We start from the raw sequence: 72,089 nt of genomic DNA, 5'->3' as shown, positions 1-72,089 counted from the left end.
TTCTGTTGGGATATTGCATCATGTTGCAGTTGCTTTCATTGTCATCACATTTTGCTGTCATTACATTTTTTTATCATTGCATTGTGTTGTCATTACGTTTTTTATCATTGCACTTTCTTGTCATTACATTTTGTTGTCATTACATTTTGTTGTCATTACATTTTACATTTTGTTGTCATTTTCATTACATTTTGTTTTCATTACATAGTACACTTTCTTATCATAACCTTTGTTGTCATTACAAAATTAGTACATTTTGTTGTCATTACATTTCGTTGTCATTACATTTTGTTGTCATTACATTTTGTTGTCATTTTATCTTATTGTCATTAAAAAATACATTTTATGGTCATTACATTTATGTGCTGCTGAATGTTGTAGTTCACAATCATGGACTCGACAGTGTGTTTTATTTTAGCAAATAAAACACTCCAGACATCCAGACATTAAACTTGATTCAAGACGTCAAGTACACATATAAGTTAAGGGAGATGTGTAAAGTTTAGTTAAGATTTATTATACAATAATATATGCAGTGTACTGTGTGTAAGCAGATGTTGCAATATAAGTTATAGCTATTGAATTCAGATAAGTATTATGACATTTAAGCATCAATGTGATATTATTATTTCTTTCCCAAATAGTGAAGAAAACATTCCCTCATTAGATAGTTGAAACCAATCTTTCAGTAAATTACCAATATGTTTGTATAATTACTGTTTTACCAAATCACAGAGACCTGTGGTCACAATTTCACCATGATTTCACAAAGGTAATGACTGTATAAGGAAGGCCTTGTGAGGCTGGGACCGGATTGATGTCAGTGACCTCTGTGGGAATATTTGGGGGAGACAGGACAATTATAAGCCCATCTGAAACCTGTCATTTAACAAATAATTATGGCCAATGTTACATTATTTTCCCTTTAAGGTTGATAAGTTTGGAGATTAGGGTTGATTGTACTATTTGAAGGTTTCATGTTTTTCTGTTTTAGCATATTGTTTAAGTTTTGGTAGTTAGAACGATTGTGTACGAGACTAGAATGTGCAATTTATTTTGATATTGACTAATCATTTATATAAATTGTTTTTGGAAGGACTTTTCACAAATTTGCTTATAGAATGACAGACAACCCTTAAGTCTTCATGCACTGGTCTAATATGTTGGTGTTTACATAGTTTAAAAGCAATATTAAACCAAATATATTATTTTCAGTTTTTACCATAATTTTATACACTCACAACATTATTTTCGTATGGTTCAAGTTATATAGCTATATAGCGCAAATCTTTGGGTTAACGCGAGAAGGGACCAAAGCCTTCTATATTTTAATGTTGCTTAATACTTTCTGGAGTTAACCCCACAAATTATTATGTTTACTCTGTAAACAATTTTATCAGTGATACAAGGAGATATATGATGCTGGATATTTCCCCAAGCAAAAACAGAGGAAAAATGTGACCAATGACAAATTTTGTACCTTGATTTTATGCAACAGCCTGATTTTAATACTTGTATTATTAAGCAAAAATCTCATATATGTATGTGGATATTAATTACTTATATCATTAAGTAAAATTCTCATGTTTTTATATGGATATCATTTACTAATATTATTGAGCAAAGATCTCATGTATTTATTTGGATAGCATTTACTTAAGACAAAATATCATGTATTTATGTGGATATCATTTCCTGACATTATAAAGCAACAAATCTTATTTTTACTTACTCTATTAAGCAAATGTCCATGTATTTATTGGGTAATCTTAGGTGGATATCATTTACTTACGCCATTAAGAAAAAATCCCATGAATTTATTTGGATATACCTGATGGGTAAAAATGACAGTTTAGTGAACTAAGATTGCAAAATCCAGCCAGAATTCACTGTTGATAGCCGGGTGAAGATGGGGCAGCTTAAGAGTCATTGAACCTATTGGTGAACTGACCTTTCGCTAAATAAAATGTACATCTGACTGATATTCCTGAATCCTGATAATATGTGTATAATCACAATTATATCATAATACCAGCAATGCATGTAGTTTTTTACTTTTTAACTATGACTATTTTTTGTATAATTATCTGCTATAAGAAGTCCTTTGGTCTTCAAACAATTACTTGTCATGCATATATACAATAAAATTATTAATAAAAATGAGATAAATAAACTTTCATACTTGTTGTAATTTCTTGTAGGCTTTTAAACTCCATACACAAACACAAATTTTTCTATTCCATATATATACAATGTCTGCACTTAGAGTTATATTCTAGTTAAGTATACTTTAAATTGACTGTTATAAGTGAGTGCATGCACTAAGTCATATATATACACACAAGTATACCACGAAAAAATATGCATGCTTGGTTTTGGCAGGTATGCATTTGAACATTGTAATGTACTCATTATTATCAATTACAAATGACTGTGACACTCGGTAATGTGCCCAATGTTTACAAAATGAGGCGAGTTATCATCCTAAGTCAATATGGTGTGTGTCATAAATACACTTTCTATCACGCTGATCAATAAAATAATATAATCGTAAACCTATAATATATCCGTGATTGATAAATAAATGTTATTGTTTGTGCTAAGTCTTTGATTAAAACTGCACCCTATCAGTCTTTTATATCGTATAGTATATCAAATGAAGATGTTATCTTTGCAATTGTGTTGTATTTTTGACAGTTAAATGTCTAGATTATTATGTTTGATTTATTACGTTTAAAATATTGAAGAGCAATATCGTACCCAAAATAATGGTCTAAATTGTCCTCTTGTGTAAAAAAGTAATGTTTTTTAGCCACCTGCACAATTTACTGTCAACGTAGATTTAAATTGCGGGTTGTTGGTCATTTAATTTCTGACAAGATTTGCATAATTCCGTTCAAAAATTAATGTTTTATGGTTTAAACCATTACTAACGGTTTAAGAAAAAAGCGTAAGACATGATTTTTTAACTAAAATATAAAATTCTGTGATCTAATTTTTTTTTGTCAGCAGTCTTATATCACTGGTTTCCATGGATTTTCTCAAAAATTTGCTCGTTCCGAGACAAAAAATAAAAAAGTTGTCAAAACGTTCAATCTGTGAGAGTGCAGCTTTAAGAGATCAAATAGGGACAGTTTCAAATTTGAAAGTGAAATTGAGACAAAACGTTATTAAAAAGTCAGAGAATACAAAAACAAAACAACTACAACTACTACTTCTTTTTTTTTTTTTGGGGGGGGGGGGGGGGGGGAGTGTCATTTTGGCAATGTCTCTTTTTATTTCCTTCTCTATTTTTCATCAAATCTGTTCACTTGAATTTATTATTCAGACCAATTTCTGGCATATTTTCATATAAAAGTTGTCAAGCACCATTAGTGTTTTTTTACATTCATCTTAGAAAAATGAAAATTTTCAATTTTTAAAACTTAAACATAAATTGTTATATGAAAACGACCACGATAATGCACTGGTGGGGGAAACATATTATGGTTTTCAGTTTCTATGGAGAAGTGTCTGTGAAACTGGTATATTGTCCTCATTTGATATTATCAAAAGGAAATGATTATGTTAAACGATATTACTTGACTCATCTGTCTGAGTGGAAGTTTAATGTTGTTTCTGTTCATCCTAACCTTATTTGATCATTTGCTTGTACTCATATCCTCTGATTTCAGATTTCATTCTTCAATCATCACGTTTATGTTAATATAATCCGGTAGTCCTGCCAGGGCAGTGTAGTAGGTCAGAAAGGACACTTTTGATTCACATTGGATGAGCCTAAGTGGGGCACGTGCAAGGGTCAATGTTAAATTTTTACTGTGTATGATTGTGTTTTTTATTACATTCAATACTGAAAGAAATTGTTCAGAATATCTAGGCTGTTATCTAAAGTGTCAAAATTATATGTATTTATTATCTGAAAATTGACTCTGTCAAAGAAAAGGGCACTGCATGGGTGTAATAAAAAGGCAGCAGGCTGCTGGGAAAGGGCAGTGGGGTGCCCCACCCTAATATTTAGCCCTAGCTAGAGCAAATATGTGGTTATGAATATGATGTACCCTGCAATTATAAGCTTCTATGAACTCTATTTTCAGTTCTGTTCTGTTCCCTTTTAAGACCATCTATTTTAGAATGACAGTTCCAGGCTCAGGAATTATTTGTTTGTAACCAGATTTTTTTTCTTCTATATCATTCTGTAACACTGTTCTTAAACATTTTAAAGATCCTATTAAATCTAACTTCCTAATCCCATAAACACTGATGGCTTAAGTCTTATTTTGAGACTCAGATTTAGAAACTTTAGATCTTAAATTTGTTGTAAAAATGTTATTATGTTAGCAAAGATGTAAAAACTGTCTCAAATAATCTGTTCTACAATCAGGCACACAAATTTTGTCAAAATTGGTTACATTATATATATTTTGAATCATTTTAGATGTCAGAAACTCAGAGTCAAGATATTTGTAAATACAGACCCTTGAGTACTATTTTTACAGTATGATGGTGATACATTCTTTATGAGTACATGTCTGATTGCATGTTTGCCATTTTGCTTAATTATGCATGAGTTGTGTGGTATGTTTATTGGAATCTTTATACTTATGTGTATATGAACTATATTTAAGCTCAGATGATGTATTTTTACAATCTGTTTCTTGTTTGTTTTCAATGCAATTGTCAATGATGAACTGCCTTGCACTAGCGTTATATTTCCATTAATAAGAAACATGAGTCACTGTTATATAACTGGGTTTGGTCAAAATCAAGTACGTAACAGGTCTTTAAAACAATACATGCTCTACTGTGGTCGACATGTTTAACCAACAGACATGTGATCTCATATCTCTGCCATTTAGTTCACAAGTGGTCACAAGACAGACTTTATTTACAATATGTTCGCTGTTCAATTGTCAGATCGTGCAGAGCAATAACTCAATACCAGATTTCTGAAATGAATTCCAGTTAGTCATTATACTTTTTTAGATAGGACTCGTGATAATCTTCAAAATGATAAGAAAGGTAAAGTGATATTCAACTAAGGAGTGCTATGGACAAAAAAAGCAAAAACATAGTTCTGTACTTTTATAATTGATTGTACATGCTAATAAAGTACACCAGACCTTATTACAGACTTGTAATAGAGTTTGAGTTTTCCATCATACAAATAAATCATTGAGTGAGAACATACTTTTAATTGCAGTATTTTGCACAAACCAGCTGTTTGGTTTATTATATTAACAAATGAGTTACTGTTATACAAAGCTTTGTTCTTGAAATCATGGATGACATAAAATTCACACCACTTTGGCAATTTGGTGTAAACATCTCTGCCTCACATGAGTAAATAACATTTACCAAAGTCGATGTATTACAATCTTTAACCCCATCTGGGAATATATACCGTACTTTAGTTCAATGTTATATTTGAATAAAAATGGCCTGCATTACGAATGCAAATGTTTAACATGCAAATAGTTGAAAATAATCCCAAATCTGTTTGAAATCAAACTCTGCTTGAATGCTTGCTAAATTAAGATGACTCAAGACGCTATTAAAGCTAATGAATAAGCATTTTGTTGTTTGAAATTATTCTCCTCTTAAGTACATGACTTGAAGAATCTCTGCTTAATATCAAGTCAAGTTGGAAAGTAATAAAGTTTGTAAACAGAGCTATCTGTGTACATGACCTGTCTATATTACTACAATGTCAATTGATATATGACGAACCATAATGAACGTTGTTAAACATGAACACACCCCTTATGGATATGGGTACAGGAGATGATAAAGATTACCCATATATGGTAACAATATCTGTCCATTGTCCAAAACTGTAATGCATATTTTAAACCATAAGTTACAATGCACATTTAAGATGATATCAGAGTACATGTAGTTGAAACTTGACAGCCTTAAGGGGAAAATAATGCAATTGACCATCGAATGTTAATGACAGAATTCAGTACATGTTAAAAAAAAAATATCTTGAACCTGAGTGGTGATCTTTCCATTAAAATGTGATCATGTATTTTATGTGTAATATTTACAACTATTTACGTATGATGTGCTGTCAACTGTGAGTCAATAAAACTGTCCGCTCTGGGCCAGCTATATTGCTAGAGTGATTGAAGCATGTCAATAACTTACGATCACAATAATTGATCACCTGCATTTGTAACACATGATGTGACATAGTTATGGTTAAATACCCAGGTCCTGTAATATTATATATTAGTATACCTAATTTCAAACCAAATAAGAGTGTTTGCATAATATATAAAACAAATCATCTCCATATATGTAAAACATGATGTGACACAGTTTATAAATTGTTAAATACCTAGACTTTGTTATATAAATTACGCCTTATTTTAAACCATTTAAGAATGTCTGCATTCATATATATATACATGTATTTTGTCTGCATGAACATGCTTCTCAAACCATGCAATGACTAATGTAGTCTGTATAATGGTTTTGTCAATAACTTGCTTGCAGAGCATTTAAATAGAGATTGAATATTATATACTGTATAGAACAGTTAGGATCAGTCAATATACATTGGAAATATACTCATATGCATGTATAGCTATGTGATGTATATTGTCAGTGACCGTACTGCTGTCTGCATGTTATCCGGTTAAATATTATAATTGGTATATGTACATGTACATTGTATGGTCACCATAAATTACAGCAAAAATGTAGAAAATATATGAAATATGACAAAGATATATAATAAAGCATTTGCATCAGTTTACATACGAATAAAATAAAAACTACGCATGATGGAAACAGTGTCAACAACATATACATACCTTTAACTTCGGTGGGTACACACCCCTTATTCGACAGAGATGTCAACTGATTTCGAACACAAATTTCAAAATAAATGCGTAATGTTTATATTCAAAAACACAACAATCATATCCTTTCGTGTATACAAGGTTAATTCCCGTGCATTGACAGTAATGACAAGCTAAAATTGAGTGTGAAGTTTATAAAAAAATATTGTAGGCGGTCTTACGATCACTGACTCATGACCACATTTTTTTGGTGCTATAAATAGAATGTTCAGGCTCACGACGTCATTTACGCATGAATGAAATGCCTTTGGGGTTTTCCGATATTGCGTGTTATGATTGGTCAATTTTTAGTAGCAAAATTAGCCCGGTTTATATTCGTGGTATCGCTTCATACTAATATCGGTTCTATGGTGTAATGGTTAGCACTCAGGACTCTGAATCCTGCGATCCGAGTTCAAATCTCGGTAGAACCTCATTCTTTTTGTGTTTTCGCTCCATTCGGTATTGGAACAGAGTACGAATATCACAACATTTCAGTGTAATTCATGTAAATTGTTTCAATAATTTTCATTAAGATATATTTTATTTTACTTTTCACTATTCTTTTTTTGGCTACCAAACAAATTCTGTTCTATTTCAATGTGCTGATACCTCCATGTCAGATAGATCACAAACAACATGTGCCACTACTTATTTCATTCATGAACATAAACATTATGTATATGAACATAACATACAACACTTCTATAAGGCGGAAAAACATTTTCAAAAACGTGATGTTTCGACAAAGTATTTGAAGTCAACATTGAAATAAAATTTATACCCATCATGGCATCAGCTGGGAGTATTGTTTTGTTAGAACATTTTTTTCAAGCCTTGGACATACCCATACCCAGAATTTGCAACCCTAATCAGAAACATATTATAGATGTTATTTATCCATGCGTTGATTTTTTTAAATAATTTTCAATGACTGACAACCGCGAGAATGAAGCTACAGTGGAACCACATTAGCTCAAACTCACTTGGCTCAAACTGGATGTAAAGGACCAATTTCTTTATACTGAAGATAAGCATTCCCGCTTGACTATTTCTCTGAGTCTCAAGGTAATTTGGGCAGTTCCTGGGAGTTCCAGCCAATGGGGTTCAACTGTATCAGTACAAACTATGTATAATCATGATTTTATAGGAACTTTTAAGGGCCACTGCCCATAAAAATTGTGTGCAAAATAGTTCAGACTGGAACATTATTATGATAAACACTAAGATTTGTTGAATCCTGCCAGTGGTGGCTGAAATAAAGCCTGGACAAGAAAGTTGAAAAAAGAATACATACACAGGAAAATCAAACAGCATGTGCAATATCAGTGTATACCACATGAAAAAATATGTCACAAATGCTACTTGGGGAGGCAACATTTTGCTTCGAATTATGACTGAAAACAAAGATTACTCTAAATTTACTTTTGTTTTACTACACCATTTAAATGAAACAAAGGGCAGTCTATGCCGCTTAAGGAGCCTCGCCTTCGTTTTATTGCCAGAGTTTAATGAGGTTATTAGTTTCCTCAAACACTTCAACAAACAGGTTTCCATAATAATGTTTTGACAGTGCCACATCAGGCGGCCGTTTTGTGAAAAGGGTTTGTCGAAGTGTTTTAAGAAACTAAACTCTCATCAAACTGTAGTAAAAGACTGAAGGCAGCGCTATGCTATGTAAGCGGCGTAGACTTGGCCATGTTTCATTATGATGAATAAATAATAAAGTTATCTTTGTTTAAAGTCTTCATTAACAGCAAAATTTTGCCTTCCGACGTAACATTTATGACATAATTTATCAAGTGGTATACACACACTGAATATTATCTATCAGTAATATGATGATGATATATGCACATCTTTTATAGTCTTATGAAGCTTCCCAAAAGGTGCTGATTGGAAGCCTGTAATTGCTGAGAAAAGTCCTGGGGATGTAAGTATAGGACAGACTTAAAGTCTTCCCGCAATAGTTTTTCAGAGAGGATAGAAACATATTGGGCTCTCCAAATGGCTTATCCAGTATTTTTTTCCATCTGCTTGCAAAAAATCTTTGGAGTAGCCCCAAACTGTAACCGATACGTGCCAAGATGAATTTTTAATAAAATCAGCTGGTTTCATAACAATTATTGATAAACAAAAATGTACTACGATACTTATGATTATGAACATTGCTTTCATCTCACAGGTTTATTGCATGTGTTAAAATAATTAATGAAACCCGATATTAGTCAATACATTTCCATTTTCTGCACAATTATCTGTAATCATCTTTTCCCCTCAATTTGTCACCAAAATTTATTTAAGATTCTTCTTTCTTTCAAATTCACTTTAACATTGCAATCTTATGAACATATTTAAATAAAGTGGTGTTTTTGAATTTGTTCTATTCTTATGGCATAACATAATACGTCCAATTTCGAACTACAGCATATTAATTCTTTCAATATGTCACGTCAAAAAGTAGATGAGGAAAGTGGTTCCATATAAGCCTTTGGATTTCTTCTCAACTCTATTTGTATATGTTCTGTTGTACAAATATATATATATTACAAAACAAATACTGTTCAAACCAAAAAGTAGATCTGTCAAGACCTGCTTTTCAATTGCAGTTCTTAAGTCTGTAGGCCTACGTCCCAAAAACCATAACAAATCCTTCTGTACAAGCCCTCCGACAAATTAAAATCAAAACAGTTTCCAATTAAAAAACATTTATTGACTCTACACAGTTAAAATAATATAACATAGTCAATATCATAAAACACAAAATGAATATCACAATAGTTTTTTAACTCCAACAGGTTGCTTTCATCAAAATCTGGTTAAAATTGGATCAATTTATAACATTTGATATCTTTTGGCATAGCATTTAGATATTAAGATCAACCTGTAAGGTAACTAAATATGTTGAAATCGTAAGTATTTGAAGTACATCCTAACACCAACCAAGTTCAAGTATGGTATATAGCCAATATATAAACAGTCGAAACCTTTTGGCTTGATTTCCGTGTTTACTAGAACTGGATGTTAAGGACCAATTTTGTTTTTCTCTGTTTAAGCATTCCTGCAAAGCTCAATATTTGCGAGGCTTGAAGTATTTTGGCTGTTCCGTGGGGTATTGAGCCAACAGATTTTGACTTTAGTTTCACATGAACGCAGCAGAGTAAATGTCAATGCTCCTTAGTATTTGTTAAGCCAAACAAGGGGCATAAATCAATAAATGTCTCTGGGAACATGTCATGATTTATACCAAGTTTCATTGGAATATGTTGAAAGGTTTTAGCAATACGGCCGAGGTCATTGTTTTTGCTCTAACATGACACCAAGGATATCACAGACAAACTTAATGTAGAACTTCATATGAACTGCCAATTTCTCAGATAATTCTTCATTTGGAGCAGATATTTACTATGTACTGTAACATTCTGATTTCAATAATAAACAAACATTCAATCATCAATGACCAAAAATGTTGTGGGTTAATGAAAGATCTAAACTTTGAATCAGCTCCCAATCTGGATGTTTATAAGCTAAAATATAACTCAAAAGATCCAGCTGTTGCAACGATGGAATAAGGCCTAGTCCCTGGCAGCTACCCAACAGGATAAAACAATTGCAGAGTGGTATAATTAGACTTTTGGATAAACAAACCTGAATTCTAACACAAGTGCTTGGTATACAAAATTCAAAAGCCCTGCAGTATAAAATCCAGATCCAGAGAGCATTTTACCAATACGGGACTTGAGGGCTTTAGCTAATATAGACCATCGGTATGTTTTGACCATCCGTATGTATTGACTATCGCTGTGTACAGACCATCGGTGTGTACAGACCATCGGTGTGTATTGACCATCGGTGTGTACTGACCATCAGTGTGTACAGACCATCGGTGTGTACAGACCATCGGTATGTACAGACCATTGGTGTGTAATGACCATCGGTGTGTACAGACCATCGGTGCGTAATGACCATCGGTGTGTACTGACCATCAGTGTGTACAGACCATCGGTGTGTATAGACCATCGGTGTGTACAGACCATCGGTGTGTACAGACCATCGGTGTGTATTGACCATCGGTGTGTACAGACCATCGGTGTGTACTGACCATCGGTGTGTATTGACCATCCGTGTGTACAGACCATCGGTGTGTATTGACCATCGTTGTGTATTGACCATCGGTATGTATTGACCATCGGTATGTATTGACCATCTGTGTGTACTGACCATCGGTGTGTACAGACCATCGGTGTGTACAGACCATCGGTGTGTATTGACCATCCGTGTGTATTGACCATCCGTGTGTATTGACCATCGGTATGTATTGACCATCGGTGTGTATTGACCATCGGTGTGTATTGACCATAGGTGTGTATAGACCATCGGTGTGTACAGACCATAGGTGTGTATTGACCATCGGTGTGTACAGACCATCGGTGTGTATAGACCATCGGTGTGTATAGACCATCGGCGTGTATAGACCATCGGTGTGTACAGACCATAGGTGTGTATAGACGATCGGTATGTATTGACCATCTGTGTGTATTGACCATCGGTGTGTACAGACCATAGGTGTGTACAGACCATAGGTGTGTACAGACCATAGGTGTGTATAGACCATCGGTGTGTACAGACCATAGGTGTGTACAGACCATAGTGGTGTACAGACCATAGGTGTGTACAGACCATAGGTGTGTATAGACCATTGGTGTGTACAGACCATCGGTGTGTACAGACCATCGATTATTGCTGTTTTTATTTCATAGTATGAAGAAAGGTGGTCTTGAACCACTCGCATCACCTGCAAAGATACTGACTGTTAATTTATCTATGCAGAATGAATACAATGATTGATAAAAATATCTTAGGTTGTTATTTCAGCCAAGTCTATTTTATAGGTTGCAATATTATTATTTATTTTATCGGATTACTGCCTATTGGAAATCATCTACTGTCTCAAGTCCCTGATATGTCCCTGCCTCCTGTAATTGAAAAACAGTTATTGAAAAGTGCTTATAGGGTCTCATTATCTATTGGCTGCTAACAGTCAATGTACTGATAAGCCATACAATGGCAGGCCTTAAATGGCTTGGATTGACATGAGGTAAAGGGCTAAGACAATGTACATTTACATTGTAACCATCTAAACAATGCATATATCATACAATATATATTTTTTTCAATATTTCAGAGTTGTTATAACATTGTTTTCAAAGGTAATCGGTTTACTGGTCAGTTGAAGCAAAGTTTTTGCAAAATTCTGTAAATTAAACTTTGAATTTGATTTGAATTGTACACTCAGTGGCAGCGCTCTCACTAGGCTAAATATTTTGGGAGAAGTGACTTCTCCCTCCAATCAAATTTGGGAGAAGTGAGAGACTTTAAGGAGAAGTAATACTTATCGTTCAAGCTAGTGTGAGTCACATGATATCTAACTCAAATTCATGAACCAATGATATTTTGTTGTACGCTCATTGATAAGATATTTAAGTATAGAACATGTTACCAAATAAGGTATTTATACATTAATTTAATGGAATTCTATAAATAAATGATGGACCAACATTGAAGTGATGAGCTCACAGTACATAACATCTAAATATGTACTAAAAATAGGAATTTGGGATGCAAACAAATATTGAAATATATTTTGATTGCATGTTTTCGAATGTGGAATTGAATTAATTTGATTTTGTTATTTCTTTGTTCAAAATGTATTGCTTTTTAATGGATTTTTTCTCTGAAAATGGGGCGTTTCAAAGGCTAATTTTGAAAAAAATTCAGGGTCTGTTGCAGGTATCAGCAACAAAGAAGTGTTAAAATGTGTCCTGGCCATAACTATAGCGAACAATAATAGTTTGCTAACACTTTTTGAAGATTAATTTTGGTAAACGAATATCCAAATTTTCCATCAATAGAATTACGGAATATTCAAATATATTTTGCCATTCGTATGCATCCCTAATAGGAATACAGCTATGGAACTACAAAATATGCATAATATTAATACAGCTAAAAACATCTATAATACACACCTATCACATAATAACACAATAAAGTTACATAATACAGCAGTGAAGTTTATTGCGATTAATGAATATCACATTTATACTACATCACAGATCTAATGAACAATGCAATAACAAGTATATATAACTAGATATGTTTTTGAAACCAATACTGTTTAATTTGGTCTAAAAATGAATTCAACCTTGTATTTTTACTCATAAATTCAAAGACATAATGGTCAATTTCATATTTAAATGCATTTTTTTAAATAAACAAATAGAAAAATTCCTTAAAAAAAATGGATTTCGGTAAATTCATTTTTTGCTGGAGGGAGAATGAAGAAAGAAACAAGAGTTCTGTGCAGCAAATGTCAATGCTTGTCCATTGTTTTATAAAAAGATATGGGGCATGACTCATCATTTTTTTGTCATAGTTATGGGCATTGCTATGGATGTGCATATTGCCTTTGGAAATGTTTATACCAAGTTTCATTTAAAGTGACAGTCTTATTCAAAATCATTACTAACACAAGTGTTACAAACATTAATTTTGACTTATAAACCTTTAACTACTTACTAAATAATGCATTAATTGAAATTATTAATTACTGATCAGAAGATTGTAACCGTGTATTTAATAGCAGAAAGCGCCAAAATATTAAATGATTGGTGAATGCTAAAAGATTTACTGTGGTCTACTATAGTTTAATAAGGTAGAAATACCGTGTTTTTTTGCGCATTTCTTCGAAATCAAACTCTGTATCCTTCATAAGAACTATTGTTTTCGACATTTGTTCATCCCTTTTGGTATATCAAAACAATATTACCGGTATTAATTGTGGTAAATCTAATTTGGGAGTAATAGTGTATCTTTAAAGGCTTGGAATCTTGAATATTTTTTAGTTATGGCCACAGTTAAATTTTTGCACTATAATGAAAACAACTCCAAAGCCACGACGATACCTCGATTTTTTTCTTTGAAATAAAACCCAGACAAGCTTATAAAATCCTTATATTATGTTCTAAAACAATGGCTATACTATACATACTTTGTAATATAAACTAAGAGATGGTTTCAGCTATCAGTTACACTATACATGAATCAGTGGAAACAAATATAGCACTTACATCATTATGACTAGATCATATTTCCAGAAAAATATATATTCATTTTAAAACATGAAGTTGCAAAAGATAGGCATTTAACAAGTATGAGACTTTATGATATATGAGACTTCATGATATGTAAAGGCATAAAAACCAAGCAACTGTAAGTCTCTGGTCAGAATATATCTTCAATGATTACAATTATACTGAATGGATTTTATAATCAAGCACTTTTAATGGTCTGGCGAAAATAACTTTCCAAATTTTATACACTATTTTTGTTACTATTTCGACATTTTACTTTTGGCAACAACACTTCCATTTCATGAAAGAATCAACAATTCAGAACAACAGATTACCCTTTTAAATCAATTATAAGGAGGTATTTATTTTTAAATTTATACAATCTTTCCGATACATTATACAATTAAGAAATAGCTAAATTACTTTTACTTTACAATTTTATATCTATCGTATGGAAATATATCAATAAAGCTCAGTAAACTCTGAGGAATTGGATGGGTAACCTGTTTGGAGCGATGATCATAGTGGAACCAATACAAACATAACAGATGCAAAACTTACTGTAGTAAATTCTGGCTTTTGTCTAGTATTATACCTGAATGATAAGTTAGCCAACTGCATTTTAAAAATCAAGGGTCATAACTCTAGTACATCTTGTACAATATTTGTTAGTAACAATCAAACTTTATAAAGCATTTACACTGAGATTAATCCTGGTTGGATGGTGAATACTTATGTTATTATCTTGACCAGATATAAACCTACCACAAACACTGTCAACAATTTATATCTTGACTGGATAATAATATTTTAGTTTTCATCTACATAAGATAGAAACATACTACATCTTTTAATGAAAAAGGGGCATAACTCATGAGTGACTGACGCAATTTACCCAAAAATTAAACATGATGGATTCATTATACCCATTAACACCGTCTGCAACTTTCTTCATAATCGTAAAATATATACTTTAATTATTGTGTGCACAAAGATTTCATGACGATTCCATGGACGCCACCTCAAATTAAACCTATGTGTTGCCTTTTCAGGCTGCAAAATAAACTCTTATTTTTAAAATGTAATTCACAAAACTTATGTCCAGAATTATATTCAAACATTTTATGTATTTGTGATATACTAACAACATCTTTATAACAAATACAAACTACGCACTCTTAAAACTTAAGTGGCTATTATTTCATAATAATATGTCCCTTACAATTACATAATGTTTTAATATGTACATTAGTTTAGGATACAGAAAAGAAAACAATTTAGAATGCATACAAATAAAAAAAATATCACATTATCAGCCTATTTCTTTTCAAATTCTTGTGTGAAATATGAAATTTAATATCATAATCTAAAAATGGAATGTTAAGAGAATATTTAAACATTTTCTTCCCTCTGTAAGAAATTATCCATTTCTTTATAAATATTTTATTACAAAAATACTTAACACCATTCAAGGTAACATTTTTTTTGTTTCAAAAATCAGCATACAACAGCAAACATTATATTGTCTCTAAATATATATGCATATATTATGTTAACATTTGGTCACAGGATATAAGATCTATGCCGAAATTACGAACGTACCGTGAATTTAAACAAGAATTCAAGTGTGAAACCTATCTGAGTATGGACCTTAAGAAAAATGAATGTTCATTATTGGCTCAGTGTAGGACTGGTATATTACCACTGAGATTAGAGACCGGTCGTTATTTAGGGGAACCAGTGGACTCTAGAACGTGTAGGCTATGTAACTCTGGAGAAGTTGAGAACGAGTGTCATTTCATATTTCAATGTTCTCTGTATAATGAACTGAGAAATACCTACCTTGGTAATATCATATCACGTGACAGTTTTGTAAATATCTCCGATCTAGACAAACTTGTTTTACTTATGAAGGACTATGTGAGACAATTATCCAAGTATATTGTTAGTGCTTTCACTTTGAGAAAAACCACACTGTTTGCTTAAAAGTATTGCTAGTTATTAACATTACATCTTTTATGTTGAAATTTTGTTCATGCAATGTCCTTAATATGTAAACTCACTTATAAACGTATTTGATGATATAAACATTTCCTTTATAGATATGTATAATATTCACTTTAAACCTTACATACATATTCTTTATGTTTAATTTATGAAAATTTGTATTTCATATATGTGATATGTAGGTGACTTATAGCCCCGATGGGCCGTGTGTAATTGTTTAAATTATTTATATTTGTATTGATTTGTAATGAAGTATATATACACATGTCACTATAATAAAAAAATAAAATATTATTATATAATTAATTGAGGCCAAAAAAAATAAATTATTTTTTTATCAAATTTCACCGCAAAAAGAAATTTGGGTCAGTAGGTTTTCATTTTCATGCTAAAAACTGTCACCACTTTCTCAGGGTCAACGTTAACTAGAGCGCTCTATACATCAGTACATTAATACGTCTTTGCGCGCAATAAACTACAAAAGAGATAAACAGTCGAATCCCGTTTGCTCGAACTCGCTTGGCTTGATTCCCTTGTTGACTCAAACTGGATGTAGGAACCAAAATTATTTCTAATGAATGTAAGCAATTCCGCTTGGCTGTAATTTCCCTAGGCTCAATGTATATTGGCCCATCCCTGGGAGTTCGAGCCAACAAGGTCCGATTATACACAAAAGCTCAATCTTTAGCAATCATAGATAATGATACTTTTGTCAACAAAACTCCTTCCATCTATACGTGGAGCGAATAAAGTAATATACATAGTTTTAACTGTTTAAATGCAGCTCAAAATATATTGCACAAGGGTACACAAATAAAAATAAGAACCAAAACAACCTTCAGCCCTATACAAATATATGCAGTGACCAATTAACCACTGACTTTATATAAAGATACACATGTTTTACAATGCAATTTCTTTCAAACCATTTTGGGGCCAAAAGTTTGGGCCCATTCTCATTACTTTAACATATTTTTTTCCCATAAGTCAAAATAAGATTCCCTATTTATTTTATTTTTTTCAGATTTATTTCACGAACAACTGGGCCCTGAAACAAACTTTACCACATTCTTTTATCTTTTCTGTCTTTTTTTTTACCGAAACAGAAAGGCGCTGACCCCATTCCTAAAATGGTGAGAAAAAAAATAACAAAAAAACAGTTGTATATATTACTAAACTACTAAATGACCTAGCAGAATTTCAGAATATTATAATATTCAACAATTTTCGGTCTCCACTCCCAACTAAGGCTTTCACAAGCATGAGAATTTTGAGAAAATTTAACTACCTCGACATGAGTCTTTTCAATGAGCAAGCTGGAATTTTTATGCTACGGCTTGGCATCAAAAAATTTAACAAGCCCAGTGCTATATAAAATCCTTAACTTGAGCAAGCCCAAAAACATTTTACCAGTGCAGGACATGCAGGCTTGGGCTTATTTCATCCACTGATGTAATTTGAAAAATCTGATGAATGCACAATGTTTTTGGAAAATCGTTAACAAAAATAATCTGTTTCCATGCATTTTACACATAAATTATAATGGAATCATTAAACTTTAAATTGTATTATATAAAAATAATTTTCATTAAGGATTACCATGATAAATGCAATATAAAGACTTCTATCAACAAACCAAAAAAACAATTTCTATATAGCAAAAATTAGCTGAGATTTCGAACCACTAATTATCTGCAGTACATGTAGTTGAACATTTGTATTACAATTATAACAATTTTACAATATAAGTTATATATTGTTGGCAAAAACAGTCCGGTGAAATGATATATAACTGAAAAATATGATAAGATTTTGAAGTCCATTTTTTTTGTTATTAGGTTTTTAGTTGTTATCCTGCTACCAAATTAAAAATGATTTCTTTTTAATGTTCTTCACACGTAGAAGTGAGACTTGAAAAGTCACAAAATATCCCTCTCTTCATCAACAGCAATAACATTATGATATATATGACACACTACCATGCTTTGCGTTGACGCCATTGAAGTATTCTATTGTCCAATAATAACGATTGTGAAACAGACACTTTGTCTGTTGGTAAATAGCCATGCTCATACAAAATGCAAGTGAATTCAAATGTTACAGTATTCCATTTATCATATGGCTATAATGTAAATTTTTCATGCCAGACGTCTAACAATATTAAAGATGATTTTGACGCTGTAAATGATAAATGAATCTCATTTCATGTACATGTAAGGTAGGTATGAGTTCATGGTTTCTAAAATTAATGTTTAACACTTGTTACTCATAATTATTTTTTTTGACATTTCAAAAGTCAATAAACAAACACGTTTTTGCAGGACTACTTTTGCCAATGTATTTTCATCAATATATAGATAAAAAAAATTGTTTATGCAAAACAGTATCTCAATTTGCAGCTGATTATACCATAACAAAAAAGAGGCTTTATGAAACACTTCAACAATTATTATATGTGTGTAATATCAAGTCAACTAAACACAAACCCCTGAACAATGACGATATAAAATAAAATACAGAACAAAACATTACATTTTTAGACTATTACAAACAACCCTTTTGACCAAAGCTCCTCATAAAGTCGTTATTTGACGATGCCTCTGTTGACTAGTTCCCTCGCGAGGGCCACGTTTTTAGCTGACTGCAGACCAAGAGGGGCGGGTCGATCCTCACCTGCGACAATGTTCTTCACCTTAAATATAAGTTATACTGTTGTTTGTTTAAGATCATGAGGTCCCTCTTTTGTGATATTTTGATTTGGGCCTATTTGGCAAGGTTTAAAAGTTCCGAACAGCCTTATTTAATTATTGACAAACAAAGGTTCAATAATAACTTTAGAGAATGATGCACTCTTACTCCCAATTAAGATTTTTCGCAGTTAATACAATAGTTCAAATATACAAAAAAGTATGAAAAAATGTGCAAAATAATGGTTCTTGAAAACCGAGTTTAATTTGAAAAAAAAGACGGTATTTCTTTCTTAATGTGACAATAGTTGATCACAGTAAATCATTTATTTTTTTGTGTTTTCAGCTACGAAATACACACTTTAATACAATCTTGTTATCAGTAATTAATATTTTCCAAAGATGCATTATTTAGTAAGTAGTTAAATATTTATCACTCAAAATTTATGTTTGGTATATATGTGTATGTATTGTTTTTGAGTGTCAATATAAATTCTCGCCCAAATGGTTGGTGAGCGAAAAAAACAATCTTCATTAATGCCAATGTCATGTACTCTAAGCTTTATTTAGTACACATTATAATTACACATAAGATTATGAAACTATAATTTCATTATGTTAATTTTGTTAATTTTTTTATTATCTCTTGATAAATACGCTTGCCAAAGTGTTGTTAAGTTTTTAGCATGCTTTTTTTCTTCATGATTTAAGTCTAATAAGTTTAACATGATCATGCATTTTTTTTTTCTTTAGCTTTAACACGTATTCAGGGCACCTTTAAAACTGAATATACACTGATATCATCTGTTTGTTAATGCTTTTAGTCATGAGCTCTTTTAAATATTTTTTTTTTATTTACAACCCCTTAGGTTTCTTTGTGGACAGAAGTGATGACTCTACATTTATTATATCTCTTAGCATACTTCTCAATAAGTATGCATGTTTGTTTAACAAAATATCACAGTTTGAAAGTTAATATTACTTTCTATGGTTAATAAAAAGGTTAGAAATGATTAATCTAATATTGATAACTTTAGAGCCATATTTCTATTCACACTAAGGCTACCCAAATTGTTTCCATGTTAAGCATCCGCGACCATGTTAGGTATATAGCTTAAATATTCCAACGGTTTAGAGTAAGCCTTCGTAGCACAGTGGATATAACACTGAACTGCAATTTTGTTCGAACCTGGTCTCCGACTCAATTTTTTTTTTTCATTTTGGTATGTTTTTACAATTATGATATCAAAGAGTAAAACATTTTATTAATTAATTGTCGTGAGATTCGTTAAAAAAACAAACTATTTTTGGTGGCAATCTGGTTAACAGTCCCTTTAATCTCATTTTGCAATGGAAATCTTTCAAAAAATTGAGAATGGTCCAGAATGGACTTAGGAGGATATGGTGTCTAGTTTATAAGTATCTTCCATGGCCGAGAGTGTAAGATAGGTTCATCCCGACCTGAGCGTATGGTGTTTTGCGGAAACGAGGTTTACCGAGTTTCCGCAAAACACCCTGCGCGAGGGTCGGGATGAACCTATCTTTCAAGAGCGGCTATAGTAGATGCTTTTTCTCACACCTAAGTTAAACAAAATTATGTAAAAATGTATTTTTTGCTGGAACTCTTTTGTGCTTAGTAAAAATAATTGCGCATGGATATTCGATAATTTGTGGTTGTCATGGATATGAGCGCAGCGATTCAGATGATGTTAATAGTCAAATCGGTCTTTAAATAGTTCTAAGGAAAGTAAAGCATTATTTCTTGAAAGGTGCGTGATAACTGTTTTATGGTGACATTTGAAGCGAGAAATAACTAATTAGCGTTCTAAATATTACCACAAGAAAATCTTTCCATAATGCTACTGACGACAGTGTTTAAAAAGGGAGGTAATCACAATGTGGAGACCATTAAAAAGAAGTTCCATACGGGCATTTTATCTTCGCCCGTGGGCAAGATAAGAATTTCTAGCATAGCTTAACTATTGGATCTACTTATCTGAGGTGGGAGAAAAGTATATTCTACGTAGGATGTCGATGTCTCTCATTTAGTATTTAATGTCTTTTTGGAGGTTCATTTGTCTTTCCTGATAGCTAGATAGGTTTTCAAACTTAGGGTTGACGCTAAACATAATACATATTCAGTGCTCCAGCTAGGCATAAATAGGGTGGCAGAGCACCATGCTGCCCTTTTATGGTGCTCTGCTGCCTTTTATGGCGCCCTGCTGCCTTTTAATACACCCTGCTGTGCCCTTTTCTTTGACAGAGCCGCCTTTTATGATATATATAAATAAACAAAACAGGTGCACATCACATGTTCCAATAATTATAATTTTTCCAAAGGCAGGTCTTAAATCACCAGGTAAGGAGCGATGTAAACACATGAGTGGGCAGTGCTTCTCACAATAAAATGACATTAAATTATTTGGTTATGGCTTTATGCACCATACCTGTGAAGAGTGAACGATAATTCCCCCGGAGTCAACCAGTTTTCGCTTGGTCTCCTCAATACCCTTTGCATCTACACCTTTGCAAGCGTCGTCCACCAGCACTGTTCGAAACCCATGCTCAAGGGCGTGTAAGGCAGTGTAGCCTAGAAATACATTAAATTAATGAACATATTATTTTGCTTGCCTTGCATATAGCTAATCACATAATTGAATTTAAAGGGAAAGCTAAAATAAAAAGTCAAACATTGAGACAGTGAACCCTTCCGATAAATAATATTAATCATAATGTAATACAGTTGAAACTCGTTGGCTTGATATTGCTTGGCTTTGATTTCCTTGTTGGCTCGAACTTGATGTAAAGGATTGATTGTTTTTTACGCTATGTAAGCATTCTTGCTTGACTCGATATTCACCGAGCTCAAAGTATTTTGGCTGGTCCCTGGAATATCAAGCCAATGGGTTTAGACTGTATAATTATACAACTCATACAAGAACTTGAACATGTCCTTAAATGTTTAAGGAGCCATACAAGATTTCCTTTATGCAAACTCATGACCAAGAAAAATATAAAAAAAAAACAGGTTTGTATGGTTGTTGACTTGTTGTTGTTAAGTTTATAAAGGTCTGCCCGTGCCCTATAGTGGCTGTATTAAGGCTTGACCCCGTCACATCCCCTAGTGTGACTGAAACATATTTTTGATGCCAAAGGGGGAGTTTTATTCCCACCATTTTGTGGGATAATCGCCAAATTTGTAATTTTGATCCAGGTTTGTACGGTGTAAAGCCCTTTTATTTATCAATAAAAAGGGGAATACCAATGCTGTATAGAAAAAAATACCAAATTTCATCCACAATAGAAATATATCATAATGAGACATAATATACCAGGAAGAGGAAAAAATGGTAGTGACGAATGATAAAAAGGGACAACAAGAGAATAAATGGATTCATATTCTTCCCTACTGTAGTCAAAAATATTTTCTGACCGAACAAACCATTCTTTAATAAGGTTTGTCATCTCAAAAAATACATTGTTGGTTTTTTTCTTCTTCTGTTTTCTTTATTTACTATTCTTAGGATTTTATAATCCTCCAATTGTTAACAATCATTTAAAAGTAACTCCTTAATCCTTAAGTACGGTAACTCTAAGGCTTAGGCTAAAGAGTTGTAGAAGAGTGCTGCACCCTGTCCCTTTTTTGGTAGCACCCCTCTGCCCTCAAATGCTTAAATACCAGTCAAATACATGTTTTATTTTGATTTAAACTTGTAATTTGATAATAAATACATACTTACATTACAAATTTTGCACTTGAAACCTAATAGTACTTTAATCAAACGTAATTCCAAACATTTTTTTTCATATTCAGAATGTTCTTATTGTTAAAGCCCGATACAATATGCCCTTTTACCCTGAGCATTCTGTCCTTTTCTTGATGCAGCCTGTCCATTTTCTGAAGCACCCTGTCCTTTTTAAAGCCTATATCCAATACCTCAAGTAGTTGCTGAGATATTAACCTATGTGTGCTTGCACGCAAAACCTTAACCAGAATTTCTAAGTGGAATAATAAAGGCCTATTAATAGCATTAAATGCAAATTAAAGTGTTCTAACTTGGTTAATTAAGTAGGTTGGAAGGTTAAGTACCACTGTATAAAGTCTCAATGCAATACATCAAGTAGTTGCTGAGATATTAACCTATGTGTGCTGGCATGCAAAACCTTAACCAAGGTGTGACACCAACGCCGACGCTTGGGTGAGTAGTATAGCTCTCCATATTCTTCGAATAGTCGAGCTAAAAATACATCTTCTTTCCACTTGGTCTTACCAACACAGACATCATATGCAACGCCACACACGTACACATCAGTGACTTTGTGTCGCGCAAGGATTCGTACAAGGTCGGTTTGTGAGAGTTTGTTGTTATCCCAGAATGCTGAGTAGCTGTCCACATCAGAGTGACATCCCTTCTTTACAAACTCAGCATTGTCCATTATCTAAAAGATGTTTTCAAGGACATTAATTATGAGTGTAGGGGCCGTTTCAAAATAAAGGTCTCAGCGTATCTTAGTTGTAAATTGAAATTATCTTAGTGTCATACAGTAAATCTGTGGTCATTTGAACAGGCGGTCATTCAAGAACCAGTGGTCCCTGGAGGTCGAAGCTTATTTTCTGAACAATTTTTCTTATTTCCAACTTATGAATCCACAGTCCACAATCTGACTAATGCCATAATATGCACTGTTTATTTAGAAAATGTGCTTTCTGTACATATAAACTTGACTATTTATTCATTTATTGTTTTTTCTTTTACATTTTTACAGCCTTTGAACATATGAGCAATTTCAACAATGCAATACATAATCGGTGACAAAGAAAAAAACCCGTTTGACGACTTAAAACTTAAAATACACTGAAAGACATTTCATAACAGACTGAAATATTGAAACATGGGTCGTTCGAAACATTGATTTCTTCGAAGTTTTAGCTTTGACCCCGGTGTTCTCCAGTGATTGCAGTTTTACTGTATTTTTTGTTATTTGGCTACATTTTGAAATTTGAAAGATTCAGACTTACCTAAAACTAGTATTAAAAATAAAAGCAAAGCTGAGGAAATAAAAAAAAAATCATTGTGTTGATATTTTTATGTAACTGTTTATAAAGATTTAAGGTTATAAATGTTACAACTGAAATGGCTCATTGAAATGGCACCTGATGGTTTATATAAGGACATGTAGGATCAATCATTTGAATGTTCACAGGAACTAATGTTTTGTTTCATTAAAACTGAGTAATGATAATTTCCCACTATTCATCTGTTTCATATTTAAATCAGTAACATGTAACTGAACATTTTTTTAAATGTGATTTTTCTTACCGAATCAACTGAAAATCTATTAAAGTCTCATTGGCCTCTGTTTTGATGTAAAAAAAAAGTTTTTCAAAATTCCAAACCCAAGGACAACTTAAGACATGAAATTTATTTTGTAAATGTAATGATAAACACAAGTAAGATAATAATAAGTAGAAATAAATACTTTTCCGGCAGTAGGTATTGAACCCTTTCCTGAAGGCAGTCAGGGACCATATCCGTTACACCACGGTAGACAGATACTTTTGGTGGGTTTTACATAACATATAAATAAAAGTTAGAATCGTGGCAAAATTTGTCATCAATGAAACGAAAATTGTTAACATTGTATTGTTTATGAAGGTACTTTAGTTTGAAGATAATTGTAGTTTCAGTATAAGATCGCAATATATATCACTAAATGAGCACCAAAACCTTGATTTCATTAGTGGCATAGCAAAGAGTGAATTATTTGCTTTTGGTGTTCATGGGGTGAAATATTTTGCCATTTTTCATTAAAACTTACATTTTTTTTATTATATGCCTAAAAAAGAAAAGTCGCTGACGTTTGGTTTGGTATTGAGAGAGGCTAACATTCCAAAACAATGAAAAATATCAAAATTTATTTTTCTTATTAAAACTTCTAAGTTGAAATTTCACTGGTAAATCTCTTTAAACCACCAAAAAACATATCAAAAAGCACTTTCTTTTTCAGACATTTTTTTATTATCAGGTTTAAAAACAGGCCTTTCAAGAATACTAATTCAACCTGCTATTGATTGCTTTATTCGTAAAAGAAAAAAATATGCTCGCCAGAACAAAGTGTGCAGCTTTAATACAAAATCTAAAATAACCTCCTTTTAATCATTATTGTATTGATTATCATTTCAAGGTAACACTATTGTATGAAGTGTTCTATTCACAATGCACATTTCAATATTTGTGGCTTTATAATGTTCCAGTATAATGATAATTATGTACTCTTAGAGTTTGAAATTAAATTACATAATTACATGTGGTTAATGGCAGCAGGAATCCAACCAATTTTGGTAGCAAATGAAATTAATCTCTTAATCTTTTAAGTATTGTTCATGAGTTTCCAGTGTGGTTGGGAAAATCTGACTCAAGGCAAACTCAGAAGTAAACCGCTAGACAGCTTGCCAGAGGGATTATCCAGATCAACACTGGAAACACCACATCACTAATACTTTTTACTAAAACACAGTTTTTGTACATTTCACCAAAATGCATTTGTATCTTTGTTTAACAATGCCATAAAGTGCAGTAATTAGAAATTACAGTAGACATGAATGACTCAACACATTTTCTGTACATTTTGGCAAAATGCATTTTCATTGTGTTTACCGAAGCCATTAAGCGCAGTAATTTGAAATCACAGTTTATGTGAAAGTTTTTAGTGAGAACATAGCAAATTCACAGAATTTGGCTGTTATTCAAAATAATTGTTCATTTTATTTAAGTTTTAATGTCTTGATTCAAATTGCATAAAATGATACATTAAAATGTTTTAAATTGGCTAGTTTTTGCATGGGACTCATCTTACACGGTGGTTAATAATGTCATATTTTCAAGCACTGGTCATACAGTACACTCAACGAGTTAGACCCACTTTCCGTTTCCCTCCGCGGATTTTTTCTATCGCGGCCAACACAATGATTTTATCGACTGTCCGCGTTCCTCGGAGTTTGAATTTAAGGCCCTCGGAGGGTGATCAGTCGACCGAAGAATAACGAACTCGGCGTTCCTCGGAGGGGTTAACTCCACGAAACTCGGCGGACACTAGATAAGAATCTACGCTAAAGTTATATTTATTTTATTAAATTTTTAACCGATTATGACGGCTCCAGTAAATTGCTATTATTCTTTTTCCTCTGCCCGTTTTGCATGAAGTTAGCTTACCACATGAATGCAGTCGTATTTCACTAGTTGCACATGCATATTATAAACGCGTTTTTGCTAATGACTGATAAACACGTTTCTTCCGAGAAATTCTAGGTTACACATTTTCGGAAAATCAGGAGGTCAAACACGCGTTTAAAGTTTACAGCGCATGGTTTTAAAGGCCTTCTTGCCTCGTTTTCTGTGGAAAATTCCATGAAACGTCATAGCTATTTTTAACCACAAATAATAAATAGTATATTCTACATTGTATTGATCACCCGCTTGTCGTCAGAGGTCATCGTTCAGAATCGTGTAAATAGTCTGCTGCTTTATGATGCAATAACTTAGTGGATATACTTTAATGATTCAATGTTTATAATTCAAGACAATATTCAATTGGCGTTTACGGACATAAATACAAATTAAACGTTGGTACATGTAAGAATCTTTTACGCTTAACAATGTGCATAAGCATAAAAATAAATAACTTCTAAACAAGAATGATTTCTTGCTTATCTAATTAGACTCGGAGTTCCGCCGCGGGGTCATAAAATTGGACGATTCTCAACGCTAGCGTTCAAATTAAACTCGGCGGTAAGCCAGCCACTCGGAGGAACTCGGGGGGGATTTTAGCGAGGACAACAGTGTTACCCTCGGAGGAAACCCGCGATCATCGACTTTATCCCTGGGAGTGAGCGAGGAAAGTGGGTCTAACTCGTTGAGTGTACTGTATAACCTGACTTGCATGGAAAAGTAGTTCTTCCCTTGCGAGTACCTTGAGGTCTGGGTGTAGCTCGGAGCCCCATGTGTTGGTGACGCAGTGTTTTGGCCACAGTGTCTGCTCTGTCCGAGGCGGCCCATCAAACTCGACGGTATCGTACACCTTGGCTTCACCAGCTTTGATCTGTTTAAAAACAGACTCAGTTGGAAAAGGGCATAAGTCACCAGTAATGAAAGTCAGAGTTATAGGTCTAGATTTACATTGTGCATATTGTCTTTGGCAACATGTGTACTTAGTTTCATGTGAAACAGGCAAAACCAAAGCAATCAAAGTACCTAGACTTCAATTTATCCAAAAATGAATTGAATTAACCAATTTTTAGTTCCCTTATACATCATAGTACTATGTAATAGTAAGATGACATAAATTAGAATCTTAATGATTAAGAATGGGCGGAGTGAGAATAGTGAACAAGTTCCTCTTAATCATATTTTTTTTTAATTCAGGTCATCTAACTGCCTTAAAATACAACTTCATTGGCTGACACATTGTCAATGCAAAATCTTATGCATGGATTGTGTATCGTATGAGTGGCAGTGAGCAGACATTTGAACACCTGCGAAAGTTGAAATTCTTAATGATTACCAGTAAGCACAGTACTTAATGATTGCTTATCTGCAATTTCATTGGCTGTAAATGTAGTTTGCATTCTAAAGAAGAGTTGTAGCTTAAGAGTTATGGAAGGGGGCTGCAACCTGTCCTTTTTGGAAGCACAATTCTTCTCTCATAGTCACCAGCATGGCACCCTTCTGCCTTCTTAGAAATAAATGTTCCCGACTTTCAAACTATCGATTAAAATTCAACTATAAACACATACAAACTTTAAATATTTGGCATTAGAATCTTAATTGTACTCTTATTAAACACAATTACATTTTCTGTCAAAATTTATAATTTTCACGTTCATCACAGCCCTATACAATGTGCCCTTTTTTACCCTTAGCGCGCTGTCCCTTTATGAAGTATTATGTCCTCTTTAAAACCATCTAAATCCATCAATATAGAAATAATATGCTTCAATTTTTTTTACTACAATAGAATTCAAGGATATGTATGATAAACAATTAGTTAAATCTAGCAAAACCTTTTGAAGGTAATATTTTTAACGTCTTAAAACCAACGCCATCTAAATTTTTTAACTGAAACCTGCATCATTACCTTGCAGTTCTTAGCCAGTGGCCTGTTCTGCACATTTTCCACAAACGAGATGTGATTTTCAGGATGCCAGTCTTTCGTATACACAACGAGGTCAAAAGGAACAGAATCCAGCAGATGGTTTATTACAGGAATGACTTCAGCACCGTCATGGCCCGCTGGACAGCCGAGCAACGACAACGAGCCTGAGATGAAGTCATTCTGCACATCAACAATGATGAAAGCTGACACTGGCTTCATTGTCTGGAATAAGATACAATGGTGATGATTGCATAAACTTAAATGTTCAATGTATTCTATACAGTCAAAACTTGCTATGGCAAACTCTTTTAACTTGATGTTCAGTTTATGTCGAACATTTTTCATATATTTTGGGTTTAATTAATTATGTTTTGTATTTCAGTTATATCAAATGTTCTTTTTCCCAAAGTTTTTCTCTAGATCCCAACAACCTTAACAAAGCGAGTTACGTCTATACTAGTATTAATGAGTAATAAACAATTAAGCATTTTAGCTAGAGTTGTAGAGGGTGCTGCATGCTGTCCTTTTTTGTAGAACCATTCTCCCCAAGCATGAAAACCTTTCTGCCTTCATCGAATTAAATGCTTATAACTGCCTAATATATTTTTAGTTTTGAATCAAAGTTATAATATGATTAGAAAAACATACAAACTTTACACATTTGGCAGTTGAAACCTTATTTTACTGGTACCTAAATTAAACACAATTCCAAACATAGCGTTTTTAGTCAAATTCATAATGTTTAAGTTCTGCACAGTCTGATACAATGTACCCAATTTACCCTTAACAACCTGTCCATCTTCTGAAGCACCCTGTCCTTTTTAAAACCTGGCTAAAACCATTATACATGTATATAAACCTAAAACATACCTGTGCTCTCATAAACAACCTATGGTAGTTAGCTCAAGAAGTTCAAGCCTGTTATCAAAATATTTTTCAAACAGTAATGTTCCAGCCTCCAAGTCTTTATTACAAAGTAAAGTTACAATACAATGAATAATTATACAGATAAATGATATTTTATTTACTTGTTTACTAAATGGTATCCAACAAATTGAGTTTCGAAATAACTGTATACTTATTGCAACATATTACTTGTAGAAAACCTCCGAATATTCTGCATTAAGTTTACCTTGAAAACTATATATCAGTCAAGGACTGTGTTGGTAGTTTTTATACTGTAAATTGATGCTATTTAGTAAGGGTTTTACTGCTGCATTCTAACAACTAAACAAGAGCGCCAAGAGGTGGATGCAAACACTTGTCTGATCTTGTTCTTTTCAGTCAAAGGGGTCATGCGATACAAAGGGCTTTAGCCAGGTCATATAAGGGCAGGGTGCTGCAGAAAAAGGGACAGGTGCTAAGGGAAAAAATGCAGGGCTGTGAAGAATTCCAAGTTTCATTTTAAAATTTAGAACATTTTTTCTAATTATGGCAAAGATTAAAAAGCTTGCACACAATGATGGCGACAACAGCCACGCCAAGGCTATGAAATACACACAAGCCAAAGTATTTCAATTTAAGACCGTACTCATTATTCAAAATGATTTATATATCACAATATAAATTAAAACACTAAGCAGATTTAAATGTTTGATAACAGGCATTTATCAAATAAAAGTGGTCACCAGGTTGTGCCAGGCTTTACCACATTCTAATTAATAATAAACAAACATAAACTTACTTATAACGTATAATAGATTGGCTTAAACAAAACAACGGAGGAAAGGACCTCACAAAATTAAACATACTTACAGTATATCTTCGAGCAGTCATTCTTTATCATCACTTTTGATATATTGTTATGTATTTGAGTTACCAATGCCTGACTTGTGTAAAGTGCCCGTGGTTGTACTTTAGTCAAGTTTGTGAATTATTAATCATCTTATGATTAAGGTTTAATGCACTCGAAAGCAGCTTATATGGCCAGTGTTTTTTTCTTATTTGTAAGTCTAAAGAAATACTACAATTAAAAGCAGTTACATGAACCATCATGTATATTCTCCTACATTTTACATGAAAAGTACTCCTTTTTCTTTAGGCTAATATGGCGACCTTTTTTTTTAGATGACTGTTTCAATCTTGAATTGTGTTCATGCTCTACTTTCACCGTTGAATATGTTCATGCTCTATGTTATTGCACTATATACATGCTTTTAGACAAACCACGACACGATCTTAACAATTCTACTTTTTTACAGGTGAATGTTATACATCATCAGTCGGTATGAATAACCTAATGAATTAATTTATAATCACTCTACAACCTTGCAAACAAATTTATACAACATTTATTTATTTTGTCCTTTTATTTATATGCGAACTGGACGCAATAAATATATTTTGAGTTCATTTGTATAAATAAAAAGAATTATAAATTTGTAATTTAAAATAAGATGGGATTAATAAAATCTAAATACCATGGGGAATGGGGAATGAAACTGCTTAAGCAAAAGAAATCTACATATTTAATTATTTTTTTCAAAGGGAAATTACTTGGACATAAATTTCACAAGATTAATTGAAAAAAACCGTAAGCACCACTTACAAGTTTATGTAATAACTGGTATTGATTAAGTCAAGTAGATACTGGAATCTGCCCTTACGTTATTGAAGAATTGGATCTGTTTAACACTTATATATAGTTAACATTTAACTAATTATTTAAACATAAACACATTCAGGTCTAAATTAAACATAGTGTTTTGCAATCTTATTGACATCTGTCTCAATTCAAAGTGGATTCTGTTTAGTCAATTTCCTCACAAATCGATACAAATACTTCAAGCATTTCATAACCAGAAAACACTTTGGTATACCAATAATGACATGGGTACATTTAAGTAGTAAACGTAGAGTTTTTATCTAAGGATTTAAACCATGAAAGTGGACAACTTTACCTGCTTCAACCAATAATAAACACATCGCCTGAAGTCTTCTGTACATATTTTCCCATCCTGAAACATTAAGTTTTTGCTGTTTTACTTTTTTATCGAAACAAACTTGTATAATGTTTGAAGAGGAGGAGGGGAAAATGAGCATGAGGAAAAAAGAAAAGGAAAATGTGCACATTATAATCATATAATTGATGCAAAATGAAATATAAAACAGTAAAATATAACCTAATGATATGTTGTCAAACTTATTAACATTAAGTATCTGGGGCCATAAATATGAACAGTCTCAAGTCCAAATCTAGGCTCAGAAAAGCACTTAAGTAGTTTATAAAAAGAGAATAAGCTTTATCTGATTCATTTGACAAAAATAAATGTGAATAATTGTATACTTTCAAATAGAAATTCAGCTTATTTTATTATTTAAACTCAACTAGAAAGAAAGTTAAAATAAACTGAAAATTTGCTAATTTGAGTCTTGAGTCTACCGTAATCTAAGACTTGATATTGTTCGTAATCAAGGCCCAAGATGTCAGAGCCTAATTTCAGATGGGTCTGAAAAGACATTATCAATCATGCATTGATTAAGGTCGAAGTCTTTTAAGCAATACAACAAGAAATGTAATGTATGTACTGTACATGTAATGATTAAAGTGGTTACAAACAAGTTTTGGTTGTAAATGAAATGATTTAAGTTACAAGGCGGTACCTAATACTCCTAAACATACCTAGTTTTTTTATATATAGTATGTATGGGTCTGTGCTGCTTGATGAGTTTTGTGCTGTTCTTCCATGTTTCTTGTTTGTGATTTTATGTTCTATGTCTTTGGCGTTTACCCAGTGCCATTTAACCAGGTTTATGTTTAAAAGTTTTGCTACTGAGCTTGTTTCTGTAGCTTTTCGCATAAATATTTCTGCAAATTTACATTAATTATTAAATGAACCTAGAGGTGGAACTGGTACTTGTCATCCTACACATTCAAACTTCTCCATACGTTGGGGTTGAGGGAGAAGCGCTTATCTGTAGATAATAAACCTTAAGATAGTGGGGTGTGCAATTCACTGCCTTCTAAATGCTGTTTCCACTTACACAAGTGTTCTTTTTTCCAAAATTCATGATATTTTCCAAATACTTAAAAACAGATTCTGTGATTGAATAAAAAGCAATGGTTTTCTTGAAAAATAAACAAAGTCTTGATAAGACTAGCTGTTACAGCATAATTTATGCAAAAAAAAAAGTAATAACATGAATATGTGCTATTTTCGCATGATTTTGTATTTTCCCAAAAGTCCAAAAAATGCCAATTTGAAAGGAACAGGTGGTGAAAATAATAATAATAATTAAAAAAAAAACTGAAAGAAAACATTATTTCAAGATATAATTCTTCAAGGTATGTATAAAACCTCTCCATTCTTTTTAAATCAAGCCTAATACCTGAATTCTATAAAGGGATTACAATATATTGTACCTTATCTTCATCCAGTAAGTTGAATATTCTGTCCTTGTACTCCCGACTCAGCTTATAGGTAGTCGACTTGCAGACATCTTCCAGCAGAGAACAGCATTCTTGGAAGTTTAGGTATCCATCCCTGATGTTCAAATGCATGTTGAGTTTTGCAAAATATGTGAATGTTAAAGGGACAGTCTTTTAGTTTTTCAACCTTATAGAAATAACAACAGTTGGGGTCATTCCATTAAACATGTATTATAGTATAATTGTGTTTTTAAATCTATTTTTCTTGGAGGTTATAATGACTATTATTACTATATAGAAACTAAGCACTTTTTTGATCAGTTTATTTCATTCATGCCATTTTCAATATAATTTGAGACATTAAATGAGTATCTTCACTGAAATTCTAGTTCTTACAGTATTTTTGTGCAAGCTCATTTGACAACTGAACCCCAGTAAACTTCAAATTGGAAAAATGTGCAAAAACTGCAAAAGATGCATGTGTTGTAAGCGATGTGATACAGCATTTATAAGCTTCAATGCATTGTAAACAAGGATGTCAATTTTAAGTAAGTTTTTCACAATTTTCTTTTTTTCTTGCAATTGTATAATTTGGTGTCTAGCTCCTTTAAAGCCCTTGAGTTTTGGCAAACATGAGCTTTTTTTATACAATATACACAACAGTAACCATGGCACCTGGTGGCTAAAATAATTTGTCTTCTATGTTTCCTTGAAACAATATAAGAGATTGCTACGTTTCCCAAAACATACATCATCATGTGTGCTCCTGTTTGAAGAACATTTTGACTTTTTTGGATGAAATGGTGCATTTTCCAGTACTACTTCTCTACTTGAGTAGCACATTATTATGATAATTAAAATGGACAAATTTTCCAGCAGATAAAGTCATTGCAACACACTTTTTGGCATCATAGTTGTGTGATTTCCTTCTTCTTTACATATCAGTATACATGTACATGGAATCTTTGGAGACAGCAAAGAAAGTCATACTCATAAACATACCATGTAAAATACAATATATATGAACGTTTAACAAAAAACTTGTAATGATAAGAAGTTCTCACTGATAAGGATTAAATGCAAAGAACTGAACAAAGTTTACTAACAGATCATATTAAAACTAGATGAAATTTTATTATTTAGACAAACAGTAGCGCATTGTAATGACACTACACTCTGCAACACTGGCAATCAAAAGATTGACCGCTCACCATGTCATTCATTTTCATTGGTAAATCGAGCAGCATACAACCAATCAAATTCGCGGTTTCAATTAATTTTCACAATGTCACGGTATTCTAGACGAACTGCTTGCTTGATTGTCAGCTGTTATTTGCCCCCCGCAAGGGATTAGCAGCCTACGGACCGAATGACACTAATAAACCATGATGTATTGATCTGTTGATAAGGAAAATTGACACATAAGCCCTGCATTAATTAACAATGAAAGTAAAAAAGACCAGCCTGCCCCTAAGCCTATCTTCGAGCCAAGCTGGGGGGGGAGGGGGTCAGCCCTAAAGCCCAGGGCTGAATCCGTGCCTGCATTATAACAAGTGTTTTGTCTAATATCACATCAAGTGATCAAATACGAGCTATCTTTATCAAAAACACAAAAATACATACATGTAAGTCACTATTCAAACAGTATCAATATACTTAACGACTAAATTCACTTTTCAGTCAGTGTGATTTAGAAAAAGTATCCTTGGATGAACTCAAACCTAGGGTAAATGATGTGCTTTCAGTGATTTTTCTTTAAATTTGGACATTCATTATTGCTTTGCCCAAACAAAAAAGTGGCTGTTTACATGGACTAAGCTCAAACCGAAACCCTTGTGACGACTGCTTGAAAGGTGCTTCATCACCTAATCTTACTAAACAACTGGTTCTTACTCAAGTACATGTACAATGCAACAATCTTCCCCTCATTAATTTTATGAACAAAGCCGGCACTCTGACACAGGCTTTTAACCAATTTCATTAAAATCAGATCCCCAATAAATGCTTTACAGACGTTTATCTATGTGCTACTGGGCATTACACGCTTCAATATGTTGACAATGTAATGAAATGACGTGAACATCATGATATTAATATGATGTGCAGCTTTGCTGTTCAGAAATGAAACTAGTAGTATTTAAGTAATTTTATGTAGTACATGTACATAAACACCTTGAAGTTGAAATGATAAAAGCTAAAAGTGACATAAAGCACAAACACATGCTGTTTAAGGGACAGATGATCCTTACCAATGTAAAATACTACGTGAAATACCGGTTTACTTACACCCGGCATAGCGTAATATATATTCTTACATATAGCTTTCATTTATCCGAAATTCGTTAATCCGAAGTTTTGGGTTACTTCAATATTTTCCATACCTGTTTGTTTTATGCAACAACGGTTAATTTACCTGTCATTATCGTAATGGTCGATGCATTCTACATTGAAATTTTCCGCTGAGTCGCAGTTATTAATCATATTATCGAGGAAATCATTTGATTTTGCCATTATTTAGTCCAACATCAATTTATTTACATTGACTGCCTAATCAGTTGTCAATCAAATTAACGGAAACGATCGATCCCGAAATAAACCAATCAAAATGCTCTCTTTAATTACGGAAATTTACGAACTTTGGATGACGTACAAACTACTTTAAGAGGTGCTAAACCCGGTACCCGGTATCTTCCAGTATCCAGTCTCACTTTCCGTGCTTGTCGATATCGGGCTATGTGATCATACCGGATATTTTTATATGATAAATCCCACTATCACACGACCCGTTAGTTATTCTGGTATTACCGTGCTTCTGATTATATGCTGCTGGATAATTTATCGGGTGTATTCTTATACTGTCCACTTTTTGACAAATAATGAACAACAAGAGTCATTGCATTACTATCTAGATAACCACTGAAAGTGTACATAGTGGCTTTTGTATTAAAACTGAGTTTAAAATTATATATTTTACACGATTTGAGGCGAGAATGTGGTCTTAAGATGTTAGGGGTACCGGAGTACCGGCCTTGTTGATGTAAAACGGTTTGAATCGCCACAAGCTCGGAGTTTATAAACATTTTCACGCAGATATTTTAGCACACTAAATGTACAGGAAGGATAATTGTAATACACATAGACTAAAGGTTTAGCATTAAAACGATGTTGCCATAAACCCAGGGCCGATTAGATTCTTTGTTGTGAATGCTATAAACCTGTCGCATCGAACCACAGAGCTGTTTTCTGTAAAGCCTGCTTGTTTTGGTGGCATATAAAATGTGCTACCATATCACCGATCCAGCACCAGGAACTGTCCGAGTCTGAAGACCCATATGACTCTGTAGAAACTGCAATGACATTCATTTCTCTGATTCGTTTTTCGAAACAGACCCCAGTCTCGTCAATAAATAGCTCAGTATGAAAGTTTCATACGGAACATAACTCCTCGTTTAAGACAAGTACCATCAACAAATCCTCTGAAGAAAATAGTGTCTTTGAAGAAATTCATACAGCACGGAAACAGAACCTAAACAAATTTCTAGCTGCATATTTGAACATTAACAGCTAGAAAATTAATTCTGCTATATCAAAGAACTTCTAATGAAAATCTCTATTAACTTGTTATTTATTTCAGAAACTAAACTCGATGAAAGTTTTGTAGATGCCCAGTTCCAGGTAGAAAACTATCACTTCTGGCGTGCAGACAGGGACTCACATGGTGGAGGGATTGCGGCCTACCTGTGATCTGACCTAGCAGGTGACCATAAGAAACATCTAGAATTTTCAAGAGTAGAATCTGTTGAGGTAATCATAGATAAGTCAAAATGGTTAATCTCTGAGTTTTACCGACCACCAAGCATGAAGGACAATGTGTGTTTTGAGGACCTGTACAAATCAATGGATAAACTAAGACAATTTAGTACTAAGAGACACGAATTACAACTGTCCCATAGAAAATAAATGCACACAACTTTCAGAAATATGTGATATATTTGATCTCACAAATTTGGTTTAGACTGCAACATGCTTTCCGTCTGAAACAAATCTAGTCCTTTATGATGTTATTATCACTATTGACCAAAAATTTACAAACATTTTAAACATCGACTGTGCAATAAGTGACTGACACAACATGTTTGCTTTTAATCTAAATCTAACAGTATCCGTACATCAATCAAAGTACATAAACTATAGAAGCTTAAACACTTTTAATGAAACCGATTTTTTAAATGACTTAGGTCAAAAAGATTTCTCTTATAATACACATGATAATGAACTGAATACGGTGTCCGAGAAGCTTAATTACAGCATGTGTAATGGAAACCCTTGATAAACATGAACCCATAAAATCAAGAAAGAAACCTTTACAGCTTGCTACATTTATGAATTCAGATTTAATGAAAGTAATATACAAGAAACAGATATTGTTCGATAAGTATTTCAAAATCAAATCGGGAGGAATACAGAATTCAAATGCGAAATTTTGTCAAAACTTAAAAATCTTCAATCCAAAAATGTTTTGTTTTTTTTAGAAAGATGTGCTTGAGGATGCAAACAAGGCGATGTTTGGAAGCCAATCAATCCATTCCTACCAAATAAATGTATTATCTGACAAAAAAATATTGTCTTAAATGAAAACAACAGTATCATATCGGATCAGGCAGAAATCAGTGAAGTTTAAAATATTTTTATATAAATGTAGCTAAAGACATTGGTGATAAAAACATTACCTTTGACGAAAGTCACAAAAGCATCAAGAAAATAGTTGAATGTACTAACATTCATGAAAATTCGAGTTTGTACCAATCTCATCAAGCTTCATCAGTAAGCAGATCAAATTTATGAATGTAAAAAAGCAACAATTCGCAAGAAGAATAGTGTGCTCGACAAGAGCAATTATAGACCAGTCAGTTTGCTACCAGTGATGTCAAAAGTGTTTGAGAGAGCCAACTATCAACAGCTTATGAATCATTTTAAGAGCATTGATTCAATACTTACTTAAGTGCTTTTATACCTGGATTTGGATGCAATAAAGATCTACTGAAAAATGTTTTCTAGACAAGAACCACCATATTAATGGATCTCTCAAAGGCCTCTAACTGTCTACCACATGACTTACTTCTGCTGAAAATGAAACACTACAATATATCAGAACCGGCAATTAATGATTAAGGGGTGCCACAAGGAAGTATTTTAGGACCGGTATTTTTCAACATTTTCATAAATGACATTTTAATATTGTTGATAAAAGCCAGCTATATAATTATGCTGACGATAAAACTCTATCTAATGCCAGTAATTCGACAAGTGATTTGGTTGAATATTTATGCAAACAACTACAAAAACAAGCCTAGCAGCCGAAAGATTAAACATATACCCCGTTTAATGGCACAGGGTTAACGCCAAAGACATAGAACACAAAAAAAACAAACAATTACCAAACTTCGAAAAGGACAGCATTTACCTAATAGACTGGTTCTCAAAAAATCAATTGAAAGGCAATCCTGAAAAGTTCCAGGCAAAAGCCCAAGGTCATCAACAAAATCTAATGTTTATTTTTTGTGACATCAGCATAGAGTGTGAAGAACTGCTATGTGTAAATCTGGATTATTTTTTACTGAACTTCATTTCTCATGCCACTAGTATATGAAGAAAGCATCAAGGCACTTGAATGTCCTAAACGGAATAGGTGAACAATTTGAACAGACTGGGCAGATTAAAAAAATACCATTCCTTTAATATGTCAAAATTTAATTACTGTCCACTAACATGGCACTTCACAAGTGAAACAAATACTAGAAAAGTTAAAAAACAAAAGAGCGCTGATATTCATATGTAAAAGTAGCTATGGGCAACTACTACACAGATCAGGTCTAGCCTTTTTAAGAATTATGCGTATTAGATCAATTGCACTAAAGACCTTCAAAATACTAAGTAAGATGAATCCAGAATATTTACATGATCATATTAAATATAAAAATACCAATTACAGTTAGATTTACAAACACAGTTGAAAAACCGCAACCAAGAACAGATCTAGGAGTTTGGTAAAAAAAATCCTTTAAGTATGCAGCTGCAGCTCTGTGGAACTCCCGAGACACTTTTAGGCAAGTATCATCATTCGACCAGTTTAAATCACATATAAATAGCTGGAATGGTGAAAAATCCTCATGTGCAGCATGTGATACTACATAAATTAGGGGATGTTCCCACATGGTGTACAGATGCATGCTTAGGAACTGATTGTATTATGCATGAATTGTATTTTGTGTTGCTATAGCTAGTTTGTACTCAGTTGCTTCATCGTTATTACCAAGGTGCTGTTGCAAACACAACAATTATTATTTTTGTTGCTTTATTTCCATGGTTTTTCTGCTGCATGTATTATATCTTGTCATGAATTTGATAATGTTGTGTAGTATGCATGCACTGTAGTTGAAGTTGCAAGCTAGTTTTCTTGTATTTGCTTCATCTTAAGTGTTGTTGTGAACACACCAACTTGATTAATATGCTTTGTTCAGTTGCTTATATTTTTTTCAAGATTGCTTGTCATAATGTTACTCATCTTGAACCACCATGCTGTTATGTTGTGAATCACTTGTATTGTGTAAGCTTTTTCTTCCCAATAGAGATTCCTTTTTGTGCCTGAATCTGTTACTTTTATTATTATTATTATTATTATTATTATTATTATTATTATTATTATTATTATTAACTCATGAAAATAAACCTTATTCCTTTGGTAAGATCATAATTTTATATAAAAAGCTCCTTTAAGCTTATGTTGTCCTGTTACACAATCCGACTTAAAATTAACTTGACTTGGAGAAAACCCACTTGTCCGACTTGAATTGGTGACCACAAACCAAACTTACATTTTGATACACACATACTTTTTGCTTATAATAGTGACACGATAAGGTTAAGTATCACCTATCATAACCGGGATTTATTATGAAAAATATATATTCTGGTATCGAATTGCGAATAAAACCCTGGAATCGATACTATATGGTATTTCCAACTTTTCCCCAATATCGATACCGGATACCGGGCTTTAGCACCCCAAAACATTGACTGGTTGTAATATGATCACATGTTTTGTTGAAATTGTAAAGAATTAATGTCCACCAGTCGAAAAATCTTAAATCGAAAGCGGTGGGAAATTGGAAAATCCAGCGGAGTTGTCCAGCAGAGTAAGCCATTAAAATATTCATTGAAATCCGATGAAATCTGGAGACTTTTTGTTGACGACAATGATCTATTTTTATGCTGACCACCGTGATCATCAAGACCATTTGAGCTTTTTATGTTGACCACCAGATATTAAGTTAAAGTGAAAGTACAAAAATGTAGGAGTGTTATTGAACCCCGTATATTTCGACCCCCAATAGACGCCACATTCGGCCGCATCGCTATACAAGCTAGCTCAACAGTAAGACGGGTAGAAGCCCCCCCCCCCCCCCCCCCGACACTTCAGCATTTTCATTTATCAGGTTGACTTCGCCTCTACCTCAACCAAAAACCTGAAGCAGGGCTGCAAAAGGGTGTTTCAACTGTTTGACCAATCATCATTTTGGGTTGTGTTATCTAAATAAAGATTACAAAATTTTGTTATATTTGCCAAATCCAAAAAAATTGTCAAAAAAATAAGCTTCAAATATAAATACATTTGGATGAGAATATTAGGGGAAGTGCAGAGCATTAGATTTAGAACCATAATCCTGACAGGTCTGCATATTTTTTAAGTTATCTCCCCTTTACCTGATATTTTTCGATATTGGGTACTTGAAACAACTGAAGAGATTGAAATGATGATTGAAATAAGAGAAAGTGCTGTACCCATGAATCATTATCATATACTGCATATTTATTTAGTTATCTCCCCTTAACGTGATATTTTTCCCAAATGGGGTGCTTGTCAGAGTCATATCTTGATATCTTGCAATGTACAGAAGGAATTCAAATGAAACTTGGTTTATAAATAGATAGCAATGACAGGAAGTGCAATTCGTAAGAATACTAAGTCTTATCCTACCCTGCATATTTAATTATTTATTATTTTTTTTCCCATCTAAAGGGACTCGCTAATGATTTAACATGCACATATTTATTACAAAATAAAGTATGGCAAATTCCTGAACACTTCATCAGATGTTGATATTTGCTCAAATAATGGCTTTGAGTTATGATTTGTTGTTGTGTGATTGGTTGATTAATGTTATCTATGACTCGTTAAAAGGTCAAAATATCCAACACTGTTGTATAAGTCCTTATGGCCCAGTGGTAACCGCATTGGTTTTCTATTTTTGGACTAGGGCACTTGTGCCATAGTTGGTAGTAGTCAGACGATCAAATTGCATCTTCAGGGCAATTACAGGGGTTCACTGACGTAATGTATCTCTACTGTATTTTGATTGGATGTCCGTCAGCGAATTTTAACATGGCCGAGGAGTTTTGAATACGAATTTGAATAATCAAAGTTGTACCAGGTCTGAGCACTATTAATGTTCTGGTTTTTCTTGACTTTGCCGTCGTGGGCCATGCACCTGGGTTCTTGTTTCCAAATGCACATAGTTTGTGGAACTTATAATTTTTATGCACATATTTCGAGAATGGAGAAAATAATGACCGTTGCTTTTATGACAAGCAAGGCATAGTTGGGCTTCCCTGTCCTATGAACACATTTTTGGTTTCAGTGACCAAGTGAACATTCACTGCTTTAAGCTTAGGTTTCTAGATGAAGAACGGCACCAAAGTTAAGTTAACAAATGGTCTCACTTCTAGAATCCAACTAAAAAAAGAAGATAGTAAAGTGGTAAAATTATGATTTAAATAGCAGTACTCTATTTTTCTTACAAAATATAACTTGATAATGTTGAGGTGCTCTGCTGATAAAGTTTCACCATCAGTACTCTGAAACTAAGGAGGAAATTAAGATTATTTTAGAGTCTTGAATGGACCTTTGTGTGTATAAAATTGTTTTGTTTTTTTGTATGTTTTGGGTGTGTGTGTGTGTGGGGGGGGGGGTGATGGGAGGGTCAAGATGGCCTTTTTCCCGGGTACTGGGACTGTGCCCAAATTAGCACAAAGATCCACAATATTATAGGATGCTGAAAATATAACTGCAATTCAATAATCATGCTCTAGAGATGGCCACTAAGCCTCAAAAGGGCACTTACCTCATTATAAAATATCAACTACAAAAATTATGTTGTTGCAATTAAAATTGCCAGAATAGAAAAATTGGCCCACTTTTGCTATTTTGCCCCCATTGGCTACAGCAAGCAGGAATTCTGTCTGGACTGATATATTAATACTTAAATTGCAAAATATTTCAGATCACCACGTCAGATACATGTTTGTAAGGATAGTCAAATGAAGAAATGGCACATTACAGAGACAATTTTACAACAACGCTTATGCAGAAAATTGACGGAGAGCTCATCTGTGGGGTCTGCTTAGAGTTTTTTACGACCCCAATACTGCTTCCATGTGGCCACAACTTCTGTAAGGCTTGTATATTGAGTATCGTACAAACCGGGAGATTCAATTATCTGTCCCTGGGTCCATCCAATTCCTTCAACTGCCCAGTATGCCAAGCACGAACAAGCAACAGTCCAGGACATCTGGATCATCTGCCGATCAACAGGTATGCAACTCAGCGGTTCATTAAAGAAATAAACATATAGTCCAGACTCGCGTTGTTGACGTCAGATATCTCGACTTTCCGGATGTGTCGACTTTTTACTCCGGTCCCGACTAATCTTTCTAAATCTATATAAATTAAATCTGCTTGTGTTCATTTTTCTATCTCGATTTTTTCGCTATGTCGACCTCCTATTTCAGTCCCTGTGGTCGAATTTCATACGTTTCCCTTGTTTATTATTTCGAAATATAGATCGAGCTAGATGCGAAAATATTCATGACTTGCGGCATGTCGCTAAACCACTGTGCGTGTCAAAATCGCAAACTGTCATAATTGGAGGTTATTGAAGTGTTTAATTAAAGTTGTTTGTTTATGTTTTTGATTAAAGGGACATTTATTGTACTAGAGACATTTATTGAAACGCACGAGGACGCCGGTGATATCATGGGAAAATTCGACAACAATGAAAGTTACGTGACAAAGAATTTTTTCTACACTGCATGTAGAAAGCAAACTTTTTTAAACGAAACAATAGAATTTAATTTATTAAATTTGACACAAATAAATCGTTTTTAGATCGACTATTTGAAGAATAGGTGGGCTATACTACTCGTCCCGGCGTCAGCGTCCAGTTAAATTTTTCGGGCAAGTTGGGATTTTCACTGATAAGTCCAATACCCTTCATTCAATTGACTTAATACTTCACACAGTTGCAGGGCTTCCGTTAAAGGAAGTTTGGAAGTATATTACTCCCTAGAAATGGGTTAAAACTTCCAAAATTGATTCCTTGGAAGTACAAAAACTTCCATAATTTTAAAGAAAACTTCCAAAGTTAAAAGCTTGGAAGTTCAAAATATCAAAACCTGGTGTCAATATTACTTTTATGGTCACAATTTTAATCAGTCTTGAAGTGAAATGATTTATAATAATCTAAATTTGTGAATTTGGCAAGTTATAGTTGCATTTTTTTACATACCAGTTGAAACATAGTGGAATTTTTTTATTGTATTCGAGAGACTTAAACTTCCACATTTCAGTGAAAAACTTCCAATATTGATGGACAGGAAGTTCAGACTTCTAGTTTAAAATTCTTAATGGAAGCCCTGAGTTGTTCAGGGCCATCACATGATGAGGTTAGATAACTCCATATTATTATTTACACAGATTATGGCCCCTGATTGACTATGGAACTTAGGTTAAAGTTTTAGGGCAGGTTGGGATATTTATTAATAACTTCTATACCCTTTGTTCAATTGACTTAATACTTCACACAGTTGTTCAGGACCATCACACAATGAGGTTACATAACTCCATATTATCCTTAATACAAGTTATGGCCCCAGATTGACTTCGGTTAAAGTTTTAGGGCAAGTTGGGATTTTCACTTAAAACTCCAATACCATTCATTCAATTGACATAATACTTCACACAGTTGTTAAGAGCCATCACATAATGAGGTTAGATAACTCCATATTATCTTTTATACAAATTATGGCCCCTGATTGACTATGGAACTTAGGTTAAAGTTTTAGGGCAGGTTGGGATATTTATTAATAACTTCTATACCCTTCATTCAATTGACTTAATACTTCACACAATTGCTCAGGACCATCACCCAATGAGGTTACATAACTCCATATCCTTAATACAAGTTATGGCCCCTGATTGACTTAGGTTAAAGTTTTAGGCAAATAAAAGTTAAGGGCAAGTTGGGATTTTAATAAAAAAAACTTCTATATTGTTCATTCAATGCACTTAATAAAATTCAAAATTATTTACGACCATCTAACAACAAGAAATATAACTCCATTTTAACCCTAAATACAAATTATGACCCTTGATTTTTTTGATTTTTTTTTATTTCTTTTGAAAGGCATATTTGTATATTCTTAACCACATTTTCATAATGGGAACTCAAGTTATTTGAATGACTTGCGTCATTGTTCGGGGGGGCTGGTGGGAGGGCAGCATCAAAGTCACCTTATGTATCGAATAATTTTAGTTAGGTTTGACATAAAGAGACCAAACTTGGAAATATTACATCGTTATTGTGTTCACTTCTAAGTCAAAGCGGCGTAGTCGAGCACGCTGCCTTACGTTGGCTCTTGTTTATTTAGTACGTTTGCTGTAATCACGACGGTAATTTGTAACAAGACCGTTCAATTCCAGAAGTCGGACATCGGACATAAATCAAACTCAGATGTGTTGGGTTTGGTGATATTTTTTTGTAATTTGGATGTGTCAAATGTTCGTTATGTCGACTTTTTTCCTCAACTTTTTTCCTCAGGTCCCGACAAAGTCGACAAAAGAGTTTTGACTGTATACATGTTTTTGGTCTTATGTGTTTCTCATAGATTTGTTTGTAAGGATTGGATTCTTGTGCCATTTATAAAGCCTAAAAAAAATACTTGACCCTATTTAGCAAAACCCTTTTTTTTGAGCTTAGATAAAAAAGTTCTGATTTTTTTTATTTTATATTGTGCCCCTTTCATGTATTTTTACACAAAGTATGCTGTGCAATTGCAAGACAACATTAATAACAACATATTAAAACCTTCTCGATTTACTCCTAGTAGTATTGTATTAATGTTAGGTTGAAAGATTTTGTTCTTTGAACAGGGCACTGGAAAGCATTGCTCAGTTGTACAAGGAGAGTTCACCAGTGGACATCTTTGACTCGGCCTGGCAGGCAGATCTTGCCTTGAAGCCTGGACAGTGTGAGGACCACAAGCTGCCCTGCGACCAGTTTTGTGACAGCTGTATCGAGGTGGCCTGTCGCATGTGCGTGAAGGCCAAACACTCCGCGAGGGCAGGCAAACATCGGGTGGAACCACTGGCCAGTGTCACACATTCATACCAGGTACTGGGAGTGATCCACTTTCAAATCTGCCTTCAAAGAGTCCGTCCCTTAAACTTGCATGTTTCTTAACCATGGGTCCTGAGCAAAAAAATGAAAAAAATAAATAATCATTTGAAATGTTAATGTAAGTATTGATCGTAATTTTTCTTGTGTTAATGCTCTATGTATGCAGTAGGGCAAGTGAGCAACTTATCTAAGAGCACTTGTGCGCTTCATGGAAATAAAGACAAAATTACATGTATCATGTTTACAATATGTTTTAGAATTGGTCATCAAGTCTTTGTAAAATGTTGGTCAAAAATATATATATATATAGAGGGAGAGAGAGAGACCAAGCTGAAATATATTAATCCGATTACTTTTCAGCTTGAGATATGTGAGACACTTTCGGAGCTGAAGAAGAAGCTGCTGGTCATCAATGACAAGATGGGAGTGCTGGAGGAGGTCATCAGTGGTATACAGGTACGCTATAGTCGCGGTATGGCTGTTAGTTACACAAACTAACATGTTCCTGAGTAGCTTGGCATTGTTTAATGTTACACACCTCAGCCTCGTTTCAATAAAGATGGCAAGGCTTAAGATCGTTACATTTTTGGCTGTTAAAAACTGACAATATGGCTGTCTGGACCGATTTTGACTTTGCTAGACTGATTTGAGTTACTGGAAATGACTAAAAAATCAGTCCGAAATTTATTTATTTTCAATTTCGTTCAAAACGGCTTAGTGTTTGTCATATCACATCCTTAAATACCAGGGGACATCCTTGAGGGCGATAACATGTGTTAATTGACTTTGCTGTTTTTTAACATTAAATTAAAGTGATGTCAGATTCTCTGTCTCTCATGCAAAAAATGTCACACTTTTGCTATGAATTGTCCTTGTTAATCCCTGAAAGCATTAAAATTTTAATTCAATTAACCTAGTTGATCCCTACTGTAATTCCATAGGATATCAACAGTGACACACTTGATTAACTACAGAGCATGACTGCTTAATGCGCCGCTTATGTCATTTTAAGAAAATGAAAAATTCGTTGTCGTTTACAAACTTTTAGAAGCCTTGATTATTGTTATAGATATATCTGTTTATTAAAGAATTATCAGTTGTATGTTACATTTTTTGTAGTCTGCAATTAATTACGATTGCAGCAGTCCTTGTTAGAAACGCCGCAGAATTAGATAAGAATCTCATTTAAAAATAATTTAATATCAATTGTTTTCTAAATTGGCTATGATGGCTCTAAAGCAGCGCTAACAAAATGCCACATCATGAATATTTATTGACTGAATACACATCACGAAAATGTGTGACTTTGGAACCAGCCTTTTGTGGGGGGGGGACTTTGTCACTAATGACCTAATATAAATATTTCAGGCTCAATTATTTCCTTAAAGAATGTGTTTGCGGTGTATGTGAAATACTTTGCCTGTGGATAGAAATATTTTCCGATATTCTTTAACAAGGATTTCACATGGTATTTTTAAACTGTATGGCAATTGACATGTTTTTGTCATTTCTCCTTGCTTCATTTAATTCACAAACTACTTAATCATACAAATGTATGCATTGCCGTCCATAGGCAAATGAAGAGCAAATGTGTAAGCAGCTGGGTGACAGTGTAGCTACAATGGTAGCCAAGTTGAAGTCCCACCAGACCCAGTTGGAGAATGAGGTGCGACGTTCAAGCGAGGACCTCCAGAGGCCCGTCCATGCGGAGCTTACCAAATGTCGGGGCCTCAAAACACACACCAGCCAGCTCATGAAGAAACTATCAGATATCAGGAGAGACAGGCACAGGAAGGATGTTGCTTTTACATTGCAGGTTGTTGGACACCATTATGATATTGATGCTGTTGCAGATTATTTTTTTTATAAAAAGTCTTAAACAATTACTAAACTTGGAAGCAAAAAGAAGTGTTGAAGTGTTAAAACTATCATTTCCACACATATTATGGTCACATGAATGAATAGAAATACTTCTGTCAAGAAATTATGTGTGGAAGATTTTTCAACGAAAAAATTTGGGTAACAGAATGGCAAAACAAGGTGGTTAGTCAGATGTGTGGGCTGGCGAATGTTGTTAACAATTCTGCTTTAAAGTTTCTATTCCATGTCATAAATTTAATAGTTTTTATCCAATTGTTATGAAACTTTAAAACAATACTTCTCTGCATGATGTCTTGAACAATAATGAATATGGGTCACCTCAGGTCAAAAACTAGGTCACTAGGTCAAATCCTAGAGGGGAAAAAATCATAAATCCCAATCATAAACTTTTTCATAAAACTTGTACACAGGTTTTCTGCATGCAACACATAATTCCTATATATATTACTGTAAGGTATAAAAAATCACCTGCTCCAAACAATACAATAAATGGTAGTAAAAGGCAATTTTTTATTACTGCTGACAAACAGTACATCTTATTGAAAAAAATGTAATTGTCAAAATAAAAAATACGGCTATAATGCTTTGCCTTCAACTGGGAAATCATTCCACTTTTGTCTGGATTGGCACAGCTCTGGTGCTAAGGCTTACTTCCCTATCATTTCCTTAAACATATAAACAACATTTTATGTAAAGTAAATGTGGAAGGTAACGAGCTGTTAATATCCCTTACAGTTGATGAGAACCACATGTCAGGAGTTGAACACCTTTTCCTATCAGGACATAGACTGGTACCTGAGGAATGAGGCCATTCCAGAGGTGAATGTGCCCATGTGGGATATAGACCTGCGGGGCCTCACAGCTGCCATAGACCAGCTTACCTGGAAGGATAGATACAGTGGTACATATGGTGAGTGGCTTTCATGTAATTTTAAATGGTAAACATGTTGTTCAAATTTGAACCAAAAAAATTATTTGGTTATCTAGTCCGAAATCTGATCAATGATTAATTATGTCTCCCCCTCTCTGGGGGAGACATATTGTTTTTGCCCTGTCCGGTAGTCCGTCAGTCCGTCAGTCCGTCCGTACGTCACACTTCGTTTCCGATCGATAACTGGAAAACCGCATGACCTAGGATCAACAAACTTGGTAGGGAGGTTGGTCGTGAGGTGTAGAGGATCCCTATTGTTTTTGGGGTCACTAGGTCAAAGGTCAAGGTCGCGGCGACCCCCAATATAAAAAACATTTCTGCTCAAAATCTTGAGAACGGTTTGACCTAGGTTCACCAAACTTGGTAGGGAGGTTGGTCATGAGGTGTAGAAGATCCCTATTGTTTTTGGGGTCACTAGGTCAAAGGTCAAGGTCGCGGCGACCCCCAATGTAAAAAACATTTCCGCTCAATATCTTGAGAATGGTTTGACCTAGGTTCACCAAACTTGGTAGGGAGGTTGGTCATGAGGTGTAGAGGATCCCTATTGTTTTTGGGGTCACTAGGTCAAAGGTCAAGGTCGCGGCGACCCCCAATATAAAAAACATTCCTGCTCAAAATCTTGAGAACGGTTTGACCTAGGTTCACCAAACTTGGTAGGGAGGTTGGTCATGAGGTGTAGAAGATCCCTATTGTTTTTGGGGTCACTAGGTCAAAGGTCAAGGTCGCGGCGACCCCCAATGTAAAAAACATTTCCGCTCAATATCTTGAGAATGGTTTGACCTAGGTTCACCAAACTTGGTAGGGAGGTTGATCATGAGGTTTAGAAAACTCCTATATTTTGGGGGGTCACAAGGTCAAAGGTCAACGTCGCTGTGACCTCTAATGTAAAAAAATATTTCCGTGCAATATCAGGAGAATGCTTTGATCTAGTTACATTTTATACCAGTTTGATTGATTGGAAGAACTGATAAGATGTCATAGTATAGCCATGGACAGGATTCTGTGTTTATAAAAAAAAGTCTCCTTAAAGCTTCAACTGAATTTATTATGTCTCCCCAATTAATGGGGAGACATATTGTTTTTGCCCTGTCCGTCAGTACATCCGTCACACTTCGTTTCTGCTCAATAACTAAAGAACGCTTGCACTCAGGAACTTTATACTTGGTATGCTAGTTGGTCATGACTAGTAGATGACCCCTATTGATTTTGAGATCAATAGGTCAAAGGTCAAGGTCGCAGTAGATATTCACTATTTAATACAGGTGAATAAACCAAACTTCACTGTTGGTTTGTCTCCTGTCCATAATTACAAATTTCATGTCCATCTTTTTTTTTCTCAGATACGACCACACAATAGGGGAGACAAGCGCTTTTTCAAAAAAGTAATCTCTAGTTATAAATAGATTTTATGCATTTTTTAACTGCCTATTCAGACAGCCTTCGTTAATTACATTAAGTACAGTTTGAATGATCTAAAAGGGATTATTAATTTTTATGAGAACTTTTAGAATGAAATATTATTTATAAACAGTACAGGTATAAAATGTTGAGTGGCAATTTGAAAGTGATGGATTTGCACTAAACATCCCTTGGTTAATATATACATAACATTGGTACCGGAGGTTTTGGGTCATGTTTTTTTTTTTTCAAAATATATTACAGAACAGAGCAATTTTTTATGCACGTAAACTACATAGTTTCTTGTAACAGATAAATTCATTTAAGCAAATCAAGCTACAAGGTATAAGGTAAAAGCACATAGCAAGGATGGATCTTAGAAGAAATATTTATGTTTAAACCATTTCACAGGGTGAAGGATTATGGATAAAAAGCATTTTCACTTCACAAATAATATTGGTGTATAGAGTTTTAAGTCAAAACATAGTGGATAGAAGCATAATGAAAATCGTGGTAAAAAGCTTAGAAAAGATATCTCACTGCATTTCATGTCATGTACATGCCTTTGAAGCTTTGTATTTACTTAACATAAATATTTCAAAAACAAATTCTGATGACAGTAACTGTACAAATTCAAATATACTAGGTCGTTCTCTATAGTAAGGCTTTATATATTCTCTCTAATTTGTTGCTAAAAATGAGAAATACAACATGTAGAGATAAAATGAAACTCATCTTTAATAAATACATGTACATTAATCTGTATTTGCTTATTGTAGGAAAGGACATGCATGATGTCAGTACACAAACTGTAGCTTCGAATAACCCAACCCTGAATGTAAGTTATCACGTCACTCCTCCCCATCCAAACAGTGCCGATGTTACCAAGGCCCCTGAACAAGTGTGGGACGAGATAGATGGAGACTTTGTGCCTAGAGCTTCAAGAATGTCAGAGCAACCGGAGACTCAGCTTGGTAAAAAAACTGGAAAAAATAGGGACAGTGTTAGTCCAAAAGTAAGTGCTAGAAAGAAGGATTTAAGGAATCGAACACATAGTAATGACTCGGAACTTCATGAAAGAAGTAGAAAAAAGAGCAAAGAAAGAAAAAAAGAAAGGTGTGATTCCGGGCAAACTGAAGCATTTTCAAGGTCTTCCAGTACTACTAGCCTACCTGTGGCAGAAGGGTTGAGGGTCCCTGTGCATTCTGGGTTAGAACATAAAATAAATCTGGATGAAGAAGTGCTTAGTAAATCCCTTGATGCTGGTGGTTTTCATGAGACTCCAAAATCTAGCAATGCCGAGGCCCTTGCCAAGTTTTTGGCCCGGAGAAAAACTTTGTCCCCATCTGCATCATCCCCCGTTTTCACATCTTCCATGTCAGATCGAAGTATAAGCTCACCAAGTATAGCTGAGTGCGATACTGGCAGGGATAATGAATTGGCTACTGGTGTTGATTGGCGAATAGATCCTGCTGAGGAGCTTGTCCAAGCAAAGAAAAGTGTCACTAAACACAACAGTGACGGACAACTGAGATCATCTAAAGCCACAAGTTCGGAGGTAATATCTAAAGAAACATCAAGTGCTGGGTTGAATATGTCAAATGACATGATTGGAGAAAGTCTTGTTGCGAGAGTTGAGAAACATAATCATGCCAAAAATACTGGTGCTCAAAGAACATTTACGGTGATAAAACCTGACACAAATAACACTGATAGTAGAGAAAAACATAGTGAAAGTTCTTGCAATGAATCACTCCTTGTAGCAAGTGCAACTCCTGATCACACGGGTGATGACCAGACCCAAATCAAGACTAAACATTCACCAAAGGAATTCACCAAGAAACCTCTTGCCAGTAGCATGGATTTTGACTTCAGCCCATCAACACCTGTTGAATCTGGAGATCAAAAGTTTCCTGTTCATATTGTTACCCAAGTTTGAGAAGGGCTTGTTTGTTCTTGTTTTTTGTTACATGTACTTTTGTTTATTTTGTTATTGCATGTACTAGTTATTTTAGTTATCTATTACTCACACCAGTTTATAAGTATGGTCGCCATCCATCTGTATGTCTATTTAGAGACAGACATTCTGGGATATATTTTATTTTTTTAGAAAAGAAATTAACATTTGATTTAGTATAACAGTTCTTTTAAGCATTGTTCTAAATCGCACAAATTATATGTGTATACATGCCATGACAGTTTTTTAAAGCATCAGTAAAGTTATTAAGCTGTTCTCTTGATGAAGAAAAAAAATCCTTTATTTTCATAGCCTTGACCAAGTTGTCAGCATCTGTATGCAAAAACTAAAACCTTAGCCCAAACTCACAAAACACTCATCACCTGAAACCTAGTACATGTTTAACAAGAATTAATACATGTGTAGCATGGTCCATAACACTGGATTAAATAATTATTGAGAAATTTGAGAAAAATTCAACAGAAGAGCATAAAAAAAATATGTATCTAGTGTTTCTTTATGATTTAAAATTGGCCCCAAATTCAGCCCCATTCAAAATCCCCAAAAGTATTCTTTTCTCACAAAAATTAGACTAAAAATTCACAATCCAAAAAATATATATATTATTTTATTTGTTCTTATTTTTTTTTTAAAGTCAACAAGTACTGTTATGTTTATATGCAATCCTCCTCTTTTAAAAATTTTCAAAATCTGTGACCTAAAGTGCCTGTGTTTTTTTTCCTTGTTTGAAATGTACTAACGTATATTCACAATTTTAGACTTTTTGTCGGAATTTAAACACTGGTATCAGCTTTTAGTGGTCTTGTTGAACTTGGACTAAAAATGTTTTTTGTATATTCACAGTTTTATCGTAAATAATGATTGTTAGACATACTCGCAGTTTAAATTGAAGCAACAGTTGTACCGACAGAATTTACAAAAGTGGGTGGGTAACATCATTATTTGTATGTGAGGTGTCAACCATGGTAATCCAGTGGATCACTTCGAAATCTTTTGTAATGATTGTTGATAGGACTAGCATGGTTTTGAAACAAAGAGTCCCATGTGAAAATAAGTTTGTCCTAAAATATTCTGATAGGACACATCTAGAACGCTATTTAAGGAATGGGGTTTGTAGAATAGCTTATACAACAGCTTATACTCGGGAGGTTTTGATTGAATAAAAATAAAATACATAAACACAAGGTCAGAATGGCATATTATCAATCTGTGACCAATTACACATACAAAGAGATCATTGTGAGTCAATATATCTGAGATCTTCTGGGCTTCTTCCCATGCCACTCCTGCCTGGTAAATTAACTTCAAAAGTTTGTGGCATCTCACTGTCAACCATGTGAATTCTATCAGCGGTAGGTAAAATCTACAGCTTAAGACCCCTTTACCTCTCTACTATCCCTACGTAAACTACCATTTTAAAAAAAAGGCTTTAACTTTGCTTTTTATGTGTCTGACATGATCCTGCCATAATCAGCGATTGTAAGGCCATTGTTTATATAACATTCATAAAAGTTTGACAACGAATGGGTCAGGCACGAGGAAGGAAATATCGGCCCTGTCTACCAATAGTGTGTATACAGTGTTAACGTGATGTACCGCAGTGAGTTCAAAGGCCTAGATCAATAAAACAGAAGTCGCTTAATTGGTTCGCTGCTCTTGGAAATCACGAGACAATTTAGAGCTCACCTTTGATTGCAGTGTATTACAGTAAACTAATACATATTCACTTATTGACAAATGACGTATGTTTGTTAGTTTATTTGTGAAATGTTTATGATGAAAGAATGTTTTGTAACCACAAAACCATTTGTTATCCTCTATGTTAACTAACTTCTTTTCTTACATCTATGTTGTCTGAAAATTTCATATTTAGCAAGAGAGCTTTTTCGTCGGAAACAATTTTCAAAGTTGTTTTTTTCAACAATCTGTTTTGAAGAAATGAATTTTCTTCAAGGACTGAATTCTTATGTCATATAGTTCCTATTTCTAAATGTTTGCATATTAAAAATTGCTTTACCAAAGACCAGTAAAACTAAAACACAACATAGCTGAATTTGACATTTGTACCCTATCCTGATTTTATCAAAATAAGATTCATCCCCTCAGCTGCATTTAATGATTTATAAAACATACATTTATTATGAACATTCTGATTGTTTCAAATGCTTTGTTTGTTGTTCTAGATGCTTTTTAGGAGGAGAAAAAAAATAGGACAATGCAGGTTTGTTTTCTTGTATTTTGGGAATATGACATATACCAGTGGAAAAGTGACTTTTTTGCAGCAATTTTGGCAAAATTGGGAATTTGCATCTAAGCATGAAATCCAACAAAGGCTCAAAACTTTTTAAAGCACAATGATTGGTTACAACGAAGGATCCAAGTTTAACCAACTACTTCATATAGTTTCTGTTTGTTTCAATCTCACTGTGTTTTTTGGCATTAACATTTTCAGTTAGCATTTCAGCAACAGTTTTTATGCCTTTGTGCTAATAGATGTAACTTTGGCATATTTTTTCATGCTTTTTTTGTGGCTTCAAGCTTTCTTGTAAAGTGATTTCCTTATAGCGTCCCAGTAATGAAAACTTTGTCAGCCTTTTGTGGCAATTTTCTGCTTTTGCTGCACTATAGTACAAGCAGTTATACTTTGATTCATACTTGGCTGAAGAAAAAGTGCTGATAAGGAACTGTGACAGACTTGGGAGACACAGGCCTAGTAACATTATATTTACATGCCTGACATAGACCTGAACATTTTGACATGTTTTTCATTTTTTTCCGATAATATTTTGATTGCGCAACGTTTTATTTGGAAAGTTTTATCCGTCGAAAAAAGTGCTAGGGGATGTAGTTGTTTGTTATTTAGATAAAAAATATGTAAAGTGTAACGAATACATAGACATAAAACGGCCAAAAATGGGCTACTAAGGCATTGGGACCTGTTTGCTATGGTACCAGGACCCGGATATTTTGTATATTAAAGGCAAAATGGCAAAAATAACAAACTATAGTATACCCAAAAATATATAGCTGACACATTAAAACTTATTAATCATTGTGATTATTTATATATAATACATTTGTTATTTAAAAAATGTTTTGCCGTTTCTGGTACTTGAATTAAAAAACCTGGTTATAGTGTCCCTGATACTTTTTATACAAGGTATGATAATATTTACTTATTTCCTTGTTGATTCCTCTTCAGAGGTGCATTTATTCCAGACTCTTAGGCCAAAGTTTTTTTTAATCTTTAGATTGACTGGAGATTTGGTACAAAGTGTCTGGAGGCTGAAGCACTTATTTTGGCTGTTTTATGCCCACTCCCAGAAACCTTCTTTCTGAAAACATGGCTATGCTTTGCCCAAAGACCTTCACGGCTCTTTTCTCCCTTCCAGTCCATCCAATCTCATCAAAATTGTAGATCTGTATGAAATAATTTTGGTACTATGTGTTACGTGCAACTGCGACATGAGTTCAATGAACTGCTCAATTGAAAAATTTAAATATTCATGCTAACATGAAATTATTTTAATTTTGCAAAAATTCATCAGTCAGTGAATAACGTTAAAAAATCATTTTTAATACAGTTCGCTTAATTAATAGCACACCCTGTCCGGCTTGTTTAAAAGGTCATGATCATCCAAGACACTGGCAAACATTATATAAAATTTGTCAATGACCTCCTGTATTGACATAGATGCAAGTGATATGTCCATGTTCTCGGCCAAGCGCTTCAAGAGGACAGGATGACAGGTCAGGAATCTCCGAAATCGGTTATTTTTGGCCCACAAATAACTGGATCCAGAGTTCTCTGTACTGATGCAGGTAGCATGAGCTGATAAATAAACGATTGTATGATTAATTGTAATAAACTCACAGTAGTAATAAGCAGATTATCAATCTATTTCAGAATATATTCTTAAATTTTATGAGATAATATTTTACCATACATTCATTAATCATACCATAATTATGTTAGAATTATTTTAAATCTAAATTAAATCTTTTGATTCTTAAGACTGGCATGCCCTGGTTGGCTATGTAGAGGCACAACTGTACTAAGGGCGGCCTGGTCCTCAGGCTTCATATCTAGCTTCCTTCCTTTTGGTGTACGCTCTGTCCCTTTTGCGTCAAAATATTGAACCCCTAATGCACATTTCCCTTTTTCTGGATTCTCAAATTAAGTAGGGTTCTGTGGCTATTAGTGTTGGTACATCCAGGTAAATATAATACACTCAATTTACAATATATAAAAAACAACAACAAAAAATCATTTTTTAATACAAAATCAATGAATCTCTTCAAGATGCCGAGAAAGTATGCTGTGAATGGGAATCAACTCAAACAAAATCTGCTAAGAAATTGTAAGAGTGGTGTCCCTTGCTTCAAAAAAATCTAAGAACATGGGCAATTAATGATAATTTACCAAAACATGTCAAAAAAAAATTATAGCAAATAATTGGTGTTTGCAGAAGATGGAAGAAAACTAACAATTTAATAATAGTAAAGATGGCAACGCAAATGCATCAACATTTAACGATTACAGTTATTTTATTTGCAACAAGAGACGGGTGTCAAAATTGTGCACATGGTCTGTGACTTCATTCCCCCGCTTCTACATATTTACATCTTAGCTGTTTAGGACTTTGACAGGAATTTATAAGGAAAATACTCATCTAAACTTGACATAGATGTCTAGTTCAGATGTTAGTGCACTTTGCATTTAAGTATTCATAACCACAGTATAATATAGTTTACATCAGTGATCTTTACATCATTTACACATTTGATTTATCAATAAACAATATCATATTTGTGGGTACATTCAGGACAACACCAATTACATCCGGATTCTTTCCAGTCCTTATCATATCTTGCAAAAGGCCAACACATTCAGATATCACAACCTGATGCAACTATCTTGCTTTTGAAATAATCCCAACTAAAAGGAACATTTATTGTGACAATGTCTCATGTGGTCCATATAACAAAATGACAACTCTGAGTTTTTGTTATGCCCATCAACCCTTGGGCCTGGGCATAATTTCCATCACTTGTATCTTTCTTTAAGAACATACATCTGCTAATTTTCTAAATGTACTTAATTTTGCCTTTGGACATTTCTTCAGACACTGACAAAATTCTGGCACTAAAAGGGCACTTAATCATAATGTTTTTCCATGGCAAGTGCATGAAATGATTCCATCTAGGCTGCCCCTGATAAAATGGCATTCATCATTCACCATTAAAAATTCTGATCACCTTAACGTGCTTGTGGTATTTTCCATTCTTAATTATATAGGAGTGCCTTGCTTTTTGTTCATTTTTCCTGCCCAATTTAACTGAAGGAACATTTTTTAGCTATCTTGATTTGTATCTCCTGTAATAGTTTGTAATAAGGACTCTGAAGATTTGTTTTTGTTGATTAATTTTATAACTTTTTCTTTTATCAAATTTTGTTGCTGTTATGGCTCCATGTCTTCGCTCATGCAATTCAGAACTGTGATGGATTGCACTTGGCTCTTACCACATTCAGACAGTCCATTGTAACTGTACATTTACAAATGCACCAACTGTTGCAATGCAAATGGTTTGGAAATTTTATAAGTCTTGGCATCACTCACGGTCATAACATCAGTGTTTGTAAGATATTTATTTACAACTGACTTCTATGTCTGGTAGACTCAATATTTCTTTTTTCCAGTCATGTTTGCCAGTTCTTTCTTCTGGATGTCTGGTTGGTGAATTGATGAATCATTCTTTATGGACTGGTAATGTCTTGTTGTTGATGTCTCAAGACAATGATACAGTAACACAATCTGGGCCTTCATTGGAAACTTGACATCAGTACTGTGCTCCATACATAGTCTTTTCAGTTCATCAACACCCTGCAACAGTGTTGTGGTCCCTGAGGTTTACCGTTCCGACCTCAGGAATTTTTCTCAAAAAAACCAAACAAATAAGTTTTCATAATTGTTAATTCACCCGTTTGTTTCTTCTTCCATTGTTGTATATAAATGGCATTGTCAGTAGGAAGTTGTTAATATGTTCATTTGTCAGACCCATTTCATCAAGTTGTTAAAATATGTTGTTGGCAATTCCTGAACAAACACTGTATAGCCCTTCAGACTCCTACAACCACCTCCAAGAGTATTTTTCAATGTCAGGTTTGATATGTCCGTCAAAATAGGAGAGGTAAGCTTCACTCCAGTAACCACTTGTTCGTTGAAGAATTCCTCAAAAAAAAAATCGCACTCTCTCAGTAATGTATCAAGATTTTTAGAATATACCTTTATGTCCTGAGTAGGGGGTCTTTCGTTGGCACAGTCATTCCCTAATGTCATGTTTAACATGATTCCAACAGTGAAAAAATTTGGCATTTGGCAGTTTACTTTTATTAGCTTTAGTAGTCCTACCTCTCTGGCAGCCACAAAACTAATGTTTTTCCTTGCCAATCGAGACATTTTTAAATAATAACATTTAATGGTCTTATGTAAAATGTTTGGTATTTTTTCTCGTGTTTCATTATTTGCAGTGGAATGGTTGGTTCAGATTTAAATAGAATATTTTTGTATACAATCGCTGTAACATAAAAATTACCACAGTCGAAAGTTGTGTCAATTGATAAAAGTATAGTTTCATTTGTTTTCACATTTAAAAAGTCATTTAAGTCAGCTATAGTTTCTTTAAATCCTAAAATCACAATTAGTGATTGATATAAATCTATTTGATACACAAATCCGTCCAGTTGGTATACTAATTTAAGGGTCTTGTATACCTCCTCTTGTGAAAGTCTCTTTTGTTGTTTAACATTTGCTAATATATTTTGTACTTGGAGAAGGTTTTACAGAGCCCCAGAAGATGGGGTCTAATATATTTGAGAAAGTTGTATTTGTAGATTTAAATTTAAATGTTTATTGCTATTATTTAAACTGTCCAAAAAGAATATGCATTCAGTGTCGAACGAAAACTTGTCACCCAAGAGTCACCTCTGCAATCTGGAGCAAACCCTAAAGCTGCACGTAGTATTTGATTTTCAGGAATTAGTGGTGTAGATACCTGGAACAAGTGATATATGCTGTGGCAGCATGTTTTCTGAAATCCTGCACAACTGCGTCCTCGCTAGAAAAACATCTTCCATACCCAAATTGCCTGTCTCTACAACTTATGGTTTAACAATTCACGCCAGAAATTTTGCTATCAGGGTTTCCTGTTTTTCCATAACTTTATGGATAAGAGGCTTCTTAGACTGAAATACAGTTACATAACGTTTCGGTATCGGAAGAACTGAAATGTAAAAATTCAAACTCTGATTTCACATTCTTTTCAAACAGGCTTTCAAGGATCAGTTTCTTCTTTCCAATGGCCTTCTGGATCGCTCTTACATTGTATTTCACTGATGGCTTTTTCTCCAACATGTCCGCTCTTGAGCACTTCCTCAATGATTTCTGAGGACCAAAGAGGAATCTTGGCGACTTCCCCCGGTGCCAACAGCATCATTGAAGAGCTTGTCATCCTCTGTACTGTCTAATGAATTTGAAATTCCACATTTCAAGAACGATCCGATAACCATTTCTGTTGGGATTTCGGCCCATGAGTCTATAACCCATTTACAAACAGTTGGTATGGTTGGCTTTCGAATGTCCCCAGCCTTCCTTGGTCCCGTTTATCATCCAGTCGTTCCACTTTATTCTCATGTTCGACTTGAATGGCTTGTTCAGGCAGACATCAAGGGGCTGCAGTACTGATGTGCACCCTCCAGGGATGACAGACTGATACATCCTACGCCCCAGCTTCGGCTTAACCACGTCTACTATATGTGCATGGAACATGTCCCATACGATGAGCGCCTTCTTGTTCAAAAGAGCACCTGGCCTCTTAAACCACACGTCATTTAGCCACTACAAAAGAATGCGTTCGTCCACCCAAGCTTTCTCCTGTGTGAACACAATAACACCCTTGTTGAGCTTCTCTTTTGGTATGGTCTTCCTCTTAAAGATGATGGCAGGCTTCAGTTTAGTTCCGTCTGCAAGGCACGACAGTATTAATGTAAAGTGGGTCTTCTCACCCTCAGCAGTTTTTATCGACACGGTTTTGCTCCCTTTGAAATTGATTGTCCTGTTGCTGGGCATGTCGAAGAATATGGGTGTCTCATCCATGTTGCAAATGGCATCAAGTTCGAACTTGTGATCTTTCCATGCATCGATCACAAACATCAGGAACGCCTTCATCTTTCGGCAACTTCAGGGAGACGTGCGTTCGCTTCCGTAAGCAGAGTCCATTGCGATCGATGAACCGAGTGCACCATCTGTTTGATGCCTTGAACTCGGGATGACCTAAGTCTTTTTCCAGCTTGAGAGCGCAACAGTATTGTAGGGTGTGTGACTATGTAGGCATTGTTCCGCTGCTCTACAAGCCATTCTTTCAAGATCTGCTCAAGCACATCATATGGGGATAGGACCATTCGCAGTTTCTTCAATTTATTTGAGGGTGTTGCACGAAGCTTCTCTTCTTTGAAACGCCAGTCTCTGACTATTTTCTTGGTTACACTGAACTCTCGTTCTGCACCACAGTTTGACATTTGCTTTGCAAATTTATTGATTATAGTATTGTCTGCGAAGAGACGACATACACTTTGAACTACTTCTGGTACATCATTTACATATATAACAAACAAGAGTGGACCCAATATTGAGCCCTGAGGAACCCCAGATATAACATTTTTCCACTGGGATGCAGATCCATTCACTATTACTCTTTGTTTCCTGTCCAAGAGGAAACTTTTTATCCATTTCAACAAGATTTGTTGTAAATCCATAAGCTTCTAGTTTATGAAGAAGACGACGGTGAGCTATACTATCAAATGCTTTTGCATAGTCAAAGTAAATAAAATCAACTTGCAGTTTATCATCCAGTGCTGCAGTCCAATCTTCCAGAACAGTAAGCAGTTGAAGAATTGTGCTTCTATGATGTCTTAAGCCAAACTGACTTTCCGATATTGACTTGTGTTTGTTTAGATATTCAAGGATAGACTCTTGAATGATCTTTTCTAAAACTTTGTACACTACTGAAGTCAAAGACACTGGGCAATAATTTCCAGGTTCACTTTTAGATCCCTTCTTGTGAAAACTTATAACATCTGCACATTTCCAATCATCAGGAATTTTATCTTCTTTGATAGATTTACTAGAAATATCAAAAAGTGGATATGACAGTTCACAGGCGCATTCTTTTAAAAACATTGTATGACAGTTGTCAGGGCTGCAAGCTTTAGAAGGGTCGAGTTGCTGAAGATGTTTCAAAACTGTCTTTACTAGTAATGTAATGTCACCAAGAAATTCTTTTTGATGTCTTTTATCAAAATCTGGCAATGGAGCATCACTTTCAACCGTAAAAACAGATGAGAAAAAGTCATTTAAAACGTCAGCCTTTTCAATATTTTCAGTCACTTTGTCCTTTAAATCACTGCTTCCACTTTTGCTTTTTGTTTGATCCTTAAAATATGACCAAAGAGTTTTACGATTTTTCCCAACATATAGTGCAATACCTTTTTCATGTTTATTCTTAGAAAAATAAACAGCTTTCGAAGCCTTGTTTCTGAGTTTACAGTACTCAACATAGTCTCTGAAATTTCTAGTGTAAGTAAAATTCCAAGCATGGTACTTCTTCTTTACTGCCCTTACAAAGTAATAGTCCATCCATCTGGGTTTGTTTAATTTCCTTTTCTTTGAATCAAGAGGAATAAATCGATTAACACAATGTTGTATATGCTTATGAAAAAAGTTCCGTGACTCGCTAACTTTAAAATCTTTTATTTCATGCCAGTTAACCTGGGAGAGATCTTTTGAGGACATTTTGTTGTCTGTGTGCTAATATCACATAAGATATTAAAAGTTATACTAACGTGGTCACTGGTGCCAAGTTTGTCACCATAATTAATATTTTCAATAGTGTTTTCATCACTTGTGATAACTAGATCTAGTAAGCTAGCATTTTGTTTATAATGTAACCTGGTAATATCATGTACATGTTGGTGGAGGAAACCATCCCTCAAAGTTTCTAAAACCATGTGAAATATGGTTTTCATTAAGTGCTGTGTAGTCCACTCATCCCAATTTATGCACGGAAAATTAAAATCTCCCACTGTAATTAATTTCTTATGCGATCAAACAAAATCATGTCTGAACACTTCAATCAAGTTTTCTTGATTTTCATCCAAAGAATATGGGCTCTTGTATATGGCTATTAATATTTTTTCAGATTTATTAATCCTCAATTCACATCAAGATGATTCATTAAATGGTAGATCATTCAATATCTGGCAAGAGTCACAAGGAATAGAATCTTTCACATATATAACAACACCTCTGGAGACATGATGGCATGTGTCGCCATCTATGTCCAAGAAATGGGGAGCATATTGCTTCAATCTTGTTTCAAAACCTGATTTACACCTTCTCATAACACTGCAAGAATCCATTAACACTGAGACCAAATTTATGGCCCTTGAAATGCTGCAGTATTTTCTATGGGAGACAACTTGGTATGGAGAGATGTGAAATATTGTAGTAGGTTTTTACCCTTTGCCCGAAAGCAAAATAATTTTCTTAGGGAGACAACTTTGTACAGAGAGTTGTGTATTATTGAAGTAATACCACTAACCAAGAACAACTTCATAATGAGCGTGCGGTTAGCCGTCCCGTCAACAACCTGTTGCTTGGATGGGGCTTGCACACGTTCCCCCTTTTGTCCTAGCTGAGAACAGATGCTCTTGTGAATGCTGACCAGGACTTTCAGATTTCCCTTAAATGGCATGTTACTGTTGATGTCTCATGGCTGCACCTTGGACGTGCAACCCCGGGAATAACAGCTAGGACGCAGTTGTCTCGACGCCTGGTTTTCTTAACAGTTTCCGTCAGGTGTGCGCTGAAACTGTCTAAAACCAACATGGAGCGGTCCTTCTCTGTGAAGGGTAGGTAGACTTCCTTGACCCATCTGATCATCAGCTTTTCATCCATTGACCCTTTCTCCTGTACGCACACTAGCCAGTTTGGTGAGTGTTGGAGGTTCAGTTCACAATTGCCCTTAAAGATCATCATTGGAGGAAGCAATGTTACCGACAGCGGTACACGCCAACTTCTTCTCTAAGTCTGCAGGCAGACATTATGCCATACAGAACAAGACCGTGACGGCGCATAAACTTATCAGCCCAAGTTTGACTGGCTTTATAAAGTCCGGCCGTTTTGGCTGAATCCACTCAATGGCAAGGTTACAGATGTCAAAGACTGACATTGGCAACTGTAGATCACGTTGTTCCAGAACAAAAGCGCACAGTTGGAGTCGATGTCCTCACTGTAGGTGAGTGGCCTGTCCAACCTAAGGAAAAGGTCACCTAGGTAAATGTCCACTCTTATTTCTTTGGCCAAGGTCGAAGTTTGTTTTTACCCAATCTGACACGGTATCCTAATCTTAAACTGCCTTGCAGCACTCCATGTTTGTTCGAGAATTTCACTACTTCACTTTTTTGTTTTGCACTGAAGTTGCGATACATACCCCACGCTTTCACTATTACAAGCACTAACTGACACATTACAATCCTCATGCGATCGTTTCGATGGAGTGACCTGCGTATCAGTTTTGCCTTCAAGATGCTGTTTCTTTGGGCAACCGACCGTGTCCTTTTCAGGTTCACTGATAGCATAACTTTGAATGTGAATTCAGTATATAAATAAAACAAATCATGGTAGTAGAGCATAGGCCCTGGTAGGTCTCGGCAATATTATCACACCCCAAGATCAAGGTATTATGAGATGTTTTAAAATATGGAAATATGAACTAAACATAACAAAAACCTTTTTAGTCCAAGGTGAACAATTCAAGAGCACATGATGTCATATCTTTCTGTTTTTGTGATTTTACAGATAACCTAAAAATGAAAACATAATATATAACTTGAAAGGCTGAGTAGAGACTGGATTTTGTCTTCTTCTTTTTAATAACATAAACCATTTTGAAGGGTTTATACCTTTGATGCCACTGGATGTTTTTCATATTTCAGTTTTTATGTTTCCTGTCACCAAGATATTTGTCACTTTATAACCTGCAATATCTTATGTCCCTAAACAGTGGTAAGTACTAGATGCACCATTACCATCCTGTCTCCGTTGTTACTTGCTTGGTTGTTACTTGCTCAATCGTATTCGAATTTCCATCAAACTTAATAGTATTGTACAGCTGCATGGGCAGGTGTATATATGCTTTGCATTTAAGCTATCACCTCATAGGTCAAGGTCACATCAGATGTCAATTGTACAGCTGCATTGGAAGGCATATATGCATTGCTTTTAAGCTATCACCTCAAAGGTCAAGGTCACACTAGATTTAAGTTGTACATCTGAATGAGAAGGTATATATGCATTGCATTTAAGCTATCGCCTCCTAGGTCAAGATCACATTAGATTTCAGTTCACAGCTGCATGGGAAGGTATATATGCATTGCATTTAAGCTATTGCCTCAAAGTTCAAGGTCAGACTAGATTTCATTTGTACAGCTGCATGGGAAAGCATATATGCATTACATGTTTCAAAGGCCAGGGTCACATTAGGTGTCATTTGGCTTTCACCCTGACAAGGCCAAGTTATGGGGGCATTCCTGTGACAGCTATTATTCTGTTACATTTGCCTTCCTTTCATATTTGCATTTTGTTTCTCGATAATTGATATGATGCAGAATAGTACTACATTAATTTATTTCCATGCTGTCTGTATTCTTTCTAGTGTACTTGTATAGATGTAGCACCAGTATGTCCTACTCCCTTTATTTATGTACACATGTGACGTTGCATAGCAATTACACAATTATTATAAGCCCTGATGAGCTACAAGCGAAACCGGTCGGCTTATTAAAGAAAAGAATACCCATGTGATGTTACTTTTTTTATTTGAATATATAGATTCTTGAAGCGGCACTTTACTATTTTGTATATATATATATTTATATATATATATATCCATTCATATTGTATTGGGCTGTTTTTCAAATAAGAAATGTTAGACTTTATTTGCTATCCAATGGCTGATGTTGGAAGTCAACCTGTTTTCTTCACTTATTTCACAGAAGTAAGGAAGACTTCAATGTTGAACAACTTTTTGTTTTGTTACCCTTGTTTTGTTACATGTATACTTCTTTCATAGATTGGACAATTTTTTATGTTTTTGTAATAACGATTTGGTATTGGATGTTTCAAGTTTATTACAGGATGACTAAGCCATGTTACAACATTTTATATTGTAATTTTTTCTATTGAGATAATATTTAGATAGATGTATATCAACGGCTCTTTGCAAAACTGTCGTAAATCCATTTTCAAAATTGTTCAACAGAAAGAAGAAACTCTATAAACTTATAAACTTATTTTTGTATTACATATCTGAAGTATTTGAACATGAAAATGTGTACGTATGTATTAGTTTTAAAGCTGCACTCTCACAGATTTACCATTTTTACAACTTTTTTATTTTTTGTCTTGGAAAGAGCAAATGTTTGCATAAATAACTTCAAATCAATGATTCCGTTCGAAAATTTATGCTTTATGGCTGAAACCGTTACTAACGGTAACCGTTACTAACGGTTTAAGAAAAATGCATAAAACATCATTTTTTGAACTTAAATATAAAAATCTGCGGTCTAATATTTTGTCAGCAGTCTTATATAACAGGTTTCCATGGATTCTGGCAAAAATTGGCTCGTCCCAAGACAAAAAATAACAAAGTTGTCCAAACATTCAATCTGTGAGAGTGCAGTTTTTTTTAAAACAATGATATTATTTTTAGACATTTAATACAAAAGATATTGTACATTATTGAATTTGTCTGATTAACATTTTGAACTCAGTGTACATGTAATACCATTATGTTCTTTTATACCATATCATTCAAAGTGTTGACTTGAATATGAATGCAGTTTAATGTTTTTGTGTGTTTTATCTTGATTTGTATGCAATTGTTTAAGTGGCATGCATGTCACAAAACATTTTGTTTAAAGTGAAACAGTCATAAGTATCAAGATTAAATGTTAAATACATGCTATTTAAACTGAAAATAACCTTTTTTAAATGGTTAAGGTATGCTTTTATATATTACTATGTATTGACCAAAATGAATGGTTTAATACACACAGCTGCATAACCATTTTAATTTGTAAATGAATACTAATAACCCTTTAACCAGCTTAGTGTTCAAGATTATATTTCATCTACTGGTCAAGCCTCTGTTTAAATCTAATGATTCAGCTGATTTTAATCAATAATGGCTGACTGCTGATTTACCAAATTTAAGGTATTAAAGGCAGATTTGAAAAATAAGGCCATTCCCATTAGACAAAAAAAAATTCCGAACACTTAGCTGGTTAAAGGGATATAAATATGTTTTGTTTTATAATTGTTGCTTTTTATATATCATTATGCCTTTTTAAGCCAGACTGCCAAATGATTTGTTATAAGTTTCATATTAAGTATAATAAACTATTAACAAGAAATGTTTGTAAAATATGTTCATCCCCTAAAACGGGCACATTATAGGTCGATGCAAAAATTATACTTATCATGTTAAACTCATTTGACTTTAATGATCAAAACGAAACAAAAACAAATGATTTGTGTTATATTAAAAACTATTAGCATTTATAGATGGTATTTTTTAATTTATAGATATGTTGCCATGATTTCTCCGTTAAGAAAGTGCCAGAATATCGCTAATATTTGTTTATATGTACTCAAATCACTTGCTTTTCATCATTAAAGTTGAAGGATTTACACATAATAATTAGGGATGCCGACGAATGGCAAAATTGATATGCGAATATTCGATAATTCTTTCTATCGAATATTCGATTACCAAAATGAATATTTTAGAAGTTAGAGTAAATTTTAAACATTCGCTACGCTTATAGCCGGTACAAGCGACGGACGCTGATTTTTCCAAAAATTATCCTGTGAAATCCCCCTTTATAGAAAATAAATCCAACAAAATATTCTGAACAAACAAAATCCTAAATTTATTTCAATTCAAAACCATCCATATTTGTTAACAATGCCATAATCGTAAATTCCCGGTTGAATGTCGTGATGCACCAACGGAAGGTCGTTCTGTAGGACGCGCAGCGTTGTTTAGGGATTGATCTCTACTAAATATAACTATGGAAAATCCAATTAAACGTGACAATTGACTCATATAAAACGTGGACGAGAATCCATTGTACAAAAATGCCATAAAACGCTATTCTTTACAGTTACATTTCAAAGCACAAAAGTTATATTGAAACATGGAAAACAGTTTAGAGCACATAACTAGTACATGTAATTCAAATCATTGTGGCGATTTGAGCTATATTGCACTTCTTAATTGGCAGCCATGACACCACTTTGGTAGCTGATTCTATATATCCTTTATTTGAATTATATCTAATAATTGAAACTTGTTTGACGTAACTTGTCCAATAGCCAGTTTTCGTAAAATTACGCGTACTGCTTATTATTTAAATAGTCCCTGACGATGTGTCCCTTATATGACACATGTATGGTGTCATCACGTTCACACCTCTGGCATGAGGGATCAATCGTTGTAAAAACAAGACAAGCAATTATATACAACAACACACGTGAAGGCAAAAGGTTTAATTTTCTATTAAACAAAAAACATCGAATATTCGAATACCGATTTTGACATTCGAATATCAAACGTTCGATCGCATATTCGAATATTCGTTTGCATCCCTAATAATAATGCATTATAATTAAGAAAAGTAATAAAATTGCCTCAACCTATATTGTGCCCCATTAATTTCAGTTCCATTTGTCAAATCTATTGACATTTCTCCCCAAAGGGAGGTCATAATTATTTTCCCCTTTTGCCCATGTGACAGTGTCGGTCCTTTTTTTGTGTCCAAGATCTCTCCCACTGATGAAAGGATTAAGCTTGATGTTCTTTAAAATCATCATTGGGTACCATGCTTGACCCTTGAGGACTGTCACTGGGAAATGCCCTTGACCAGCAGGAAACATCCTACCTCACATACTGTGGACCCCCTTGAAGGCGCTCTTCCAGCGTCAGGTTTGTAGGCACAAGGTGGCAGGGCTTGGCTTTTTTGAGACCAATGATGCACTTAAAATTCTAAGCTTGGATAACTACATGTATTTTTGTACTCATATTAATTTAACTGATTTTGTCCGATATGTTGCCATCTGTATGGGCATAATATTTACATATCTGCTCAAATACCTTCTTTGTCCTTAAAAGGATTTTTATGAAACTTGTCCTAAAACCCTTTTGGAACAGCCCCAGTTCCAGGATTAGAGATATGCCTTTCGTGGATGCTGCATAAATCTTACATATATGGAAATATCTTTATGAAACTTGGTCACATGTCCTTCCTATCACCTATGAAGGTCTTGTGCAAAACTTGTGTTGAAACTGGACTAGGTCAAGAAACACCAGCTTATACAGCCCTGATGTTTATGTCCAAGCCATATCTTCTATGTCCATGAAATGGTCTTCATGAAATTTGTTCACATTCCTACCCATCATGGTGATATGCAAAACCCTGACTCTTACGTTGAGTCTTGTCTAATATGGATTGAAACCATCTTGGCAACCAGTTGTTGAGCAGATTGCAAACTGTTCAATATAAATGAATTAAGATGTTAGGCAGGCACTAGTCTAGTTTTCTTATAACTGGTAATATGTATACCAAGTTTCATGTGAATTTCTGTAAGGGAGTTTAAATTATTTCTTGAGTGAAGAATTTGAACAAGGTAAATGACCAGGATGTCAACACTATGACTATAGTACCTTTTTCTTCGAAAGTAAAGCCAAGGTTCTCACTGTTCTGTGAGATTGTGTTTCTTTCTACATTTCAGTGCAACAGTAACACAGTTTTCACTTGCATACACAATTAAGTTTCATGATAGAAATTGCTGCACACTTTAATAAGGAGGCCCTGATACAAATGTATTTGTAGATTAACTTGTTTTGTAGATTAACTTGTTTATAAGTCATTGGCTATAACTTCCCATACAATGCCATATATCTATATATATTTTAATCCCATCAGTAGTTTTGAAGTTATTTTCCGGCCAAAGCAGCACTTATACGCTCTCACTCCGGGGAGCATAGAACACATCTGGATAAGCCAAATAAGAGGGCATCAAATATTTGTATCAGTGATAAATGGATGAGACTGTTCTTACAACATTGCCATTTGCCTTTCAGGAGATGGCAAAACTGCAGTGATGGTTGATGGTCATTTTAAAACACAAAAACATGAATGATAATGGTAAATTTATTCTGTGATGTCTAACTAATTTATCAGTATATATATATTATTTTTGAAAAAAAAATACAGTACACAAAATATCACAGGAAAGAGGACTTAGACTTTAGAAGTAAAATCAGTTTAATATCACAAATGGCAATTTGTTTCTTCGAGTCGAATATCTATCATGGCTTATGAATAATTGAAAGAAAAAACGTTCTGTCATCTGCCAAACAGATATTGGTGTTTAACAGATATTGGTGTTTTAAATGATTATACTGTATTTAAGAGCTACTTGTTACCAAATACATTTAGTATGATATAATTATGCAATGACATGAGTGTCTACAATTGTAAAAATAACGAAATGTTAAACTTTTTATTATAAATATATAATGTGGTAAATACAGTTGATTTACAAATAAATACTAAAACTCTTGCCCATGCATAAATGTTTTGACAGAACACTAATGGAAATAAATCACAGTAAGTATGTGTATTAATGATTTGTTTGGAGATGAACTTGGACTTCTTACACAGTTGATAAATCTTTCTGGCAGTTCAATGCATACCGTTACTAGTAGGGCAACGGTAAACTTGTATTTTATTTCCAAGAACTTCTCTTGTACCATTATTCGATAACACTCCATTCATAAGTGGAGTGAGTCAGTCAATGGTATCCAATGATGTCGAGCCGTCTTTAACAAAACTCATTCCATCCAGTGTTTGTTAGCCCAATTATGCATGGGCAGGCCCGAAGGCGGATCACAGCAAATTTCCCCGAAAACCTATATATACATTCACAGGGTGCGGACGGACAAACAGCCCTGACAGGGGCTTAGTTGTATAGACCTGAGGTGGTGCTGGCTGAGAACTTAACACTCCTACTCAACAATCAGTACACCGAAAGTGTTTGTTATATAATGTAACCCCATACATTGTGTATAAAGTGAGTAGGAAGTTTAGCGTTAATCTTCAGGCATTAACCAAGCATAAAATGGGCCAACAAGCCTTATTAATAAATTATTTTCGACAAAAAAATTGGCTTCAATCCTCACCTTTTTTTTTTTTAATTTGTTAACATTCAATGTTCTTAAAACAAAACAAGAGCAATAATATTTATGATTTCAAGTTGAAGGTTATCACAGAAAGGAATGTAATTCTAAAATTTAAAAGCAAAACATAAACATCAAACTAAAACATTAGAGCTGATTATCTGACAGCAAACATTTGGCCCCATTTTAGAAATTCACTGACGAGTGCTTTGAAAGCACTGCCTATTAAAAGTTAGTAGCAAGCAATACTTATGTCCACAGATATCTGAATTTAACTTTCATATTTCTCCTATTCAGAAATTTAGATTATTTTTGTTAAAAGAAAGAAGATAGTCAGAAATGAACAGAAATAAATAAACAAACCCTGTTTAAAACTTTTCTAATACAAACAATGTCTATTTCAATCAAACACTTCACGTGATACCAAAAACTAGTGCACTTTTATACTATGCAATGTCATTCACTATGTATATCAACCTACAAAAACCTTGGTATTAATATTGTACACATCGACAAACACATACATATATATAGAAAACCATGCTAAATCTTGCAATATACAAAAAGACTCCAAACCAAGAGCATTATGCATTATTCCATAAGCTAATATCCATTTTCTTTCACGTCAACCATCTTTTTTTATTTTAAAACCATTAAAATTGTGTTTAAACTGTTTATCACACTAATGCTTTTGTTTAGAAACTTCTATGATAAAAAAATAATAAACTAAACAATAACAACTAATAATAACATAACACAAAATGTCAGTCCATTAACACTTTTCCATTCTGTATTCAGCACTGAACTGCCGTCTTCTCCAACAAAGCTCCAAAACTGCTGCGGCTTGGTTCTTCCTACTTACCACTTCTTAGTAGACAGCTAAAATGATGAAGAAATCATGGAAAACTTTTATTAAAACAAAATTCAGTATCATACAACTTTGCAAGATTTGTTTGTTACCAGAGGGTACCATCACTGATTGCCAATAAATGATATTCTATATAAGTATGTGGTTCCGAATTCAAATGATCGAATATGAAAATGCTATTTTGGTATCAAGTGTTTTGGCCATGATGCCTCCACTGCCAATGGGTTTGACAGATTCATTACATTATTCATTTAGAATAGCTCTGACAATCAAAAATCCATTACGGTAAGCTGATTATAACTGCCAAACTTCCATAAATTATAGTCGTTAATCAGTTTTACCTAAGTGGGTTATTAAACTAGCACATGCAAGCTTGCTAGTAGTGTAGAGGCATTTGGCGCTAAACACTTAATTAGCAAGTTAGCATTTATTTGGTCATCTACACATTTAAATTGCCTGGCCTGCAGACTTTATTATTAAAGAGACCAAATATATATATACACTTACTATGATAAAGTGGCTTCAGAATTTATATTATTAAGAGGAAATTCAAATTGGACTAAACCTTTGATAAAAGCAATTTTGTGATGTGCCCATTGCAATATTAAGTACTTGATTTATCATACAAACCATCTTATTAAAGGTTCACAATATAGGTGGATGCAAAAAAATGCATCAATCTATATTGTGCGCCTTTAAGTTTTTTTTTAAATAAACTCATTTAGAATTTTATAATCAGACAGTGGAATGGCAAATAGGTTTTAGAACAGACAGAAGACTGAAAGTAAATTCACAATGTTTCTGCATAATATACAACAGTGGTAAAAAAAGCTTTGAATTTATACAACTTTTAAACTGATGTCAAGTAACAAAATATGAGCATTTATTTAGAAATTCAAACACTTTTAAATTTAATTCTATAGATTAAATATGAGACTTGTATTATGTTTGTATCGTTTATTAGAAATGTCCAATAATATAAAGAACAACATCCAAAAACATATTATTATCTTAGTGGTGTTCAACACTGACAAAATTAAAGAGTAAGTGATTAGAAAACACCGAATTCTGTTCAAGAGCTGAAGTGAAAGCTGAGCTAACTGACTCTTATAACAATTTAGTTACCTCAACTTTCCTGACAGTCCTTTGATTTTATCAGGCATAAGAATAACAGTTTATTTCATTACTTTTAGCTATGTCATATAAGTTAAAAGAAGCTTACATAAAATAATAAAATCAACACATTTTAAAACTGTTTAAAACAAGTCTTAAAATCTTGAATTATTATGCCTGCAACTATGAAGTTAAATGAAAATGCAGTTCTATGCTATGTTAAATGTTATGTGTGTTAGATGGAGGATGTTACCGGACCTGCTCGCCTGGGGCTCGGGGACCGACTGCGACGTGTCGGGCTCACAGATCGGGACCGGGAACGAGAACGTGGGCCCGGGCTCACCGAGCGGGAACGGACTGGGCTCCGGCTACGCCGAGACTGCAATAACAGGGGGCTCAAACTTTGCATGGGCTTGTTAGGGGGTTGGGGAAGCATGCAGTCTTAGGGAACCATTTTTCCCTGATAAACTATTACATAGAATACATACAATGTATCATTTTATATATTCCTTGAACTTCCGAGGATTTCCTTAAAGGGGAGTTAGCATTTTTGGTTGTTAGGATTCAACAAACTTAAACATGGGAATAAACTTTATTCATCAATTCTTACTATCAACCTTCATCAGAAAAGGTCATAATCCTCTTTCTATAAAAAAACAACAACAATGTGGCAGATTGCATTAGAAAGTTCAAAACAGTCCAGAATGCAATAAAACAGAAGGAAATTGTTTAGAGTAATAAGTGGAATTCAAATTTGTGCTTTTATTAAAACTTTATGAAAGGAAGAATCCCAAAACTCATGAAAGTGAAAATGCATGCACAGATTGTGCAAAGAATTTTCTACAGTT

At 34.1% G+C, this 72,089-nt stretch overlaps 4 protein-coding genes and 1 non-coding gene across 16 annotated transcripts in view; 2 read left to right on the top strand and 3 right to left on the bottom strand.

The window, feature by feature from the left end:
- Positions 1–7,014, bottom strand: part of LOC128229417 (ETS translocation variant 5-like) — an 82,030-nt gene extending 75,016 nt beyond the window's left edge. The window contains exon 1 of the mRNA XM_052941332.1: positions 6,819–7,014. The gene's annotated coding sequence lies outside the window, so the exon portion shown is untranslated. The remainder of the gene's footprint in view (positions 1–6,818) is intronic.
- A 193-nt stretch (positions 7,015–7,207) lies between these two features.
- Positions 7,208–7,279, top strand: Trnaq-cug (transfer RNA glutamine (anticodon CUG)). The gene has a single exon. It is a non-coding gene; the product is annotated as a tRNA-Gln (tRNA).
- A 6,433-nt stretch (positions 7,280–13,712) lies between these two features.
- Positions 13,713–34,746, bottom strand: LOC128227721 (nicotinamidase-like). The gene is made up of 8 exons (XM_052938503.1): positions 34,608–34,746; positions 32,189–32,309; positions 30,726–30,782; positions 27,808–28,047; positions 26,644–26,772; positions 22,944–23,112; positions 21,120–21,262; positions 13,713–18,677 (listed from the first exon to the last, which is right to left on the bottom strand). Exons 1-8 carry the CDS (start codon positions 34,703–34,705, stop codon positions 18,570–18,572), a joined length of 1,065 nt encoding a protein of 354 aa, XP_052794463.1. The 5' UTR covers positions 34,706–34,746; the 3' UTR covers positions 13,713–18,569.
- A 4,568-nt stretch (positions 34,747–39,314) lies between these two features.
- LOC128227509 (uncharacterized) lies at positions 39,315–52,940 on the top strand. Of its 2 annotated transcripts, none has more exons than XM_052938127.1 (7): positions 39,315–39,390; positions 41,536–41,846; positions 44,463–44,703; positions 45,070–45,165; positions 46,283–46,525; positions 47,326–47,500; positions 49,699–52,940. In XM_052938127.1, exons 2-7 carry the CDS (start codon positions 41,581–41,583, stop codon positions 50,856–50,858), a joined length of 2,181 nt encoding a protein of 726 aa, XP_052794087.1. In that variant the 5' UTR covers positions 39,315–39,390; positions 41,536–41,580; the 3' UTR covers positions 50,859–52,940. The 2 variants fall into 2 exon arrangements, with proteins under 2 accessions (XP_052794087.1, XP_052794086.1); XM_052938126.1 differs by lacking the exon at positions 39,315–39,390 and adding an exon at positions 39,417–39,629.
- A 15,630-nt stretch (positions 52,941–68,570) lies between these two features.
- Positions 68,571–72,089, bottom strand: part of LOC128227889 (mitochondria-eating protein-like) — a 17,591-nt gene continuing 14,072 nt past the window's right edge. For 9 of the 11 annotated variants that reach the window (XM_052938812.1, XM_052938810.1, XM_052938813.1 and 6 more), the window contains 2 exons: positions 71,500–71,620; positions 68,571–70,139 (listed from right to left, as the gene is read on the bottom strand). In XM_052938812.1, coding sequence (XP_052794772.1) covers positions 70,129–70,139; positions 71,500–71,620 — 132 coding nt within the window. In that variant the 3' untranslated portion in view covers positions 68,571–70,128. The remainder of the gene's footprint in view (positions 70,140–71,499; positions 71,621–72,089) is intronic. The other 2 variants (XM_052938819.1, XM_052938820.1) reach the window with 1 other exon arrangement.

Source organism: Mya arenaria, chromosome 3 (assembly GCF_026914265.1).
Source record: "Mya arenaria isolate MELC-2E11 chromosome 3, ASM2691426v1".
Taxonomy (NCBI): Eukaryota; Metazoa; Mollusca; class Bivalvia; order Myida; family Myidae; genus Mya; species Mya arenaria.
The sequence above is the reverse complement of the archived record's forward strand: the minus strand, read 5'-3'. Positions and strand labels throughout refer to the sequence as shown.

Bases quoted from the DNA above. Each gene is read 5' to 3' on its own strand.
- LOC128227721 (XM_052938503.1), bottom strand. From the start codon at position 34,705: ATGGCAAAATCAAATGATTTCCTCGATAATATGATTAATAACTGCGAC. The intron at 32,310-34,607 runs GTAAATTAACCG...TTTGAACATCAG, and splicing joins GACCATTACGATAATGACAG to GGATGGATACCTAAACTTCC. The intron at 21,263-22,943 runs GTAAGACCAAGT...ATGTATTTCTAG, and splicing joins TGCATATGATGTCTGTGTTG to GCTACACTGCCTTACACGCC.
- LOC128227509 (XM_052938127.1), top strand. From the start codon at position 41,581: ATGGCACATTACAGAGACAATTTTACAACAACGCTTATGCAGAAAATT. The intron at 46,526-47,325 runs GTTGTTGGACAC...TATCCCTTACAG, and splicing joins ATGTTGCTTTTACATTGCAG to TTGATGAGAACCACATGTCA. The intron at 47,501-49,698 runs GTGAGTGGCTTT...TGCTTATTGTAG, and splicing joins TAGATACAGTGGTACATATG to GAAAGGACATGCATGATGTC.